General features: G+C 43.1%; 1 protein-coding gene across 3 annotated transcripts; it reads left to right on the top strand.

Moving 5' to 3' along the window:
• The first annotated feature begins 21,391 nt into the window (after positions 1 to 21,391).
• On the top strand, positions 21,392 to 50,403 carry SMAD9 (SMAD family member 9). Of its 3 annotated transcripts, none has more exons than XM_053386056.1 (7): positions 21,392 to 21,559; positions 37,621 to 38,219; positions 43,490 to 43,744; positions 44,524 to 44,634; positions 46,609 to 46,830; positions 47,497 to 47,753; positions 49,974 to 50,403. In XM_053386056.1, the coding sequence occupies exons 2-7, from the start codon at positions 37,808 to 37,810 to the stop codon at positions 50,115 to 50,117; spliced, it is 1,401 nt and encodes a 466-aa protein (XP_053242031.1). In that variant the 5' UTR covers positions 21,392 to 21,559; positions 37,621 to 37,807; the 3' UTR covers positions 50,118 to 50,403. The 3 variants fall into 3 exon arrangements, with proteins under 3 accessions (XP_053242031.1, XP_053242029.1, XP_053242030.1); XM_053386054.1 differs by having other exon boundaries at positions 44,524 to 44,661; XM_053386055.1 differs by lacking the exon at positions 21,392 to 21,559 and adding an exon at positions 21,576 to 21,694 and having other exon boundaries at positions 44,524 to 44,661.
• The last annotated feature ends 1,589 nt before the right edge of the window (positions 50,404 to 51,992 follow it).

Genomic DNA, 51,992 nt, shown 5'->3' with positions numbered 1-51,992 from the left:
TGGTCTATAAACAACATGAAAAGGGAAACAACATATAAAGACCAGAGTGGGAATCAACTAAATTTTACTTAGTAGACACAATGAAATTAATCAACATGACTAAGTTAGGTCCATTAATTTCAACAGGTCTACTCTGAGCTCAATTGATGCCACCCCAGCATAGGAATAGCAGTTTCCCACCCTCCTTACCCTGCACTTTGCTTCTTCACTTACATGTTACAAACCCTGCTAAGGGGTTTTAGAAGCCAAAGTGCTCCCAAATTCAACAGTTATGTAAGAAGCAAGTTGCCCAGGAAGTCCAACATGTTTGTAACAAACAGTTTGTATAATCTGGTCTGGAAATGAAACCTGAGGATTCAAGTGAATGCATAGGAGCAGAATTTCAACCAGGCTTTAACCAGGTTAACACTTGAGTTTATATGTGATCTGAGCACCACAATGCAGCTGCATTACTAGCATCTGTCTTGTTTAATTTGGTTCTTCACCCCCCAAAAATCACTTTATAGCCATTTAACAATTAAAAGTCATTCTTGTTTCAATCTAAACTTATGCTATATCCTAGGAAACGTTTCCTCCCCCTTCGTGCTTAGGAAATCTAGAATTTCAGATGTCCTCTGAGAAGTAGTAATAAACTCTAGTTTTATGATCTGTTTGCCAGTCTATAAAGGAAAAGAAACACCTTTTCTGCTGCCTTCTCCTGTACACTAGGCATAATTACTGAAATTCCCTATGCCAGATAAGACAACAGACTCTGGATGATAGGTGTCAAGTGGACAATGTAATCTCCCTTTGTCCTCCTACAGCTTCCAGCTGATAGGTGCTTAAACAGTGACCTTAATTTAGGAAAAGTAATCTGTTCTTGCTCCATTGAAATCAATGAGGCTGGTTAGTTGTAATCCAAGCATATTCTATTCATTTATGTGCGGCTTTGGTCATCATTAAATTTTTCTGGCTTGGCTCCAACACTTAGAGCAATTACTAATATTAACTTCAAATGTGATAAAGCAACTTTCCGAGTATATAAATATCCTGCTCCTGGGAGTTGGAAAGCAAAGGATCCAATTCATTCTGGGAATCTTGCACTATCTTTTGGAACTGCTGCCCTGGTGAGAAAAAGCAGTGTACCTTGCAGATGCCAGAGAGCAAGGCAGTTTCTATTAGCAAAACCAAAGAAAAAGTCAGCCACACATATCGAGACAAATTATTTCCTCAGGTGATGATTGCATCCAGAAAATTAATTAGAAGTTGGTTCAATTAAAAGAGGTGCAGCAACTCCTGTGCACAAACACTCATTAAGTTTCAGCAATAAAAGGGAGCAATAAAAAGACCCATGCTGGGATGGGAGAGGCAGCAAATTAAATAGCAAGCTCTGAACTTCCGTCTCCTGTCTGTTGAGGCACTGTCAGCACTCATTTGATGTACAACAGCTGCGATCCTAATCCTGGTGCTTTCCCTGGTGCTGCCACATAATGATGCATACGGTGGGGCTATAAGGCAAGGTTAGTAGCAGCAACCCTAAAGAGCCCTCTCTTCCTTTCATTTTCACTGCTTGCAACTTCACCTTGTAGCCACTGCCCACTTTTGGCCCTGCTGCCAACTTCAAAGACTGGGGTTACTCAAGAAAATGGCCAGGACTTTGCTCCAGAGAGTTTTCAGGTAGAGGAGCACAATTCAAACTGCACAATCCTTCTGTCAAAGCAAAGCACACTTCAGTTGTGCCAAACTGGCTCAGCATCTTTGAGAGCAAAAAGCAGCAGGAGGGGGGGGTGAGAAGGGTTTTTTTGTTGGAAACCAGTGTGACAGGCTCTGTTGTGAGCTCAATTCATATTGCCCCAAAACCCAAGGCTTCTTTTTATTCTTCAAAATAAAGAAACAGCAACATTAGGTGCACTTTTTAAAAAGCATGATTAAAACGAAGTATGATTTGGCCCCTAAAAGGAACCCCATGGTGCTTTTCACTGACTGGAAGGGAAAACTGAGGCTTTGCTCTGTTGTATTCAATGTTGATGAGGAAGGAACGGAAGCATTGGGATGAATTAATGCATATGCCTCTGTATTCTTGTCTAAGTAATTCTCACATGCTGTGTAGTCATAGGGGGACAACATGCTTACCAGTGTTGTTTGTCTATAACACTTGTCCTAACAAATTAACACTGGTAAAATGACTTCAGGCCACAAAAAAGTTTATACCTCTAGGCTAAAGGCTTTTTTTATTAAAACAGCATACAGTACATGAAATCTACTGTTTTTTGAAAAATGCATTTCCACAAATGTTCCATTTCTCCCTATCTACCGGAAATTCTGTTACAAATCTTGCATCCTAGTTTTGTGGGTAATAAATGAAATGTTCAGTTGTATTATTCTTCTAGACCACTGGTCTTTAAACAAGAGTCTGTTATTCCCAACAGGACTGCAAACTTACCTAAGGAGAATCACATCGGCAATGTAATGGTGATCTTTTGAAGTGAAAATGAAAGCAACTAATAGAGGAAAGAGGGAAGGGGGAAAGGAGGGAGAAAAGGCCACAGCTGCTAAGTGTAAGTAAATCAATGATTGGGGATTATGGGCGTTGTCCCTATTCTAGAATGTATTCTGTAAAGTATCAAATGTTGGAATTATATTTACTAATAAAAGTAACTACGCTTTATAGAAGTTAAGCTCAAGTATCAAATGTATTTCTGCAAATGTCAACAAAAAATGAAATTAATCATCCAACGTAAACTGTTTTAACACATAGTTTTTAATAGAACGTAACAGTGCAGATGAGCGACTTTTGGAGTAAAAGGATCATTCAGCCAGCTGGGTGCAGTGCCAAGAAACCTTAGGTCAAGGGGCTGAATGCAGCCCTCCAGTCTTTTCCAAATGGCCCTTGGAAGTCTCTCAAGGCCACAACACGCACTGACCCTGCTCTTCTTGACTGTTTTTGCCTGGCTAGAATGGGTCCATAAAGTATAATGCTTCTTGCTTGTCCAAACAGAGGATGCCGAGTTCTGCATGTAAGAAACCTTTAGAGTTTTGCATGCCTAGCTTGTACAAAGGCAAGGGTGCATACCCTGCCCCACCTACTTTGGTCCCTGCCCCACCCACCAGGGGCATGCAATCCTCAGGCTGCCCACAAGGAAACACATCCTTGAGTTGAAAAGGGTACCCTATTCCAGGACCAGAGGATCAGGTTCAAATCCCCATTCATATATAAAGCTCACTGAGTAGCCCAGGGTAAATCATCCACTCTCACTCTAGTAACCTACCTCAAATGGTTGTCATCCAGCTCACACACCTCTGTGGCCTCCTTAAAGGAGAGACCTAGCAGAGACAAACAGCTGTATGGAACTCTAGGCAGCCTCCTCCCAGACAAGCCTCCCTTTTGAGTCAGCCATCAACCGAGGCCTTGTGTACAGCATTCCAGGCACATTCCTTGAATTTCCCCCTGACAGCCACCTAAGTCCATGCACTATCCCAACCAGAGCTTTATGAGAACTGAGAGGAAGTAGAAAAAACCATGTGCTCTACAGAGTTCTGTTTTAAAACACACAGAGAGAAAATGCATTAAACACATATTCGTTTCCACTAGGCGTTTTATATACCACCCAGGATCTCCTGTGAGGACCCTCCCAAACGCCAAGTGCCCATTCCTCTCCTGTCCCCATGGAGCAGCGCTACAGTGGTACCTCAGGTTAAGTACGTAATTCGTTCCGGAGGTCCGTACTTAAACTGAAACTGTTCTTAACCTGAAGCACCACTTTAGCTAATGGGGCCTCCTGCTGCCGCCGCGCCGTCTGAGCACAATTTCTGTTCTCATCCTGAAGCAAAGTTCTTAACCTGAAGCACTATTTCTGGGTTAGTGGAATCTGTAGCCTGAAGCGTCTGTAACCTGAGGTACCACTGTACTTGTGTTGTGAGACGCGCATTTTACGCACCTCCGGCTTGAAAAGCGCTACTTACTCGCCGCCACCCCCCCAAACCCCGGACGCTTCGACGGAGCGGTGCGCTCATAAACCCGCTAACCCGCCGCCCCCGCCGCAGCCGGTCTCCTCACAGGCGAGTCCCGCCGCGCTCAGGGGGCTCCGGCTGTCCATTTACCTTCGGAGGAGGCCCGCCGACCACAGCGGGGGTTTTACGCCCGAGAAAGCGCCCACCGGCTCGGGCAGCCCCAGAGCATCCCTTCCCCGCTCCCTGGAGAGGCCGCTGCTCCTACGCTGGAAGCTGGTACGCGGGAAGCGGGCCGAGGCGCCACGGGACTCCTTTACACGCCGCCCGCCCGGGCGCCTCTGGTTACTCGGGGCTTCGGGTATCAACCCAAATCCCCCGCCAACCACAGAGACACGGACGGAACGGCCGCCTCCGATGACCATAGAGAGATTCCTCCCGGCAGATAGAGCGTCACGGAGCTTTGCCCACCCCACCCCCCTACAGTTGCCTGGAAACGAGGCCCGGCGTCTTTCTCGCGCGCGCGCAAGTAGCGGTGCGTCCTGGTTAGCGTGCTTGGCGTCTCCTTTCAAGGGCTCCTCTTCTGTCTCTGTGTTGAAATTGCACCCCATAAGCTTAGAACTTATAGACCATCCAAACGTTCCCAACCACATAAAACCGTGACCTTGTCAGTTCTCCAACAGATGTCCTCGATTGAAATAGGACTTCTTCAGCCTATGACATAATACCAAATGAAGCCATATTGAAATAATAGTGGTGAATGTTTTCCCTGTATTCAGTAACTTGCAGTGGCAGCTGCTTTTATGATAGATAATTAAATTTTGTTTTACCATTTAAAGTACTCATTTAAAAATTGTTAAAAATATCAATGACTTCCCTCCTCTTTCCATGGTTCATTAACGTATCATAAATCCCTGCATATTTTACAGAAACTATACCATTCATTATTCCATTATTGGAGCAGGAACCGGCAAGCCACTCCAGTATCCTTGCCAAGAAAACTCCATGGACAAAGACAACAGGCATATAGTGCCTAGCATGCTCTGGTCCATGGGGTCACGAGGAGTTGGACATGACTAATCGACTAAACAACAACAACAAAATTCCATTATTACATCCATCAAAACTTATTTACACTGTTGAATTTATCTTAATGCTGCCAGCGTTTTCAGCTGTACGCAGTTATTTCCCATATATTCAATAAACGTTTTCCAATCTTCTCTGAATGTATGTTGTTGTTCTCTTATTCTATATGTTAAGTCTGCAAGCGTATTCTGTCAACTTGAATTGCTATTCTTTGGTTGGGACCTCACCTGTTTTCCATTTTAGGGCTAACAAAACACAGGCCGCAATGGTTTTATTATTGTTGGTATGTGATTGGGTTGGAATGGTTATTTATAATTAACTGACGTTTCAATCCTTTATAGCTTGTTTTACGACAACCTTAAAATATTATGTTCATACTGTATACTCAAACTGAGTTATTTGGATTACCATACTATGCTTTGAAGTTCTTCAGTATTTGATGGCTATAGTCATTATGTATCGCCTTGCATCTCTGTTGTGTCGAGAGCTGTTTTGATCATATTTGCATGGAAAAGCGGCATATACATTTAAATTAAATAAATAAATATTGCAACCAGTTGTCCTATGCACTGATGGGTTCCCTAGGTAATTTGGTATGATTTTCTTACCAAGGCTGTATCGGCTTTATGTAATTAGGTACCATAAAAACAGCTTTCCAAGATACACCAGTTGTCTCGCTTATTCTATTTATCCCACATATGACATTTGTTAATACAATACCTACAGTAGAAGTGTGAAAGCAAGTTTTAACTAACTGCACTGCCGACCTTTCAGTGCAAATTGATTTAAGCCTCATATGCACATATTTGCCCACAACAACAAGGAATGCACATGGTAGAAGAGATTTTAGTTTAGAGATTTTCTTTTAACTTTTGGCACTTGGAAAACTTATTCCTATACCCTACTTTACAGCTATGGTGTAAGTCACACCATTTTTATTTAGTTATTTATTTATTTTTACCAAGCAACAGCCTTTTAAAACATACACAAGGCACTTGTAGTGTTTTTGATGTAGTGGCATACATAAAATAAGGGTGGTGCTAAAGGATAAGGATCAGAGTCCTAGTGATGTAGCAGGGGACTCTAGAGGCAGGTGATGTAAAGATTCAGATCCAAGACTCATAACCACCAGCTTAGATCTAATCTTACCCAAAGCAACATGCATGATAAACGGTCAACATGCTGACCGTTAGGTCCAGTCGTGGAAGACTCTGGGGTTGTGGCGCTCATCTCACTTTATTGGCCAAGGGAGCCAGCGTACAGCTTCCAGGTCACGTGGCGAGCATGACTAAGCCGCTTCTAGCGAACCAGAGCAGCGCACGGAAACGCCGTTTACCTTCCCGCCGGAGCGGTACCTATTTATCTACTTGCACTTTGACGTGCTTTCGAATTGCTAGGTTGGCAGGAGAACATGCATGATATGTACATATATATTTAAAAACACAATCAAACACTAGGTGGTGCTAACTAACTGATTTATACGAATCTTACCTGAAAACTCTAAAACAGGGCAAGCAGAATATCCTCTGGATGATTAGTAGATTGACAAGAATTTCTGATTGCCAATTATTTATAGCAGCAACAAAATGACCCCCTCCCCCAAATATAGCTCTGAAAAGATGAACGTGTGGGGTAAACCAGGTGTATTTTGGGGAGGTGTCAACTCTGCAAGATTCTACACAGCTACACCTCTGCCAATTGATTTATATGACTCATGTTTCTGCTACATTTCACAGTGTCACATAAATCTAGAGATCCCACCAGGTATTTCACATAAAGAGTAAGGAACCTGTAGCCCTTCAGATGTTGTCTTAATTTAAAAACTAATCTGTGGATTTGCTTCTGTTTGCAGCACGAAACTAATTTGTGGTAAACCTGCCAGAGATATAATTGATCCTGAATACCAATGTATATAAAGCCCTGAGGACTACTCAGGCAGTTAAACTAAACGAGATCGTAATTGGCTCGGATATAACTAAACCGTTAGTCAAATGTTCTGCATGCATCTCTGACATATATCCATGTCAAACATACATTATGAGAAACTGCTAAAGATAAATGCACCATTAAACAGCATGTAAATAACTACTTCATAGATTAGAAAGTGCTATAACATTATTGTTAAGAATAATATTTCCCTGTGGATTGTAGTCCAAAACATTATTTTAAAATAAGTCATGAAATTGTGCATGGTGTGTGTGGGGGGGAGTACAACCTCCAGCCCCTTTTTTATTGCTACTTACACAATTACAGTTATTAAACTTTAGTACTATAACAGGAAGGATGGTCCGCTCAGTCCCCAAGTGCCTTAAAAATTAATTTTAATCTCTTTTTTTTAATGTCACAGGTTATTAATTCATGCTAAGTGCCAATTTGCCTATACAGTGGTACTTCAGGTTAAGTACTTAATTCGTTCCGGAGGTCCGTTCTTAACCTGAAAGTGTTCTTAACCTGAAGCACCACTTTAGCTAATGGGGCCTCCTGCTGCCGCCGCGCCGCTGGAGCATGATTTCTGTTCTCACCCTGAAGCAAAGTTCTTAACCCAAGGTACTATTTCTGGGTTAGCGGAGTCTGTAATATGAAGCCTTTGTAACCTGAAGCGTATGTAACCCGAGGTACCACTGTACATTTTTGTAACCTCATAACTCATAAAGGAGTGCGGCCAACCAGCCACCCCCTTGACCCTTGCCTTGCTCAACTTTGCTTATTAGAATTAACCAAAAGAGGTTGACTGGATGTGTCCAGGAAGTGATTAGTGTTTCAATGGAGAGTTTGAGGTGTCAGAGGAGGGGTAGTACCTCTGGTAAAATATACATTGTGCTCTTTCTGGGGCAGTTTGTCCACCTTTGGTTCCCATTTTTTCCCTTTGTCTTTTTTTTTTAAATTTTTCATTTTTTTGGTCTGCTGTGTGTTAACATAGCAGGTAGGGTTTTTCAACTTCTCCATTTTTTAAAAAAATAAAACGTGATACTCAAAGCTATACCGATGGTCATAGATAGGGCTGCCATACATCTGGAATTTCACAGACATAGCCGGGATTTGTCCTTCAAAGATCAGAAGTGTTGATTTTTTGGCTCAACAACTTTTGTGTCCGGATTTTCACTTTTGGAAATATGACCCTAGTCATATGACCTTAGTCAAAGATTGTGTTGGGGCTATTGCTGGATTGTTGAGCAGGAGAACCCGGCTTCAAATTCTTCTTCAACCATAGAGGTAGTAAATATGAGCCCTCTGGTCTGTTAACATCCTAAAATGGGCACTTCATAAAGTCTCATTAAGGAAGGTAAGAAGTCTCCATAGCAGGGGCATCCATTCTTCTTGTTTTGAAATAAGATTTAATTTCACTTTTATTTTTGTCTCCAAAGTTATTCTCCACTTGAGCTCCAGTTTTCGTGGCTTATTTGTCAAGTCCAATTTCTCTCCTATCTGAAAATGTTGGGTATCATGAACTTTGGTGTTTAATAGTCCAGTGGTTTGTAATGACAATCTCATATTTCTTGTTTAAGAGTTCATTAAGCTAAATGCCTTTTATAAACAAAAACAACAGGAATAATTAGTGTACCAACAAGGAGGACAGATAGGAATCTGTAACCTTTGGCTGTTATTCTTGGCAACATTAATGACTCTGTAATCTTAAACAGTTCATGGGCCTCTCCATGGCTCGGTTTACCCGCCTATGAAATAATTGAAATATTTCACATGCTTTAATTTTAAGGTGATGAGTTATGAGAGTGAAATCTTGCTGGCATCCCAGGAATGGATCTTTAAATGAAGATGTTGCATGTGGATAGGGATTTTTTTTTCTTTCATAAATAGTTTTTATAAAGACCATGTCATTGTGCTTGAGAATGAAAGAGATATTGCAATTATTTTTAGCAGTGGCTTTTCATCATGTCCCTGAATACTTGTACAAACCTAATTTTTTTGAAACTTGCATATTTTAGTGACACTCCTAGAAAGGTTTCATAGAAAAGTAATATATACAAAGGAATCCTACAAGCTTAGCACCAATAAATACTGGAAATTTCAATGTACCCTAAGCAATTGCTCTTGACTCACTATACTGCCTTAAAACATATTTTATTAGAGATTTTGATTGTTGGAGAACCATAGGAAACAAATTTATAAGAGGCAGTTCAACCATGGCCCAAGCTCCCTTGGGGGTATTTTAGTTATGGGATGTCTTAGGGCAATAGTTTGGATTGGTTTGTCAGTTTCATGATGGAACATGCATTACTTACTAACTGTAAATTAGCATTTGCAAACCTTTTATAATAAACTCATAGTACTAGCAGCACAACAAACAGAGGCTAAAATGATTAAGCAACCTTTGTCCAAACAAAAAACCTAAAGACAAGTCCAATGACTGCAACCTGTCTCTGAATGTAGACATTTTGAAGTGAAGTAATGTAATCTGTACTCTTTTAATCAATTAGGTATATAATTATTTGCCCTTGCATGCTTATTTGACCTTCATAGTGTTAATGTAAACTTCATATCTGCACACCAAGCTCCTTAAATTACACTCTGCTAGTGATTTCATGAAAACAGCACCGGCCTTTCTTCTGAGAATAAATATCATTGCATTTTTTATTTCCTGTTCCAGTACGCCATCTGATGTGGAGATTCTTTACATACTCAAGGCTGCCTTGAAAACGCTTACCACAGAGGTCACTATCAACCAGAAGGAAAGTGAAGTCCAGGGCGCTCTTTATACTACAGTAGATGTCCGGAGAGTCAGTCTACAAGCTTGTATTGGTAACTTGACCCCTTTGCCTACATGCTACTGTAGCACCCTGCTTGTGGTTAACGCTTAGCTGGAATGAAATATTCAACGCAGCAATAGAGAAATTAAAATAATAATTTATTTGTCAGACAAATAAATGAGAGACACAGTGGTATATGGTTACCAAAGCTCTGCCCTTCCAGCCCTGATGGCCAGCACTTATATTCCCTCAGCCCAGCCCCCTTGCTCCTCCTTTGGCTGCCTCTGTCCAATCAGCCTGGTTGAAATTCCTATTGGCTGTTTGCTAGAACCAATCATAAAAGATACACCCATTTACTATTACCTTTTATGGGAGACAAAGAGCTATATTTCCTTCTATCTATAAATGGCAAATAAATAGTCATATATCTTACATTTGCCTCAACAAGGCACCTTAATTACCAGCTCACCTCTTGCCCTCCTTGCCCTATTGCCCTCCAAAACAGATGGCTAATGGTTTTAAATCTTTATTTTAAACAGAGGTCAGAGATCTTGGGTTCACATTCTCATGCATCATCAATGAAAGATCTCCTTCTTTGGAGGTCTTTAAGCAGAGGCCTGACAACCATATGTCAGGAGTGCTCTGATGGTGTTTCCTGCTTGGCAGGGGGCTGGGCTCGATGGCCCCTGTGGTCTCTTCCAACTATATGATTCTATGATTCTATGAAATAAGAATCTAACATAAGAATCTAACATTTCTTACTTTCTAAATCCTTTGCATAATTACATTTAAGCCAATATATTCCATACATTAACATATATAGCTTTTTAGAAGGAAACTTAGTAAGAACACTTTCCAAAGCAACCCCCCTTTTCCTGGCCAACTACTTTTTCTAAAAGCAACTTCTTCAATTTACCCTTTAACCTTTGGCTCAAGTCTCTAATGGAAGACACATGGTATTATTATTTGTTAAACAATGAGTGCTTTTGCAGCTTGATTGTATTCTGTAATTTGTATGGTCAGTGTGACCTTTTGCTCCCAGCCTGTAATTTCCCTTTACAACCCTGAGGGCCCTAAATCAGAGGGCCCTTGTCCAGGAAGATAAACATATGCCAAACCCAGCTGGTCTTCTGCCTGGCATGAGAGATACAAACATTTGCAAATATATTTTTTAAGCTCATTTTAAAATACAGATCTTGATCTGATGCCTCACTACCCCCCTTCCCAAAAAATACAACCAGAGCTCAAATATCTTTGCTGAGGAAGAAACAGCTTATGAGATGTGTACCAGACTCACAAGTTTCATTGTAGCCTCCTGCCCATTCTTGCATGGAAAGTTCTCGCAGTCCTTATCAGGTGTTGTTGAATTAGGATTCCTGTGAATCGGGTACCAGAGCATACCAGAATAATTCACCAGGAGAGTAAACTGCAGGGAGATTCACAGGCCATAGCCTATAATCCTCTCGTTTGGAGGACAGGTGAAAATAGACAGCCAATCTCATGCCATGTCTTAGCTCCCACCCAATACGCGCAGACAGAGGCTCTTGCTCGCAGGTAAGAAAAATACATTTATTTCAACAAGTAACGATGCTGGCTCAGCAGCAGACACAAGGCTCAGGGTTACAGTTCAGGAGCAAGGCAAGAAGTTCGGAACTGGACAGAAGTTGCAAAGGTGTCCCAACAAGCTGCCCTGCCCTGCTTGCCAAGCTTTTAAAGACAAGGCCTTGGAGGAATGCTGAGGTTGCAAACACATGCTCTGTCAGGGTGGGTGTGATCTCATCTCCAAAAGAAGTGCCTGGTTCTAGGCAGCAAGACTGTGCCCCTCCTGTTCAGGCTCCCATTCCGTCACTGCCAGCTCCTGTTCTGCCTCCTCGATCAACTGATCAAAGCTTCCACTGAGGCTTCCTGCTCCACAGGAAGGTGAGAGGGTACAGCGGACATCCCTGTTATCTCTTCCAAAGCAACTGCAGTCGGGGTGGAAAGGGGCAAATTTCTCTCCTCCAGCTTTGATTTCCACCATTCAGGAACACCCTCGTATCTTCCTCTCCCTTTTCTACTTTTCTCCTAACCTAAAGTGTTGTTGTTGGGTGTGGTTTTTTTATTGGTTGTTGTTGGTCCTTCTATACACTTTCTGGCAGTAAGAGCTGTTTGACAGTGGAACAGACTTCCACAAGAGGTGGTAGATTCTCCTTCCTTTGGGGTTCTTAAGCAGAGGATGGATGGCCATCTGTCATGTATGATTTAGTTGAGATTCCTATATTACAGGAGGTTGGACTAGTTGACCCTCAGGAACAATTCCAGCTCTACAATTCTGTGGCTCAATACACTTGGAGACTGAGGCTGATTTGTTGTCCCACGTCTGCAAACCCCGCCCCCCAAACAATGAAGGTGTCACCTGTGGGTGTCCACACACATGCAAGGGATGTCTCGAATGTTTGCATCTCCATGGAACCACAGCTAATTTTTTTTAATTGGATGGAAGCTGGTGAAGGGATAATGCTTCAAGCAACAGCATTTCTCAATAGCTGTTATCCATCCATTGTCCTGGAAAAGCCCAACCTTTGAATGTGTCTTGATACTGTTTTCATGGTTACGCTTCTGAATAATATTTTGGACTGCATCAGTATATACTTAGCAGCTACTTTCATAGTATATTAACGCATATCAAACAGACCAAAAGCTAGGAGTGAACAATTTAGGTTTTTGTAATGCATGTAAGTCTCTCTGTATCTTTGAAACAGAAACAAATGGGCCCTTTTTCTTTTCTAGAATTACGTTTGTGGCTTTCAATCAAGCAGACCACTATCATCCTAAAAGCCGCTCTAGTGGCTGTGGAGCCATGGTGGTAAAGCAATATTCATTGCTTGATTGGTTGAGCAGAGTCGTTCGGCACTTACCCAGCTGAAGTCTCAGCAATAAACATTACAAATATCACAGCATGGAAACCCAGTGCAGTTTGTACAAATCATCAAGACCAGATGATGATTTTACCTGTAAAGCAGAGGACAGGGAGCATTCCTTTCTCCAATTTTTGTCTCTTCCCAAGCAGAGGTTGCAACAGAAGAGGGTGAAATGTTATCTCACTAGAACCGATTATTCCACAACTGAAGATTGAGACCTAGGTTTGGGGACCTGATGTGCCTTCACCTCATGCCCAAGTGGGGATTTGAACCCTGGTCTCTCAGGTCCTAGTCCAACACTCTAACCACTATACCACACTTGGCTCTCTATGAAACTATGACCATTCCGCCCATTTCCCACCCAAGAATACACAACAGCATGTCCCCCCACCTAGTCAAAAGCTTATTAATGTGGAAACCTATCAACATTTTATCCTGCAACATTAAGCAAACTCAGCAACCAAAGCTGAACTTATAAATAAACAAGGTTTATATCACAGCCCCATCATCGTACATGAACTTGGAAGCTGGTCACAACAATTCAAAACACAATACAGTGGTACCTCGAGTTACATACACTTCAGGTTACAGACTCCACTAACCCAGAATTATTACCTCAGGTTAAGAACTTTGCTTCAGGATAAGAACAGAAATTGTGCTCTGGCAGCGTGGCGGCAGCAGGAGGCCCCATTAGCTAAAGTGGTGCCTCAAGTTAAGAACAGTTTCAGGTTAAGAACAGACCTCCAGAACGAATTAAGTACTTAACCTGAGGTACCACTGTACACAACAAAATGGAATACCCTTTAAAATGTATGTTTATGGTGCAAATAAACACACATTTTAAATGTGTGCCCCGTGTGGTTTCTCAGCCACATCAAAGCATATCTCATATTGTTGCTGACAGAAACAAATTGGGACCTACTGAGTCAATATTTTGCAAGCTGTTTTTATTTTTTACTTTTGAGCTAAGGACCATTCAACATATTACGTACCCAGGCTTGCTCCCACCACTGGCGCTGAAGAAATGCCTGTCTTCTGTCATGCCTGCCTTCTGTCCATACCTAATATGCAGCTTAAACACACACAGAAACTGAAATGAATGCATTTTAGTTGTTTAATATTTATTTTGACACAGAGAAGTTTGTGCATCACCATTAGGTTACTGACTGGTCCAATAAAATAGATCATTTAGCTGATTTTTGCATTGCTATCTCTGTAGGACTAGCACAGCCATCAGTACTTTGATCTACTATGAATTGTCAGAGGCATTGAGGTTGTTAGCACTGCTAACAACTTAATTGATGTGAACAATGCAAGGGAATTTTAGAGAGAGAAATTCCAAGGCAGATATAATGCTTGTTCCTCATAGTTCGCCTGTTTAAATTTCCCTAGCCATAGAATCTAGCTTGTTTGACGTAAATACTTCATAATTCTGGGATGAAAGACCCTATTGAAATATAAAGTACTGCTAATCAGAAACTGTTCGCTTATCAGCATCGCTGCCCCCATCCCAGTACAACAAACAAACCAGAAGTTTGTCCTCCGGCTCTCTGCCTGTATATAGGCTTGAAAGTACTACATCTGAAACATGGTTTCTGTCTACTATTATGGGGCACGGTGAGGCTCAGACAGCAATTTGCAACTCGCAATGAAAGGAGGTTACTCAAACAGTCTCTCTAGTTTGATTTATTATTATATTTTTACTATTGGCGGGGGTGCAGGGAGACCATTCAACTTTTACTTCTACTAAGGAACACACAAAGGTAACTTGTAGCTGTGCCCCCAAATCCATTCCTAACGTAAGCTGTAGAACCTAGGCAGGCTGCCATATAAATTCGATTTCTGCTCCAAATGCTGGCACACATTCACTTAATGTAGGCAGTGACATAGCATGGATAGGGCCACAGGGGCAGTTGCCCTAGGTGCAAAATTCTTAGGGGTGGGAAATTTCAAAAGGAAAAAGAAAAGTAGTAATAATAAATAAATAAGAGCACGCCCTCCCCCTCACACAGAAAATCTCCAAGTGTTTGCATGGGCGGTTTGGGATGATGGACAGCTGCTAGGGCACACTCTGCACGAGCTTTAGAAAGATACCCATTCCCGACCAATCTCCCGTCCCACTCTCCACCATGCTGGACGCTCATAGGGCGCCACAGCTGCCACTCAGGTAGCTCATTATGCTATTGCTCCTTCATTCCAGCCCATCGGCAGGCGGTGCCAAGGATACTTGTCTTGCCCAGGTTCTGGCAACCCATGCTACACCACTGAATATATGGCACAGAAGAGTGAGGCTGGTTCTCACTACACAATAAGCCAAACTGGCAGGGGTCTTTCCATCCCTGACCCTTTTTGCTCTTGGCCATGTTGAGCAAAGTCAGGAGTTGTCCTAACATGTCATCCAGGCAGGAACCTTGACTACAGTTCGTGTTGAGCGAGGAGATCTTAATCTCAAGCTCCAGTTTGGGTGGCATGCTAAGCCAAACCTTGGCACAGAAACGAAAAGGATTGAGGAAGAACAAAGTAGCTGAGGGCTCCTCTCTGGGGGCCTGCATGTTTGCTCTGTTCCAGGAAGCCATACTTTGACTTACCATGTCATGTGAAAATGCTCTCCCTCTCTCTGTGGGAGAGGGTTTTTTAAATAATATTTTTTATTTGTTTTTCTATTATATCTCGTTGTCAATGCATACTATGTTACAGTCATACATAAAATAATAAGAAAAAGATAGCATAGATATAAAGCAAGAACAAATGGTAATAATATTTCAATATTCCTCCAAAATTATTTAAATCCTGTGGGAGAGGGTTACAAATGTGAACACCTTTGTCAAGGGAGGTTAATCAAGGAAATGTTTGCTGAGTCATTTCCACTGGGCCTTGGCAAGCATGGAGACATCTCAAGCACAGTTAAGCATGTCAGCTAAATCACTAAGTGCCAAACCCTGGCATTCTCTCAATTTGCCATTTCTGCAAGCCAAAAAGAAGGACCGCTCTTTAAAAAATAAAATTAAAAAATCTCCATTTATTTGAGTCTCTTCTGGAAATGGCAGGAACAAGTCCCGCTTAACACTTAAATTAAAAAAAACACACCACAATTTCAAAAGTCTTGAAACCAGTTAGACATTTTCCCAGCTTCTGTTAATGCTTTGGCCAAGAGAGTCTCACAAAGTTGTCAAAAGTGAGATTCATTAGGAATTGACTACTCTGCCGCTTTCCACACTCTAAGGTGCCCAGTGTTGCCTCTAAGGCTTTGCATTTGGTCAACTGTACTTCCAACTACTTCAGCTACTCATTTAAGGCATTTTTATCTCAACATCCCTCCAAAGATCTCAGAGCAGAATACATGTTGGTCTCCCTCCTATTTAATCATCAGCTGGCCTCCTCAGTGGTGACGCTTGCAAGGATGCCTTTATCACAGAAGCTTGCCTATCGCCTTGTTTATGACCATTTCAGGCCACGTGAATGTGTATGTGTGTGTTGTAAAGCAGAGGACTAAGCTGCAGTTTTCCAGATATTGCTGGACTACAACTCTCTGAGCACTGGCCATGCTGGATGAGGTTGATGGGAGTTGGAGTCCAACAACATCTGGAGAACCACATGTTTCTCATCCATATTTTAAACCACTTATCACGTGTTGCGATTTTGGTTTTATTCTTCTATGTTCTGGAAACATGGACTGCATGTTGCTTTGTTGTTTCAATTGTAATTTCTCATCATTTATGTTTGTGAGCACCCAGAGAACAATGTGATTTGGTGGCTTTATATAAATATAGTTATGAATGAATGAATGAATGAACGAACGAACGAACGAAGAGGGAGGGAGGGAGGAAGATTGCCTTGTACAGTAGTTTAACAGAACATTACTGGACAAAAGTTGGAAGTGACTGTGTGGAAACCCTATCTTTTGTGCACAGTTCCAAGTGTAGGTTAGAGGTTCATGAAACTTACATCAAAGACAATAAATGTGTCCTCAAGGTGTCTCCAACTACGACACCATCATACCTGACCATTGGCCATGTTGATAGCAGCTGATGAAAGTTGTAGTCCAAAACATTTGAAGGCCACCAGGTTGGAAGAGACTGATGCAGTCCTACAGAATGGGAGGGACAGCCTCTGGCAACAACCTCCAAGCCACCCTGGGTCCTGTCCCACCTGAGGGAAGGTGATGTGGCTGCTCACCATTTGCCTGCTTAGAAACTCGCTACCCCAAGGTAAAAGGGAAATTTTAAATAAAATTATAAGACTAGCCTTATAATCCCCAGTAAAAGGTAAAGGGACCCCTGACCATTAGGTTCAGTCATGGCCGACTCTGGGATTGCGGCGCTCATCTCGCTTTATTGGCCGAGGGAGCCGGCGTACAGCTTCCGGGTCATGTGGCCCGCATGACTAAGCCACTTCTGGTGTACCAGAGCAGCACATGGAAACGCCATTTACCTTCCTGCCGGAGCGGTACCTATTTATCTACTTGCACTTTGACGTGCTTTCAAACTGCTAGGTTGGCAGGAGCAGGGACCGAGCAACAGGAGCTTACCCCGTCACGGGGATTTGAACCGCCGACCTTCTGATCGGCAAGTCCTAGGCTCTGTGGTTTAACCCACAGTGCCTCGCGTCCCATAATCCCCAGTAGGGATGATTTAATTGGCAAGAGTTGGCATCAGCTGGCATTCTGCATCCTGGTCTCACCGAATCCCATTTTCAGAAAGGCTAGGAAGGCTAATTTGTTTAATGTTTATGGAAAATATAAACAGTTGAGTCCTGTTAATTTCTTGCCTATTGTTGAGAAAATCTGGCATTGGGTTTGTTCTTCCTCCACTGTTGTGGGTTTTTCTATATACAATTCACATAGCTGTCACTTCCCTGGTTTATTATTCCTTTGCTTCTTTTAATTTCTTTCATACAACATGTCATCTCATGCAGACACTTGCTAACCAAGGTGTTTATTTAATGTTTATGTATTCTAAATATTTAAGAATAAAAATCATTTCCAGACATTTTCCTGCCAGTATTTTCAGAGGCCAACCTAACAATACTTGTCTGTCTGATCCCAGACTTTTGTGTTTCAAGTTCCTTGTTTCAACAGCGACGGGGATCTATGGATCCCTCCCTCCACTCAAGAGAGCTTCATTGGAGTTGAAGGGTGAAAAGTCCATCAGCTCTATCTGCATTTCCAGTGCTATAAATCTGTCTCTGGAATAACCAAGTTTGTCTTCATTCGGCATTCTGATAAGATGTCATTACAGAAGTTATTTTAATCAAATTTTCAGTTATTACATTAGTGCATACTTACATGGGGCTTCTCTCAGCTAGCATATGGTGCTTTAAGTCTTGTGGCGAGGAAGAGGATGGAAAACATTTGATTTTTTAATTATTATTTTTGCTTTAAAAAATGGAACCTCCAGCCAGACAATAAGCTTCAGCCAGTTCAAAACTGTAAAATCCATTGCCTGTCTAAGTTGGGTCAACATAAGCACATCAACACCAATTAAAGACTGAAGCCCCAATTCTTTTATGATTTTATTATAAAAATGTTTGAATTGTTATATTGGGGACGACGTTTCCTATTTTATAGAGGGCAGCTCCCTATTTGAAGGACTCTCGGATGTTAGTCCTCTTTTGAAGAGCTGTCTGGTACAAGTATGGTTTTAAATTGAAGAACCATAGAAGAGAGCGTGGAGCCTAGACATTTTCAGTCGCCAGCTGGGCTAAAACCGTGTACCTCTTGCCATGTACTCAGGTTCCACAATAGATACCAATTTTGTAGTTTCTTGAGCAATACTGCTGTTTGGTGCATTTCCCCTCAAACCATCTTTCATCTAGTTTGACAATGTAAGCTACAGTTAAGCTGAGGTTTGTACATTTGAGAGAATACTGTGAGTGAAACCCAGTGCTTTAATGTTACCCAGTTTCATTGGACTCAAACTAGCTCAGGCACTTTAAATACAAGATGTACAAATATAGTATTGTACAGCTTTCATTTCATTTATTTTCATGGTGCTTGAGGAGGAAGAGTGCCCGGTGAATTCTGCCCATTGGTTTTATTTTCCCAAAGTAGGGTGGACTTCTGAGTCACAAGGCGTTGGGTGTGTGATGGAAGATTTAGAAGTCAGGGGAGGAGTCAAAGCTGGTCTCTTATGACTCTTGGCAGAAATGAGCAAATGTACCAGTACTCTTGCATAATATTGCTTTTAATAAACTGACACCTCATTGCTGCGAAGGGTTTCCTGTGAGATGTGTTATGATGTGGATTAGCCTTCCAGGGCAAATGACATGGTTTGCAACATTTGAAAAGCAGAGATTATTCATTAAACCAGAGGTTGTCAATCTTTTGGCATTGGTGAACATATTTGCAAAGCAGAGAAACTGTTGTGGTCATCACAAGTGGAGTGCAAACCAAGCACACACCGCAAAATATTATATTGACTACAACAGAAAGGCGGAACAGGAAGAACACACTGCAGACATCAGGGAAGGCACCTGAATGCATGCATGCCCATAGATGCCACATTGATGTTCCCTGCATTGAACAATATACTCTAGGGTACAATCTGGTATTTGACAGGACCTAAACTTGGTGATCTAATTGGACTCTATTGTATCTTGTTCCTCCACAACATGCCCAGAATCCATGCAGTGATCTGAATAATACTTCTGAAAAAAGAGAAGATTCTATCAAGCTATCCACCTATCCACATCTACTTTCCTCTAACAATAATGCTGAGAAAATGACCTGCATATATTGTTGACCAGAGAGCAAATAAAACTGTCTATAATCTGGCAAACGTCGGGAATGTGCAACAGGCAGCAAGCTGGCCACTTCTTTGGATTAAATTAAGAGTGGTTGTGTGGGCCACATTCTCACAAGTTAATTCGTCAGGGGCCACATACTAGCAATGGGTGGGTACAGAGCCGTAAGTGAGCAGGGCGAAAACCAGAAGTGACTGTGGCTACTGTTACCCCTTTTAATTTATATGTTATGGGCCCTGAGGGCTGGGGTTGGCTGTGCAAGGAAAGAGGAGTTGCCAACACAGATGAACCCGGGAAGGGATCCAGTGGTCTGAGAAAGTCTCCGGTTCTGATCCTTAGACTGGGCAAGCAACCTAACACGTCTCCTGAAAGGCTGAACCAGTCCTGTCTGTTCATGCCTGCACTGGCATCTCTGTGACCTGAGTGATGGAGGAGGCATTACTGCCCTCTCAGAGGAAGATGGGACAGGCAAGGTGACAGGCTCCCCTGGAGGGGCAGAAGTAGACATGATTTCTGACAACGGTGGAGGTGGTGGCATGATAGTACCAAATCATGCCCCTCTCGTTAAGTCAAGGTGCCTTGTACCCTAAAGCCACTCAAGTTATTTGGGTGCTTGAGGCAGGCAATCCCAAAAATGTCTCTTCCCATTTCTGGCAAATATTAAATATTAAACACATTAAAATATTTTTAAATACATATAAACACTTGTGTGTGTGGATAGATAGATAGATAGATAGATAGACAGACAGGTAGGTAGGTACGTAGATGGATGTCCAAATACTATGGTGTCCAGATCAAGGGATGTAATAGTACCACTCTATTCTGCCCATGGACTACAAGAAGATCAAACCTATTCATTATTAAGGAAATCAGCCCTGAGTGCACACTGGGACAGATCTTGAAGCTGAGGCTCCAATACTTTGGCCACTTCATGAGAAGAGAAGACTCCCTGGAAAAGAACCTGATGTTGGGAAAGATTGAGGGCACAAGGAGAAGGGGACGACAGAGGACGAGATGGTTGGACAGTGTTCTTGAAGCTACGAACATAAGTTTGACCAAGCTGCGGAAGGCAGTGGAAGACAGGAGTGCCGGGCATGCTCTGGTCCACGGGGTCATGAAGAGTTGGACATGACTAAATGACTAAACAACAACAACATTTCTGCCATAGTCAGACCACACTTGGAATACTGTGTTCAGTTCTGCACATCGCAATTTAAGAAGGATGTTAACAAGCCGGAACTTGGGCATAGGAGGGCAGGCAAGATGATCAAGGGTCTGGAAACCAAGCCTTATGAGGAGGACCTGGGTATGTTTAGCCTAGAAAAGAGGAGACTGAGAGGAGATATAATAGCCATCTTCAAATATCTCAAAGGCTGTCATATGAAAGATGGAGTGAGCTTGTTTTCTCCTGCCCTGGAGAGTAGGAACCCAAATGATTGCTTCAACTTACAAGAAAGGAGATTCCGACTAAACCCCAGGAAAAACGTTCTGACAGTAAGAGCTGTTCAACAGAGGGACAGTCTCCCTTGGGAGGTTGTGGACTCTTCTTCCTTGGAGGTTTCTAAGCACAGCTTGGATGGCTACCTGTGTGGATGAGATTCATGCATTGCATGAGACTAGATGCCTCGTGGGGTCCCTTCCATATCTATAATAAATATCTCATAACTTCCAGTCCTTTCAGTTGCCCAAACCCAGTTGCCTGAGGCGGCAGCCCCACTCTCTGCCTAATGGTAGAGCCGGGAAGGACTTTAGGGTTAGTGACTGCATGGCACAGGCTGGCGGGGGGTGGGGGCGCCTGGGGAGAGGCAGGGGCTACCCAAACAAAAGCGAAAGCACTCGCTTTGCTCCTCAGGGTCAGCCAAGCAGCCAGGAGGACCTGCCTCCTCCCTCCTCGCGCTGCCACCCCTCCCTTCCCCTCCCCCTCCTCGTCCCTTCTCCCGCCTTCGCGGGCCAGCCAGACTCCGCCAGCAGCCAGCCAGAGAGAGAGAGAGAGAGAGAGAGAGAGAGAGAGAGAGAGAGAGAGAGAGAGAGAGAGAGAGAGAAGGGATTCCTGGCCGGGTTCCAGGTCGGCGCACTAATACAAGCTGCGAGGCTCCCGCCTGACTGACGCCGGCGGAGGCTGCCTGCTCGCTCGCTCGCTGCTGCTTTCGCGCTGGCCCCTGCCGCCGCCGGGTTACTGCCGCCGCGTCCCTTTGCATGGTGAGTACTCTTGAGGTGTTGTTTTTTTTCTTTTAAGCGAGAGCAACTCGCTCCAGAGAAGTTAGGGCACCAGCAACCGCCAGCAGGGAGACGGCGGGCTAGGGAGAAAAGGAGAGGCGTTCGCCCCACGGGCAGGTAAGAAACTTAGGCTTTCCTTCCCCTGCCCTGCCAGAAACACAAAGCTGGCTGGAGTTGGCATCTCCACCCGCAGACTTTCTCCCCACCCCCGCCCGGGGTTTTCTTTTTTTGATTTCCTTCCCTTTCTTTTTTTGGCTCTTAGTCTGAGCTCTGCTCTCCCGACTTTTTGCTGTCTGCAACCTCCCTCAGATGAGCTGCTCCTTGCAAGCTTTTCACGTTTCTTTTTTGTATTGCATTGCACTTCATTGGAGGCGGGAGCTGCATCCTGCCTAACCTCGGCTCAGCAGAAGGTGCTAAGCCCTGAACCAGCCCCTCGAGGGGACTTGAGATGATGCGTGTATGTGTGTATGCGCGCGCGCGCGAGAACACACACACAGTACCTCTCATTTGATCATGCTGGACGAAACCCGTCTATCTTGTGCCTGTAATGCATGCATAAAATACATGGAGAGATGCTTAGGCTGCCATCCTGTGCCCGCTTTATTGGGAGTAATCCCCGCTGACCTCGGTGGCCCTTACTTCTGAGTAGACATGCCTGGGATCGGCACGCATGGTTAGCCTGCTCTCTCCCGTGGTGGGCTGCAACCCTGCGCGCACCTACTCGAGAGTAAGTCGCGGTGAGCGCAGCGGGAGCCGGTCTGCCGGGCGTTCCCCGGGGTAACCCCCGTTATCAACAGAAGGGCGCGCGAAGCCGTCGCGATCGCTTCGCTCTGGAACTGGAATCACCAACAAAACAGTGTAGTGTAAACTGACCGCGCGGTGACATCGCCCTCGTCTATTATTAACCTGCTGCCACTGCTCCTTGTTGGCATCGTTGTAGAAGCTCACACTCTTTGTGCCAGTAAATGTGCTAAGGACGAATCTCTCTCTCTCCGCCGGAATAATTCCGCTTTATCTTCCCCTCCCGCTCGCTCGCTCGCTCCCTCCCCACTTCGCTACTTTTTTAAGTTTACAACGTGAGGTCCTTGCAGAAGGCAGCGAAAAGGCGGTTTGGGAGGAGAGACTAGAGACAGGAGACAAACTGACGCCGGCATTGTGATGGGAAGGAGGGTCGCCAGGCGAAACGTTTTCACGGCTGGTTAAACGCTGTCAAGCCTTCCTCAGTCTCTTTTATTTTGATTCCTTTCTCTCCTTAGCGAATCAAAAGTGAATCCGGCTCATTTTTTTAACTTCTTACGTGTTTTTAATAATAACAATAAAAATAATATTTTAATTTCTTATGTTATGGATACATTTTGTTTAAGAAAATGTATCTGCACAGTCTCATCAGAAATAAAGGAGCACTTTAAAGACTGCCCACATCATCATCATCATCATCATCATCAAAATAAAAGTGGCTCTTTAAAAATGGAATAGATTTATTGTGCCATAAGCATAATACTTCCAACCTGCTTGGCCCCAGTTTGAGGTTAAGATTTGCTGTATGATCTCATGCATGTCTACTCAGAAGTAAGCTTCACTGGGACTTCCTCCCTGGTAGGTGTGTCCAACAGTGCATAGCTAAAACTATGGAACTCACTTCCAAAGGGGACTGACAGCCACCAACCTAGATGGCTTTAAAAGAGAATTGGACAAAGAGAGCACTAGGGAAGATGTCTAGCCATGATGGCTGTGCTCTGCCTACACAGCTGGGAGGCACTAATGCTGGAAAACACGGTAGGAGAGAGTGGTCTTGTTCTCAAATGCTGTTTGCGGACAGACATCTGGTTGGCCACTGTGAGAACAGGATGCTGGACTAGATGGACTTGATCCAGCAGGCTCTTCTTAATGTTCTTACATTGCAGCCTGACAAGGTTACCCACCTAGACTTTGTCGCCATCTAAAGGGACGCGGGTGGCGCTGTGGGTTAAACCACAGAGCCTAGGACTTGCCAATCAGACGGTTGGCAGTTCGAATCCCCGCGACGGGGTGAGCTCCCGTCGCTTGGTCCCTGCTCCTGCCAACCTAGCAGTTTGAAAACACGTCAAAGTACAAGTAGATAAATAGGTACTGCTCCGACAGGAAGGTAAACGGCGTTTCCGTGCGCTGCTCTGGTTCGCCACATGACCTGGAAGCTGCACGCCGGCTCCCTCGGCCAATAAAGCGAGATGAGCGCCGCAACCCCAGAGTCGTCTGCGACTGGACCTAATGGTGAGGGGTCCCTTTAACCTTTAAAGGGAATTTTGGGCCAAAGTGTAAAACATAAGTTATTAAAATTAAATGGTCATGTCCAAGCCAAAGCCTTACAAAGAATAAGTCACTGGTAGCCACTGATGGATGAAACCCAAAATTGGTATTGTCCCGAAGTTCGGGAGAAGGTAAATTGCAGGTGCCGTGGTGCTTTTTAAAAAATATCCAACTTTATTCCTATTACTGATATGCGTGGAAGTGACGAATTTGTAGCTACTAAGTGTTTTCAGGCTTGTTCCCAGCGCTAAACATTCCATTTCATAGTTAATAACTTCCCCCTTTCTACGAATAGAGAAGTAATACATGCATAATCAAATGCTCATATTCTAAAGGGCAAAATCATATTCTAAGGTGGGGTAGCATGCCCTCAGGGAATGGATTTTCTCATAGTCTGGAAATGATATGCAGGTTTCTTGGAATGTAATCAGGTTTGTGACTGTCCAGGAAGGACACTGTAGATAAGAGAGAGAGATGTCACAGTGAAGCCTGTAAATACATGCTTTTAAAAGGCAGTCTTTGGGGATAAGCAGCTATTGTCTTCTGCAATGCAATCTAAAGGTACTGCAGTAAGATTATTTTAAGAGCAGTATATCCCAGAGCAATGGGTAGAACAATGGTCACCATTCAGATTATCTTTATAGTCCACCCACGCAGAGCTCTTCTTTCTGATTTGATAATTGCCTCAGCTGCTGCCAAAGCTGCTCCTGTTGGGCTGATTTGTGTTTGACCTTTAAAATGAACATGCCTTCAACTGAATGTCTTAGTATGTTGTGTCTTCTTACACTGCAATCCTGCACACGGTTTCCTGAGAATAAGCCCCACTGAAAACAATGGGACTAATTCTGAGAATGCGGATATAGCATTGTTCTGTTCCATAAGTTTTACGAGAGAACATTGGGTTAATTGGCTGCGGAAAATACACTTAATTTCAAATACTAGAGATAAGGTTCAGATATACTTTTTGTCATTGTTGGGTACTAATCCGTGCTCTTGAACAGTTCACATTAATTTTAATGGAGCCCATGTGGAAAACAGTTCATTGTAGATTCCCAGTGGATTGTTCCCAATTTTATATCCTTCAGATGTCGTTGGACTACTTCTCCCATCAGTCTCAACCAGCCTTTGAGTCCAGCAAAATCTGGAGGTCACCACACTGGTCACTCCTCTAATAGACTTCCTTGTATTGCTACATGGGGTTCAAAGCGGCCTGCAAATTATCCCCGCCTCTTGAATTACTGAACAATTAACAGGGAATCTAATCATATTTTATTTTGGGACACAGACTATGTTGGTCATACTGACAGTTCTGCAGTGTAGGCCATAGATTGTTCATTGGTAACACTGGTAATCTCCCTTTTTTAAGGCAAAATGGGGATGTGAGCTTGAAAGATGCAATATTTACAGACTTTTGCCTTGAGCTGGGACAACGTAATGCTGAGAAAAGCTGTGGAAACATACTGCGAACTTGTGGTTCATGACTAAGTTGTGTGGTGAGGACCACACTGTGGTTAGTTCTTATTATGTGATGTTTCAGCTTCAGGGAAGGCAGGAGAAGGATGCGCTTACTCTGCTGATGACTCAACTGAATGGAGCTTTTCCAAGCTCTGTATCGCTGGAAGGATGATTTCTTATTACATGCATCTGCTCTGGTCCTGGTCTTTCTCACACCTCCCCGAAAGTGGAGGTGTGTTCCTTGGGTGAAGGAACTGGCACTTGGGCACACCTGGGAGTTAGGTGTTAAGCCAAATCTGAGTTGGGAGTAAACATGATGATAAGCAGAGGAGAGAGAAGGTAGACTTGCACTTCCTGTTTCACACGCTTGCCTACCTAATTCAAAAATACATTGTGCATTTCCCTGCAGCAGGAATATGTCCTTACTTTACTAGGAAAGAGATACAAGATAAAGAAATTTGTTCAGGCTCCCACTCTTCCACTGCCCCTTTTCAGTTGTGTCTGAAATAATTCTCAGTTTGTACCAAACTTATTTATTACATTGAAAAAAACCTGCCATTCTAGGTGCTCAAAGCAGCATGTATCTTATCATTTTGTCCTGGTAAGTTAGGTCCATGATTGCCCAGTGAGCTTCATGGCTGTATAGAGACTTGAATGTGGAGCTCCACAGCTCTAGTCCAACACACAGGCATGACTTATGCCCCACTGGCTGCCAGGACTTGGCTGTGCTCCTTGCAGAAGTCTTCACTTTCATTTTGGAAGCCTGAACCCTTGGAAAGATATAAAAATGCCATTGTCCCCAGAGATTCAGTGTCTCCCAATTTGATTCCAGTGCCTTTTATTCCAGTGCCTTAAATATTAACTACACGCTGCTTTTATGTCCAAATATAATGCATGACTGAAACAAGTTTGCTAAGGTTCAGGGAGGACAATTTAATAACAAAATAAAGTACAGTTTCCTTCTTGTTTGCTAGTCGAGAGGGGGCTGGGATGTTTCTTTCCTTATCTGTATCTCAAAGGTAGCCCAACCTCTTTCCTTTTGTTCCTAAAATTAATGATTCCATGCTATCTCTTCGAAAGCCCCCTTTGCTAAATCAGTTCAGGCAGACCATCTCCTCCTCAAATACATCTTGGCCCTTGGCTGGAAGGGAGCTAGACACTGCTATCAGTCCTTCATTTGCACCTTGATTGCTATCTGGGGTTAGTATCCAGTCACTGGTGAGCTGCATGAGAAGTGGATGTGTGATAGAGGAGATGAAAGGAGAAGGGTGTGCTTAGGTTTGTTGCTCCAGCCTGATCAAATCATGCTTTGGAGGAGAGGAATGTAGCATCTGAATGTAGTCTGATTCAGGCACAACTCTAAAGTATGGTTCAATGTTGCATGCATGCACCCTGGGCTTCTGGCCTCTCCTCCCAGCTTCTGGAGTTGTTGCAGTGATCAGAAGCTTTGCTTCCATTTCAGTCACTGACAGCTTATTGCTGCCTGTAAACCTGAAGCTGTGCTTAATCTTATGTATTGCTATTATTTATTTGTCGCTTATACATACAGTGGTACCTTGGTTTACGAACTTAATCTGTTCCGGAAGTCCGTTGTTAAACCAAAATGTTCTTAAACCAAGACATGCTTTCCCATAGCAGTGGGGGACTCAATTTACAAATGGAACACACTCGACAGGAAGCGAAACATACTCTGCTTCCAAGGCAACGTTCACAAACCAAAACACCTACTTATGGGTTTGCAGCGTTCTTAACCCAAGTTGTTCATAAACTAAGCTGTTCTTAAACCAAGGTACCACTGTACAATGTCTCAAAATGACCATGGTGTAGGGCAGAGGTTGTCAACCTGGTGCCCTTCAGATGTTGCGGACTACAATTCACAGCCAGCATGGCAATAATAGTCAGGGATTACAGGAGTTGTAGCTGTTCACAAGCTTTTGGGGAGTGCTATGTTTTTGGCTAACTCTGGTTTAGGGAAACAAGTCAACTTCATAAACCATGGCTTGAGGATAACCCAGACTAGCAACATTTTGTCTGGGTTCAGGCATAATTATAAACAGCTGTTAGTTAAAAACAGAGGTGAAGGTTTCCTATCTCCTCCTCATTGCCCACTAAACTCTGGCAGCATCAATCACCTGTTTTTCCACCTCTCTTGATGGGGAGCTTTAATTCAGCCTCCGCACCCAAGCAGACTGCCAACGCAGGTGGATGTGACAGCACAGGCACCTGTCCAGCAGGGAGGGGAAGTTTGTTGTTTATACCAATCCTGATTTGGAAACATATTTCCATGTCACTCTTTGTCATTTATTCTGATGGCCCTTACATAAGGATAACCCGGTTCTCCATTCAGGAAACGGGAAGCCCTAATACTGAGATATAGAAGTAACATTGCACGTTATTCATATTTGCAACCGTGTACTTATATTAGTACATGGTTCCAGGGTTTTTAAATCCCAGTTAAATAATGCAGAGGGTTAAACTGAACCTATGCCCTGCAAGAAGATGTTGCTTATATTAATTAGATTTGCGATAGAATGACAGGAAGATGAAATAGAATTAATTGTTTTAGTGTAAGTTGGGGAGCTTCTTTCTTTTTCTCCTTTTTAGATACCATCCAGCTACATGCTAATAAGCAATAATGTGTTGGAATAAATAGTTATATTGAGCAACAGAAATAGCATTTGTGTTTCAGACCTTTCACTTGGTTTGTGCATTGATTAGGGTTAGAGTTAAGTAAAAAAACAACAGCAGCAACTATAGAGTGAGGACTGCAATGAAAAGGAAAGAGAGTAGACAAGTGTCTTAACTATTTAGGACAGCCTTTCTCAAACTTGGGTCTCCAAATGTTGTTGGACTACAACTCCCATCATCCCTAGCTACCAGGATCAGTGGTCAGGGTTGATGGGAGTTGTAGTCCAATAAACAGCTGGGGACCCAAGTTTGAGAAAGGCTGACTTAGAACATACCACAGGCTAGATGTTCAAGAAAAGGAGGCAGGAAGGTGCTAATAGGTGTTCTAGTCCAAAACACTGGCGATCATCTGGTTGGGGAAAATTTTATTGAAGGGTTATGGGTTTGTTCTCTCATGCGAAAAACTCATTGTCCTCTCATTTTGATATGAAAACAATTGTTAATGTTAATGTAGGCAAATGCTAGATTCCGTATTGTATTTTGCATTGAGCTATCAAGGTGGTTCTTTGCATTCCTGTTATTTTTAGCTTTCCCTCCAGCTCATTCTGAGTATGTATTCTATACTACTTTGATGGAGGAGACCCACAGACAACAACATTGTATTTATAAATGGATGCATTATTTAGGTGTCACAGGAGACTTTGAGCCCCATCTCTCATTGGTTCATACGTCACAGTAAGCCATAGTTTACTGTGAAGAAGTAAAAGTTGCATGCTGTTCAGTTCTGGTGGGTAAGCTTGAGTTTGTTTGGAATTATAGCATACCATTACATTGAAAATGGCATGTTGAAATGCTCAGGACTTGCACAAAATCACATCATAGCACTTAAAAAAACCCAAAACTTATCTGTGGATTGTTCCAAATACAGTTGTGCTGCTAGGCTTGACAGAGAAACCTTAGCAATTTTTCTCATGAAAATTACTAACGTAACTTTATTGCCTGTCATATATTCCCCTCTCTTCTTTTAAGAAGAAGGCATTTTTTAATGCCTCTTTGTACAGGAACTTTGTTTGAATCCGCTCTGTAGCTGCTTTTGAAATTTGTCCATTTGCAATTTTGACCACTTTCACTTATTGCAAAGTATGTTAGTAGCCCAGAACTAAACATCTGAGCAGGCAAAACCTTATCTTGGGAAAAGGGAAGGAAATAACTGTTGCGTACAGCTTCTTTTCAGACGCAAAGATCTGCAGTGCTTTTCTTTAGCTATAAATTATGCACAGGACATTATTTTCTTGCTGGATTTCATAGTGTCTGTCGTCTCCCAGCTGAAAGCCTCATGGTCCTTAACTGGAAACGACATGCCATGCATCATTTTAAGCTGCACAGGTGGGCCTTGCCAGTGAACCTGAGAGCTACCTGAAACATACACGGCCTCTCCCTCAAAAATGCTGCCATTTCAATGGCACAGTGACCCTGTTGCTGCCCGGTGGACAGATATTGCTTACAAAAACATGTGGAGTGATGTCCTTCGCCGTGATCATCCCCATCTTGTGTGATATTAAGGTGCCACATTACGGCTGGTCTGATGCAATGCAGTACTGGCTAGAAATAAATATATTGTGGGCAGAAGGCAGCATTTTTCAGTAGTTCCATTTGCACTAGAAAATCTCTCTGTGGTGCGGAGGACCCAATAGCTGCCAAGGTCCAGAAAGGCACGGAGTAGTTCCATCTTACTGTGGCCTCACATTGCAGATATACACCAACCTTACTTAATGATAAGCAGCACAATCCTTTTCAATTTAAAAACCCCCCACAAAACTTACTTGGTCTAGTCTTCCCTGCAGCTGCTTCTAGCTTCTATTGAAGTCACTTATGTTTCTACATATAAGACTGGAAGATCGCACCTAGGGCCTTCACCAACTTCACAGACTTAACAGGATTTTTGAGATTTGGACATCACTTAGGATTCTTTCTGCTCCTCTGTTATTAGATTCAGTGGACTGGTTGTGCGGAAGGCATGGAGGCCAACAGAAGGTGGCGCCAGAGCCAATTTCAGGCAAAGCCAACTAATTCTTGTTTTGTCCCCCTTCCTGCTGAGTTCTACAAGAGCTGCAATGAGATTAAGAAGGAGGGAGCTGATAGACAGGGTTAGTCCCTGGACTGGCTCTAAGTAAGAAAGGAAGCAGGCTGGGCGTTAGCTGAGGGAAGAATGAGATTGGTGGGGCAGTGCTTCATGTGCTCTAATGGAGTAGCCTCCGCAGTTTAGAAACCTTGCTCCAGGAACTGTCTTCAGAACTTCTGTTGCTGGGCTCTAGGTGACTTCAGGTGTAGTCTGTCCAGCTCATCCCCTTCTCTTGACCCTCTGGCACCTGCCTACTCAGCACTCTTATCTTCCTGTCCCTTCACTTTCTGTAGAGCTTACAGTGTGGGTAGACTCCAACTCCCTTCAGCCCCAGCCAGTGGGACCAGTGGTCAGGGATGATGGGACATGGAGTCCCAACAGGAAGTGAGAGTCACAAGCTCCCCATTCTTGGCTTAAATTGCCTCTTTCTTGCCCTGTGCAACCTGAAACAACTATTTCTCCTATTATTTTACAAATTTATAAATAGATGTCTGTAAGGAGAGCTGTTTCAAGAGGTAGAAGTTGCCAGAAAGACTGCCAGCTTTGCTTGGCCCAAAGGAGAATCTGCACATGCTCTGGACTGTGTCAAGTCACTTGTTTTCTAGCAGTTCAAGCAGACAGGAATTGTTGTTGGGAGAAAAACAGCGTGACAATCACAGACTGTGAGAAGGATGCCAACCAAAACATGCTCAAATAGCTATTAACCAAAATATTTGCGGGCACCACAATGCTATGTTCTGAAAATACCTCTGCAAATGTAAAAACCAAAATACTATAGGAATACTGTTTTGTGCGAGTAAACACTCACTAGCCTTGGTGTGGCTTGATCTTTTGCAGTTACTATTGATGGATCACTAAGATGATTATCAGCTACCCCAAGAATGAGGAACTGAGGGCACACCAATGTTTTTAGATGAAGGTGTGGGGCTTGTTCTCTGCCTGAGAATGTTTGTGCCAGGAGATCTAAAAGATTAGTCAGAATTTGGCAAGAGGGAGAAAAAGTAGGTGTAAGTTTTTGGTGCTGTCTCATAGAAGCAGTCTTGCGGGGCTGTAGGGGTGCTTTCTGTTTGGGTTTAGGGACTGTTTTGGGATAGGCACTACTGTCCAGTTTGTCTGCTTGCAATTATAATTGCAAACTCTTTGTGTTGTGAAACCAGTGGTTTACCTGTGGAGTTTTGTTGTGCCCCTGAGAAATGTGGGTGCACAATGTCAGCATTTACAACAAAGAAAATGTGTGATGGAACCATGCAGGGTGGATAGGGAGTCATTAGGTATTATCCTGAGTAGCAAAGTGTACAAGGATGATGAATGCATTGCCAATGCTCGCCCCCCTCCTCCCGTTCTCCCTTCCCATCCCTTTTCCTTTTGTGTCGTGTATTTCAGGTTGTAAGCCTGAGAACAGGAGGTGACTTATTACTGATATACGTAAGCTCCTCCAGGAGCTGTTTAGTTGTTGTTTTTTGGCTGAAAAGTGGAGTGAAAATGCTTTAAATAAATACACAAGTGTATGAGAGAGCCAGTGTGGTGTAGTGGTTAAGAGCGGTAGTCTCGTAATCTGGGGAACCGGGTTCACGTCTCCGCTCCTCCACATGCAGCAGCTGGGTGACCTTGGGCCAGTCACACTTCTTTGAAGTCTCTCAGCCCCACTCACCTCACAGAGTGTTTGTTGTGGGGGAGGAAGGGAAAGGAGAGTGTTAGCCACTTTGAGACTCCTTAAAGGGTAGTGAAAGGCGGGATATCAAGTCCAAACTCTTCTTCTTCTTCTATGAGTGGTGTACTTGTTGGAGTGTGTGTGTGTGTGTGTGTGTGTGTGTGGAGATTTTGAAACTTTGATTTTTATTTTTTTTAAAGACACAGGGTGTTCTCTTCTTTATGAGTGAGCTAATGGGTGTTTTACAGGGCTAGTAATGTTTTATTTTTCCCATTCTATCTGTATGGCTGTACAACAAGTGAGACTTTTAATACCAAGATAGAAAAAGGCTGCTGGATGATGTCACTGGTCTCAATGTCACCGAAAGTGCCAAATCAATCCACAGACTCGAGAGAGGCCTGTCTAGACAGATATATATGGGTAGATAATAAGAAAAAAGCCCACTGTTTCAGTTCTACTGCTAGAATCTAATGGACTGCAATTATGTTCAGCTCAAGAACTACGAGGATACTAGTCCCAGCCCATTATTCTATACTGTTGTGAGTTTGGTGAGGGGTAGTCAGTGTGTTGCCTGAGTCCCTTCTAACTCGTGAGTCCTGGATCCAGCATGGTTCAAATTCGAATGGAGGATTCCATGCTTCTGTGTGTGAGTTAATAGTCCTAAGGACCATCTTGTTGTTTAGTCGTGTCCGACTCTTTGTGACCCCATGGACCAGAGCACGCCAAGCACTCCTGTCTTCCACTGCCTCCCGCAGTTTGGTCAGACTCATGTTTGTAGCTTCGAGAACACTGTCCAACCATCTCGTCCTCTGTCGTCCCCTTCTCCTTGTGCCCTCCATCTTTCCCAGCATCAGGGTCTTTTCCAGGGAGTCTTCTCTTCTCATGAGGTGGCCAAAGTATTGGAGCCTCAGCTTCACAATCTGTCCTTCCAGTGAGCACTCAGGGCTGATTTCCTTCAGAATGGATAGGTTTGATCTTCTTGCAGTCCATGGGACTCTCAAGAGTCTCCTCCAGCACCATAATTCAAAAGCATCAATTCTTCGGCGATCAGCCTTCTTTATGGTCCAGCCTTCTTTATGGTCCAGCTCTCACTTCCAGGACCATGTTAGTATGACAAAATAAGTAGCACTGTGCCAGAGGGCAAATAGCAAATAGGTGGGCCCCTCCCTCACCTGACTGGTAGTGAGAAAAACAAAAGCCAGAGTGTGTGTGAGTTGGGCAAGAAGCAGGCAGCAACCAGAGAGGCATACCCATGCTTGATTTCTCCTTTATTCCAAGGCTGTGAATACAGTGGAAGCTCTAGTGACGAACTTAATTTGTTCTGGAGGTCCGTTCTTAACCTGAAACTGTTCTTAACTAGAGGCGTGCTTTCGCTAATGGGGCCTCTTGCTGCCGCTGCGCTGCCGGCACACAATTTCCATTCTCATCCTGGGGCAAAGTTCTCAACTCGAGGTAACTCTTCCAAGTTAGTGGAGTTTGTAACCTGAAGTGTTTGTAACCTGAGGCCTTTGTAACTCGAGGTACCACTGTATGGGAGAAGCAAGAACTTTTGGGGTGTAAATGCTGTGAACCCCTCTATCGTAGGCTCAGGTTGTACATATGTGTAAATAAACCATATAGACACCACAGTCTGCACTGTCTCTCATTCCAAGGAAACTGAACCCTGGATAAGCTCCTGGAGCCTGTAACAATACTATTCTATTCAATGCCTTTTTGGTGCAGCATTTATGTCACTGGACAGATGCACCGCACTGGAATCCAACATAGCTTTCTCAGTCTGTATGGCCTGCTTCCTGAAAGTTGTGCAAGATTGTCCCAATGCACCAAGGCAGTCCAGAGGAAAAACGTTTGACAACCACTTCTTTCAAGGATATGACTTCACAACTATGGACCTCAAGATTTGTTTTGCATTGTACAACTCGTATGCGCCAAGGCTTGAACTCTGTTCCTGCAGATTGCAGGGTCGTGTCACCTCTGTTAAGTTCAAAGGAGCAGAAGGCAAAACTGTTTGTTCTTCCAGGGACTTATATCATCTGTGTGAGAAAATAATCTCTGAAAGCACGTCAGTATCGAGTACTGCTCGAACTATCTAATATCTTGTTGCTGTCATTTATTTCCCACTGGTGCTATTATGCAGATGGTGTATCTTGCTCCTTCGTGCTGACTCACTGTGGGCACACCGTATCCTAGAATATGATAAGGGCCACTTGGCTAAGTCGTCCCGTCCCCCCCAGGTGTGGAGGATCAGTGTTGGTGACTGCCCTTGGTGGCCTTCAGTGTAATTCCAGCCCTGAAATTATGCATTATGCTTGATGAGTATATGTCTTTGCATCACCCAAGCAGAAAGGAGGGCTAGGCCTTTTAAAACGGAGCAGCAAATCCAGAGGAATGCTTAGGCTAGGCTGCTGAGCAACGTTTTGTATTATGCGCTTTAGAAAACCTGATGCTAGAATCTTCCCGAGACTATGGTTGTACCACAAAGTGTTTCCATTTTTATTATTTATCATCACAGTTTGATCCCAACAGTGATCTTATATGAGGAATCTCATTTTATCCTTGCAGTAACCCTGTGAGGTAAAGATAGGCGCTGAGAGACTTCCTGAACCTTTCTAGGGAATGTCATAGCCAAGAAGAGATTTATACATGGGATTCTCATATCTAAACAACAATAAACTACACTGACTCTCTCACTGCCAGTGGCATGGCTTTGAAAAATGTCTATTGATAGATTGTCTACTGTCATTTCTGAGAGACTCTTAATTCTGTTCATGCTTAGATGGGCCTGGGATTTTAAAAGTGACCACTGCCGGTTTTTTGTTTTAGGTAATTAGTAAAAATCACTCCCTTTCATTTGCATCAAACAGCAAGCCTGCCTATTTTTAAAATATAATTATTTTTGTATAAATGCCTATGTCCTGGTCTTATCTCCCACCAGCAGTAACAGTATTGCGGAGTCATGCTGATGTCACAGGTAACTTATTTAATCTGACCGAAAGAGATAACAATGTTTATTTAAAGCCTTGTTTAAAATGGGAAGCAGAGGTGGGGGAACCACAAGCACTCCGAAATGTTAGTTTTAAGATCTGGTGATTGCCTGGCTATAAAGTTACATTAACTTAATCAGGAAACAGATAAGAATTCTAACAGTAAAATGGCAGGCATGTGTTTTGGTTGGACTTGGGCTTCACTGAGGTGAGTGGAACACTCCCAGGTACCTGTGTCTAGTATTGCAGCCGAAGTCTCCCCAGTCCCTCAAGTTCATACAGATAGACAGACAGATTTGTTACTCTCCTTTTTGCACCATTGGTTTGCTCTTTAGCTCTGCCCAGTTAATAGCACAGCACCTCCTTCTTCCATCACAACATTTTTGGAGTGTGAGTGAAATAAAGAAGTGAGGCTGACGGGTGGACTTCCTAGCACCAAATTGTCCTGTCTGAACTGTTAAGATGTGTGACTTAAATATCCACCAAAGAACTGCCTCCTCCCAAACCATCCTTCCCACTCCTGAAGGCAGGTGTGAAGAACCTATGGCCCTCCAGATGTTCCCCTAGCTGGCATAGCCTATGTTCTGCCTCCTGGTCAGAACTGGAAAGAAAGGAATCAAGACAAGCTTTTAATTTGCTTGGTTAGGTTTTTAATAGCCTGAAGCTCAACTTGGTTTTTAATTGGTTCCAGTTGGCCTTTTGCTGCTGCTTAATTTGTTTTTTATGAAACATTGTTTTGCTTTCAAACGATATAATCTTCCCTGAGCGCTGTAATTTTTTCTTAAATCTTTTTCAACTGCAGAATGGAAGGATATGCGTTTTCTCGAACAGGTAAATAAATAATTGTGTGTGAAGGAATATTTCGGTGGAATGAAGACATGTTCGTGTTCCTACAGTGAGAGGAGTAGATTGATACAGGCGAACACAGAAATGCAGACAGATCGCAGCTCCAGGAATTTGGAGTCTTGCTTTCAGGGATGGCACAATAATCTGTGTACTTGTCACACCAAGCTTTGACGGCTGCAATGCGTTATATGCATCTTAAAGCCCGTTCAAAAGCTTCAGCTGGTTTGAGATGCAGCCCACCAAGTCCTGATGGGGCAGTTAGGTGGTTGCATCTTGTGACACCATTGTTGTACCAGCCACATTGGTTCCCACTCTGCTTTCATTCCCAATTTCATGGAATCATAGAGTTGGAAGGGACCACAAGGGCCATCCAGTCCAGCCCCCTGCAATGCAGTATTCTTTTGCCCAACATGGGGCTGAGACTCACAACCCTGAAATTAAGAGTCTCATGCTCTACCGATTTGAAGTGGTGGCTCGTAACATTTTAAAGCCTTTAAACCGCTTGGGTCCAAGTTACTCAAAGAACCTACTGCACCTGTACCCCTCTTGCCTGCATATTAAAATCAACAGTGGAATACCTTCTCATTTGTCCACCTGTGAGATCAGTGAAACTGGTGGGCATGAGGAAGAAGCTTTCTCCATAGTGGCCATGGGGCTTTGAAGTCACTGCCAGCTGACCTTTGTAACGCTTTTGGGCTTTAGGTCTTTGGAAATGTCTTTGGCCCACTTATTTAAACTGTTATATTGATGACTGGTGCCATTGGGGCAGGACTTTGGATCTGCAGTCCTGCTCAGCAGAATGAGCAGAAGGCCCCCTAAATGCATCAAGGCTGCCCTACCACATTTTGAATTACCATCTAAAGAGAGAGGCCACAATAATGCCATTTAGTCCAGAGTCTAAAATTATTTTTATTCTTCTTCTCGATCAAGTTGTCATGTCATCATCAGAGTCTTTTTTTCTCCCAGCCCGCAGGCATCTTCTTGCCCATTGTAAATTGGCAAGGCTGATAAAAGTACTAGTGCCTCCATGGGATCTTCCTCCAAAGGCCAGCTACTAAGAATGGCTCGCACTGAAATAAGAACAGCGCCAAGAACTCAAAGTGAAATTTTAAGAATGAAGTGCTCCTTCAGCTTTAGCAGTTCTTAAGAGAAATAGTATAGATTCCCTCTATCTCTTTTTTAACTGTTGTGCTGACAAGTCATCAGAAATCTGTGCTAGTTATCACACAGTTGGGAGAGGGACTCCACCCCCCTTCTTGTCTGAGACCGAAAGCCCCACCTTTTGTCAGGGCAATGACTGCGATCATGTGTTTTTGTTCCTTGATGGCCCCTCTCAGCCAATCTCCTGAGGAAGCTGGCTTGACTTATCTCTTAGGCCTTGCTAAATCCATTGGTCAAACCAACAACCTGGCACCCAGGAATTTTAGGGGATCCTTGCCCCCTGCCAACCCATAACAATATTATAACTGCTGGGTGAGGTCCAGCAGGACCCAGATTAACACTAATATAACCTTGGAATTATCATTCCACCATAATAAGAACAGTGCCAATTTTTTACACATTTATTCTCTGTTGCATGTATTGCATCGTAATACTCGGGAGTAGATCTGGAGAGGAGAGGGAGAAGTTCCATTGCAGAAATGGAAGTCCTTGTACAAATAAAATGGATTTGTTGGATTCAATCCAGTGGGCTTTTAGATATCTAAAGATGTGGTACTACTAGGTTAGCAACTTCACAGGCAGAACTATAGTGTTTCAAGATCCTTTCTTGGCTCTCCCTGCTTTTGTTTTTATGGGAAAAGACATTAACTATACCCAGTTTATATTAATTTACATAGTGAGTAAAGTTTATTTTAAAGTGGCTGCAATCCTGTGCCTGTTGAATTTTGCTGGTGCTGAAGTGTCTGGTTGTGATATATAGAAAGATGCTGTCTTTATTTATTTTACTTTAGTGAACAAAAAGCAGAAAAACAAACAGTCAAAATTGGTTCTGTTTCAAGGTGAGTTTTTAAAAAGAGAGATGAAAAAGGATCTGTATTATGTCTGACAGAACACTGTTCTTTTATTGCAGAATTGTCCGATACTGGAAGACACATGCGATGAAATATCTCTAACACCACCTAGGATATGTGTGGACGAGCCTGATTTTGAAAGCAGCTTTCCCCCCAGTGCCGAAATTTGGGCCTCATTTTTTTTTTTAAAGAAAGCTACATATCTGGGGTCTCGCTTTGCAATCATACGTATTATCTCCAATTCATATGCACTCCAGCACCTCGATCAGTTCTTTGTTCTCCTTCACCAGCCCGGCTGTGAAGAGACTGCTGGGCTGGAAGCAAGGAGATGAAGAGGAGAAGTGGGCAGAAAAGGCTGTTGACTCCTTGGTGAAGAAGCTAAAGAAGAAGAAGGGAGCCATGGAGGAACTGGAGAGGGCACTCAGCTGCCCCGGGCAGCCCAGCAAGTGTGTGACAATCCCGCGGTCTTTGGATGGGCGGTTGCAAGTGTCTCATCGCAAAGGGCTGCCCCATGTCATCTACTGCAGAGTGTGGCGCTGGCCTGACTTGCAGTCTCACCATGAACTGAAAGCGCTGGAATGTTGCGAGTTCCCGTTTGGCTCAAAGCAGAAAGAAGTGTGCATTAATCCTTACCATTATCGACGTGTGGAGACCCCAGGTAAGCAAATCATCCCAATAAATTTTAAAAAGTACGTATGTTTTATTGGATTTCAACAGTAATACCATAAACATAAAAACAAAAACAACACATGGAGTGCCTATTATTGGGTTGTCTGTTACAAAAAGTAACAGTACATACATGATAAAGTTTATTGATTAATCTCCAGAGAGATACATGTGTTGTAACAACAGGGCTGACTTATGGATGTGACCAGTGAACAAAGACCGCTTGCCTAAAAATTTGTCTCTCTTTGCCTGTCCATTAACAACTCTCCTGCATTGGGTCAAGCATTCCGAAATTGCTTTTCCCCATACACGTGCATACTGCAAAGGCAAAGTAACATTTCCCCTTGTTTCCCATTTGACAGCTATCGCCATCATGGCAGCAGCTAAGAGAAAAGAGATTAGGGTTGGAGATGGAAACGTAGGGTTAAAGTTGCTCTCAGTTGACAAAAGTGCTAATTTGGGATCCAAGATCAAATTATGATTATCAGAGAGATTTCAGAGAAAACATTTTGGATAGTAGATCCCAGAGCATTGCACCCTCTCCAATCTAAAAATAAATTTTGATGCAAAGGCTACCACTGCATTGGGTTTCATATTTTGTAAGAAATTTCATTATGAAATCATAAGAATAGGAGGAAAATATAGACTTCTTGATGAAGAAATAAAACTGAATCAGTTTTCTACGTGAGAAATCTACGTTCCTGTTTTTAACCAGGAACCAAGTTCTGCTGCTTCAGGATAGAAACAGCCTTGTTAAATCTTGTGATGAATCTGACTAAACATGGGTTGGAGGTAATCTTAAAGGCTACTTTGTGACAGTGGTAGCAATCAAACATCATGGTTTTTTAAAAGCCATCAGGTGAAACAAGCTGTGTCAGTATGAATTTTTTGGCCGCTGTGATTTGTTGTGATACAGCGTTTGTTTTTATTTTTGGGGTTTATTCTTTTTAAGTGTGTGAGCCAAGTTCAGATTCACTGATGAGAAGGCAAAATTTTGTTTTTATTTAGTGATTTGTTTCTTTGTTTTAAATACCCTGCCCTTCCTCCTGATTGGAGCCCAGGGCAGCTAACAACAGTCTCTTGCAACCTTGCAAATATACAGAATCATAAAACAATTGAAATTGAACAAATTCATGCCAATTCTAAAACATTCTGTAAAAATGTAATAATAGGAGAAGAGAAATACATGACACATTTTCCAAAATAAAGGGGAGACTAGACGAGATGCTGGAGATCTGTGATCATATCTGCCATACGTTGCATTAAAAAAAAATGTCAAGAATTGGGGATTGGATTGGGAACATTCCACTGGGGAGGTAAGATTCAACCATTCTCCTCCATTCTCTCAGTGTAAATCACACACCAAGTTAAACTTGCACTGTTAGAACAGAGCTGTGGTCATGTAATGAAATAATTTGCAACTCAGCCTATAATGTTCTGTGTAGTTACAGAGCTACCCTAAATTGGTCAGATGTACCATGGTAAATTTGGATTGTGCTTCTGTTCTGCACTGAATGAAGCAGACAAATGATTGCTTTACCTCAAGTGCAGCTTGGCACAGTGGAACTCAACTTACTTTGCTGCTGTGGTTTTGCAAACTCTTGTCTCCTCCTTCAACTGCTGCCCTAAAGTCACAAATCAGGTGTGAAAAAAAGCCATTGTGGTAGTATATTCCTGGAATGTAGGTGCCGTTAATTGAATTTCCTTCTCCAAAGGTTCCTCTCTCGTGGTTCTTGCGCATATTTGTACTTGTCCAGGGTGCTGAAACTTCAGAAGGTAGTTTTTTTTAAAAGCTTCTTTCTTAAAGCCATACTAGATGCTATGCAAGGAATAATTCATCAGTCACCCAATACGTAGATATCCAATGAAAAGCACCCCTAGGGCATGGACTCGTTAACCCTTTGCTGGGGTACCCTGACACCATTTACCCAATCTATGTCCTCCCAGCTGCTTTTTGCCTCGCTGGTACCGTGGACGCTCATGGGAATTCAGGACAGGATGTTGTAGGAGGAAGCACAGGAAAACAAACAAGAGATATTTCATTAACAGAGCCTAAGGTGGTTGTTGTTTTTTGCCCTACAATATTGTCACACCTGCACTCTGAAAGGATTGGAAAATCCTGTTGATGATTTGGAGAGGATTAGGCCCCAAATGAGCTCACCTTCTCTCACATTGCTAGGATAATTGGGCTTTACCATGTTGGCCGGGCTCACCTTCTGAAACCAGTACACAAGACTGGATCAGGGATCAGCCTAACCTGAATGCTTCTGGAATTAGGCTTCTCTGCCAAGCAGTCAACAGCCTATGCTTTTGGTCGTCCTTGTTTTGCTAGTTCTTGCCCTTTCTTCTGAGAGAGCACTGGAGGAGCATAAGAGAGAAAACATGGATTGTACCTGGTCTCTGAGACTATGGGCAGAGGCTATGCCCAAATCTGGAAATGATATGCGTTTGAGTGTTATGAATCAATGAACGATGTGTATTTGTATATGGATCTTCAGCTACAGTCTTGGGAATTGGCCTCTAAAATGCTCAACCTGCTTTCCTGATTGCTTGCAGTTCCTGATTAGTCTCTACCAAAGTTATTTATGCACCTCATGTATCTGCTTTTTGGAATTTAACCTAAGTTCCTGTCTGGAAATATTTTTTAAAATTGATATCTTCAACTAACATCTTTTTAAAAACATGATAAAAAACCCCTAATTTTGTGTGATCTCATATGTCCTATAGGTTGCACAGGATAGTGGGGAGGGAAATGGAGGCATTTGTTTCACTGCATAGTTCTGACCCACCTAGGATGTTAATGTTTTAACATCAAACATTAAAAGGCATCCCAGTACAGTCCTGCCTTCAGTTGTGTTTGGAAAGTTGTATAGTTGTTTATCTGTTTGACATCTGTTTAACTCGGCAATAAAATTGTCCACTCTTGAGTAAATTATATTGTTTACTTCCGTTTGACTGTGGCATTGCTCCAATGGACTTTCCGCCAAAATAACAATAATTGCTTCTGTTCTTATGGCAAGAATATGTGTTTTTGTCCTTCAGCCAATCTCTTCCATTGGCTCACTTGCAGTGTAGTACAGATATAGCCACGAAAAACCCCTTTCTTTCTTGCATTTATGTATCTTGAGTTTAAGATTATTCAATAAGATTCAAGTGGGGTGTGTGCACAGGAAGCCCTTAACTGAGTCAGACCATTGGTCCATTTGGCTGAGTATTGCCTACCCTGATTGGCAGAGGCACACCAGGGTCTGAGACAGGGGACACTTAGCAGTTCTTAACTGGAGATTTAAACCTGGGACCTTACGCAAGTGGTTGTGATTTCTCTCTTTTAAATAAATAATTTTTAAAAATGTCTCTTTTGCTGCAATCTGTGGCAGCAGCAACAGAGCTCTTCTGGGTGTCCATTGCCCCCCCCAAAAAAACCATCCCCACTAAATGCCCGAAAATGACATATCATAGCATAGCATCATGCCAAGGAACCATGTGACTGCCACATTCCCCCACAGAAGGACACTACAATGTTCCTCTTTCCTCCCATCCCCATTCCCTTTCGTGTTGTGTATTTTAGATTGTAATCCTGAGGGCAGGGACTGCCTTACCAGTGATATATGTAAGTTGGGTGTTGCTGTTTAGTCTAGCAACCTGGGTGTTGCTGAAGAGCAGGGGGGGAATGAATATTGTGTCCTATAATTATTTTAAACTTCCTTGCTAATACTGTTGCCATCACCTGGTAATCATAAATTTAATAATGATATTGGTTGATATGATGATTCATTCCTTGGATCCTTTCCTGGCTTGCCTAGTATTGTTCTCCTTCCTGGCCAATTGCAACTTCAGGGGCAGGTTGTGAATTAGATTGGGGGAAATAATTCAGGGAGGGAGACTTGAAAACACTTCTTCCAAGTCCCATACCCCTTTCTTAGTCAAATTAGCACTCCCTCTTCCACATGGGTGTGTTTGATTGGGTGGGGGGAAATGTTGGGAGAGATCAGTCATAGACTGATCTCTCCCCATAACCCATGAGTCAACAAATCTTCTGTTCTCATGTATTTTTCATTACATCTGTTAATGGAGTTAACAATATGTCGGAAAGAAAGCATTATCATATTCTGGGGGTAATTCCATCTGGCCCTTGAGATTTATTGCCCTATAAAGATATAATAGTTTCTCTGGCTTCTGTAATACTTCACCTTTCAAATTTCTGTCAACTTTTGGTAAATGTGGAATGGGTGGGTTTTTATTTTAAGGACCCCCTCCATTTGCAGTGGTGGGAAGGTGGCTTTTTCATGTATAATGGTAAAATTCTCCAAATATATGTGTGATTTCCCTAATCACCACCCTTATATTATTATTGTCATACAGTCGTCTTTGTTTCTGATGGGATAGATCCAGTAGAGTTTTCTCTTGTGGTTGTTGTTTTGCTGATGTGGAAGCCAGTTATTTCCCAGCCAGCCTCATTTCCCATTTTATACGTAGCATGTTTTTGCACATTTTCTCTATTTGTTGACCTGAAGTTTAGAATATTAATTGCATTCATGATTTAAATTTTATCAGTTCGTAGAACTTAGGAAACAGTAATTTACATTTTCTGAATAATTATATTAATTGGATACTTAGACTAAATATGTTTTGTTATTTGAGATTTTGTACCCTATAAAATTTGTCTTTAAAATATGTATGCCAAGGTGATTCAGATACTGCATTGAAGCCTTGCTACTTGCACCACTGAAAATTCTGCGTCATTCTTTCTTTCCTTCCTTCCTTCCTTCCTTCTTTCTTTCTTTCTTTCTTTCTTTCTTTCTTTCTTCCACCACCACCTGTGGTTTCTGAGATTTCAGTGTCTTTCGCCCACCAGTCTTCAGACCTTTGCAGCCTTAAGGACAAGGAATCTTCACAGGTCTCTACTTGTGAAATTCCTAATATGCACTCACAGGTTATTTAATTTGAATTTGCATGTCCCCCCCCCCTTCCAGGAATTGCATACGTTCTTGCATGAAAGTTTGGTAACGTGACTGACATGCCAGATCTTAGGAGTGGCATCTCATGTAACTAGGGAGAGGTCACAGTTCAGTGGTGTGGTGCGTGCTTTGCTACAGGAGATCTCAGATTCAATCGTCTCTTAAGTGAAAGGTTCAGGAGATTCTGGAGAGCTGCTTCCAGAGTAATTGGGCAAGAGAAGCAAACAGGGAAACTGCCTGACACCAGTTCAAACTGTGCCCCTAACTGCTTTTAATGCCGGACATGTTTTCCCTCTTGTTCTAGTGTTGCCTCCTGTTCTGGTTCCAAGACATAGTGAGTTCAACCCTCACCTCAGCCTCCTTGCCAAATTCCGGAATGCGTCTCTTCACAGTGAGCCACTGATGCCTCATAACGCGACCTACCCTGATTCTTTCCAGCATCCTCCATGCCCCCCTCTCCCAGCGTCCCCCCACATGTTCTCTCAGTCCCCTAGCAGCATGAGCTACGCTGACTCCCCCGGAAGTTCCTCTACACCAGGAAGTCCTTATCAACTTACAGGTAAAAAATAAATAAGCGGCAGTCTCCCTGAATACGTTTCCAGCGCTGATGAATGGGTCTACAGTGACTTCTCTTTTGGTGACAAGAGGGATGCGGGTGACGCTAGGGTCTAAACCACTGAGCCTCTTGGGCTTGCCGATCTGAAGGTTGGTGGTTCGAATCCCCGCGACGGGGTGAACTCCCATTGCTCTGTCCCAGCTCCTGCGAACCTAGCAGTTCGAAAGCACACCAGTGCAAGTAGATAAATAGGTACCGCTCCGGCAGGAAGGTAAACGGCGTTTCCATGCGCTCTGGTTTCCGTTGCACCAGAAGTGGTTTAGTCATGCTGGCCACATGACCCAGAAAGCTGCCTGTGGATAAACACCGGCTCCCTCGGCCTGGAAAGTAGATGAGCACTGCAACCCCATAGTCCCCTTTGACTGGACTTAACTGTCCAGGGGTCCTTTACCTTTTACCTTTTTGGGGACATGGAATATCAACTTTTGTGTGGTATTTGGTTCATATGAAAGCGTACAGTCCGTACAATTTTGGTGTTGGCAGTTGTATTGCTTTCATCATTTCATGTGATGTGCACTGTCGAAATGCTTACAAGGGAATCTTGGGCCCTGTGTCTGATCCTTCATCTGAAACAAAAACCCTTGAAAATCCATCTTAATTTGGATGAGACACGGATTCAGTTTAAGTCAGAAGGTTTTGGTCCTTCTCCAGTGAACGTAAACTAGTCAGTTAATGAAATGGCAGGCCCAGTAGCTTTCTCCTTTTCTATCCCCCCTCTCTAGTCGAAACGCCACCTCCGCCTTACAACATGAGAGAAACGCCCGGAAACCACCATGGACGCTCTATACATGCAACCGCAGAGAATCAGTTAGTCCTGTCATTGCCCAATGGAGGTAAATCTGCCGATGGAGAACCTGAAAGTATGTAAATACTTGTATCGTTTTCTAGGGGGAAATGACTTGAGCTATGCCTGATTTATAGGCCTCTGACAGCAGGGGGGGGGGGAATCAAATCCTTAACCTGGATTAAAAGTGATGCTTAGCAAAATTGCTTCCAGTGCTGAACCACTAGAATACAGTATTATTGGAACGGTTCTAATTGATGTGGCTGGAATATTGGTAAACTAGCTAGTTGTTTGAAGGCTACCTCTGAGCTTAGATAACAACCATTAGGCTGATAAATGAAAACCCAAGGAAGCAGAAATATTCTAGTCCATGTTCAGGTCGTGCTTTCTATGTATGTGACAACCAGTGATCCCACCAACTCCAGGGCCGCATGAGGCACTTCTTTAAAGCTTTTTTTTAAAAAAAAAAATCTCCACAGACTAAGGCAGATTAGACCACTGTTCCATTGGTTAGTATCTGATAGGCCTGTTGGCCTATCCAAAGAGCCCTTATAGGCATGCTGCTGTTGAGACACCCCATATTTTCCAAATCTGTTTGCCATGCAGCAGCATGAGGCAAACATAATCCGAAATCCCACTTCAGCAGGTAAGGAAGTGAAGCCGTGCAGCATCCTTTGGCAGTGAATTTTCCAGGATATCTCCCACATAACTTTTCTTTGACTTAAACCTACTGCCTATCAGTTTTATTGCAAAAGCTGTGAGAGCTTACATTTTGAGAGAGCAAAGAATAACTCCACTACCCGCTGCTTTCCAAATCAATGTGTGTACCACCTCCTGCCCTGTAAGCTAAAACACTTTGCTTTCCATGTTCCTGATTACAGCTGTGGTTTTGTAAGCTAAATCCACTTTTTATTTTTTGATAAAGTGAAGGTTAATTAATGCATTTGTCCTTTTCTGAACTTACCATCTCTAACATTGTTTTTGAGATAAGACTATCGGAACTGCTTACAATTTTTGACATATTGAAGTTTGAAGGCACCTGTTACTGTCTCAAGTTGCAGTGGTGAGTAAGGTTGTAGTCATCCTTCCTCAACACATAGGAGACAGGAGGTGCCAAAGTACACCTCGCTTTTTCATTTATCACCATATTATCACATCTGAAAAGAGGACGTGCTAATGGTCCAGTTCTCCTTGGAACATCACACTTACAATGTGTAGCGGAAAGCAAATGCGCTGGTGCCTGCTTACGTCTGCCATAAATCTTACCTTGTAATGTACAAAGCCACTCTAATGCTTTCTGTTCTAGCCTCTGTTCCTTTTCCAAAGGCTACTCAAGTCGTGTTTGCCCTTTCCATTCCACAGCTCAGCAAGTGGATATTTTCAGGGTACTTTGTGATCCCTTAGACCCCTTTCCTGAGTTGCTATAATTCAAATCAGAACAGAATTATTCCACCTGCTTCAGGACATGAGTTACTCCTTGTTTTTGCCATATGGTAGGAGTGATAGTGACTTGCAGCCTTCAACTTGAGGCTGGTGGATTTGATGAATTGTCAGGCACTCTTTAGCAGTGTCAGAAGTGCACCGTACTTAATGGTGGGGCTGTCACCAATCAGAAAATAAAAGCCATATATTGCATTTTATGAGCACAGAAGGATCAGATCCACTTCAGGACAAATTTGCTGAATGCACATCATGCCATGTTAATCAGGGTAGAATCAGATGACATGGTGGGGGCATAAAAGCTCACCTCAAGGTGCCCAAACACTATCAAAAACTTTCCTCATAGGTCAGTTGCTCCACCCCCTTGATCAGTATCCCTTTTGTCATTTACTGCAGCCAGAACCAGTACCTTCCAGCTGTCTGAATATACACTTAACAGTATTTTGGAATGATGTAACTGGAAGATTAGGAAGAAAAAGAACTTGACATGGAAACAACTCCTGACAGCATATGTGACTAGACATATTGTTGTGAGGGAAGAGATGGCCCTGCCTCTTTTCTTCATTCTTGACTTTCCTTCCAGACTTCCGGCCCGTTTGCTATGAGGAGCCGCAGCACTGGTGTTCGGTGGCGTACTATGAACTCAACAACAGAGTTGGAGAGACTTTCCAGGCCTCTTCGCGAAGCATACTGATAGATGGCTTTACAGATCCATCGAACAATAAGAACAGGTTCTGCCTTGGGCTGCTGTCTAACGTGAACAGGAATTCCACTATAGAAAACACCAGGAGGCACATAGGAAAGGGTGAGAGCAAGCCCCTTATTGCAGTGGTAGCAAATAATGTTTAGGACCTCAGGCAGCTCTCCATTTACGCTGGGGTTGCGTTCCAAGGCACCCAAAGGTTGGGTTGTGCACTTGGATACGGGTCCTACACAAGGAGGTCTGAAGAGCAGGCCGCTCAGGAGCACTTTGTTTGCTTTCCAAAGAGTGAGAAGCCTGCAGCAGGTAGGCTCCTTCAAAACATTGGTGAGGAATGTCTGCCAAACTCCTTCTCCAAGCACAGATTTTTAGAATGGACTGTATTTTAAGACTATAATGTCTCTCTCTCAAAGAAAAGTGTCTTTTTTGTATTCTGTATATCACATAATGCACTGTTAAGCAAACAGTATACCATTTTGAATTGACAAATTTAATTGGTGAAGGCGACTACATCAGGGTCTGCTGCAGGCAGACTATGCCCCCACACCCCCAATTTTACATGTACCCAGTCAGATGGGTGGGGGATACGAAAATAATAATAATAGTAATAGTGTCCATCTTTTGTCTTAGTACTTACAAAACTGTAAACTGCCTTACGTGCCTTGGCAGAAAGGCGGTACATAAATGCAGTGAATGAATAAATAAATTTGCTTTTATCTATGTTGAAATCTTTCTGTTTTCTCTCCTCTCCCCCACCCCACCCCTTTTCAGGTGTCCACCTGTATTACGTGGGGGGAGAGGTGTACGCAGAGTGCGTGAGCGACAGCAGCATCTTTGTACAGAGCCGCAACTGCAACTACCAGCACGGCTTCCACCCTGCCACCGTCTGCAAGATTCCCAGCGGCTGCAGCCTGAAGATTTTCAACAACCAACTCTTTGCCCAGTTGCTGGCCCAGTCCGTGAACCACGGCTTCGAGGTGGTGTATGAGCTGACCAAGATGTGCACCATCCGAATGAGCTTCGTCAAAGTAAGGACTCCTTTCTGTCTTCTCTACCCCCAACCTTACGGTTGTGAGCTGCCAATGTGGCATGATTAATTGTCAGCGGAGCTTTTTTTGAACGGCAGCCAGCAAAGCAAGTTCTGCAATTCTCAGACATGGGGGAGCAGGTGTTGCTTGCGTGAGGCGCTGCACGTTGATTCCTTTCTACCCAACTGTCACGTAGGATTCAAGTCAGAGCGACTGGGGAAATTGCCACATGCCTCTGTAATTTGTCAAGGTGGCCCCTCCTATTCCTGGCCATAGTTATTGGAAGGCCGGCAAGGAAACGTGGGTGGCTTTTGTTCACCCACATAATAGCCACATCTGCACAGGTGCACACTCTTCTGTGGCAATCTTCTGGTCTAATTATACACAAGGACATCTAGTTATTCAATCTGCTTATTTGGGTGAACAGCCTGTACTAATCGGATACTCCTGATATTTACCTAGAATCCTTTGAAAGGCTTCTAGTATCTTAATCATATAAGCTGGTGGCACACCAGGTTTGTATATAAAGGGTAGCCCATGGGCCCTAGTGAAGCAAAACCAGTGTGTTTTGTGACTTGGGCATTTTTGTTTTTGTTGTTGTTGTTTAGTCATGTCCGACTCTTCGTGACCCCATGGACCAGAGCACACCAGGCACTCCTGTCTTCCATTGCCTCCCCCAGTTTGGTCAAACTCATGCTGGTAGCTTTGAGAACACTATCCAACCATCTCGTCCTCTGTTGTCCCCTTCTCCTTGTGCCCTCAATCTTTCGCAACATCAGGGTCCTTTCCAGGGAGTCTTCTCTTCTCATGAGGTGGCCAAAGTATTGGAGCCTCAGCTTCAGGATCTGTCCTTCCTGTGAGCACTCAGGGCTAATTTCCTTAAGAATGGAGAGGTTTGATCTTCTTGCAGTCCATGGAACTCTCAAGTCTCCTCCAGCATCATAATTCAAAAGCATCAATTCTTCGGCGATCAGCCTTCTTTATGGCCCAGCTCTCACTTCCACACATCACTACTGGGAAAACCATACCTTTGACTATATGGACCTTTGTCGGCAAAGTGATGTCCCTGCTTTTTAAGATGCTGTCTAGGTTTGTCATTGCTTTTCTCCCAAGAATCAGGCGTCTTTTAATTTTGTGACTGCTGTCACCATCTGCAGTGATTATGGAACCCAATAAAGTAAAATCTCTCACTGCCTCCATTTCTTCCCCTTTTATTTGCCAGGAGGTGATGGGACCAGTGGCCATGATCTTAGTTTTTTTGATGTTGAGCTTAGTCACCTTTAATATACTTGTCAGTGTTTTTAAACTACCAGCAGAGGGGGTTAAAGAACCACTTAATGAACCAAGAATCTGATAGGTGCCATGCTGTGTTAGACACCGTTTCATTCATATAAAGTCAGATGTGAGCATTATGCAGCATAACAGATGGCCTCTCTCTCTCCCTCTCTCCCTCTCCAAAATCTGATTTCTTCCTTCTGCCACCTCTGTATCCTATTACGGCTTGTGATTGACATGTTGCAACTTAGTAACAAATAGAAGAGCCTTAAAACAAAGATTTTGGGTGATTTACATAGGAGTGATTACCTGGCATTAATGTACACATTTAAAACTATAAATATGTTCAAGGTTTGCGCCTTACACCAAAACAAGGTAAGAGAAAATATTCACTTAAGTGGGTCACAAATCTTATCTCTCTTCCTCTGATAATATATGCCTTATGAAAGAAAATTTCTGCTTTTGTGATGGGTGATGATTTGTCACTGAGTGATGGTTTGTCTGTGTGAAACAGCAACTCACAATCTTATCGTCTCCATGCACAGTGCTGCTCAGTGAATGCAGTTCATACGTTCATTTGTGAGTCATTCAGGTGTGAATTGGGCCTCTGTAAGTTCAGAAACCATCCTCAAAGCAAGTGCATTTGAGCTGCAGACCTTTAGCATCCTAGATAATGACCTAAGAGAGTGTAAAATCTGTTCAAAATTGAGACAGTGCAGTGGAGCTTTTTGCTTTACTGCAGATTTGTCTGTGATCAGTTTCCTTGAATGAACGAAATTATCTTGCTGCATTAATTTTATACTTTATTGTTCAGCCATTGGCCATCACAAACTTCTGTTGCTACAATTTGATCTGCCTTGACGGAAAGAAGAATAAGATGCAAATACAATGTGAGTGTTTGGTGTTTTTTTAAAATCCTTTGGCATTTGTCCGTCTGTTTTGTAGGGCTGGGGAGCGGAGTATCATCGGCAGGATGTCACGAGTACTCCATGCTGGATCGAGATCCACCTGCATGGACCATTGCAATGGCTAGATAAGGTGCTGACGCAGATGGGTTCACCTCATAACCCAATCTCCTCCGTTTCTTAAGAATCCTCTACCAACCACCTATGGGATGCAGAACTTTCTCACCTTGCAGCCAACCTAAATTTCTGTATGTAGCTGTAAATATATGAAGGTTTATGTATATAGTATATTGTTGGTGGATTTTTGTCATGCTATGTTCAGTGTTTTTTCAGTTCATAAGATGGTTGTATGATCCGTTGTGTTGCTTCCTGCTGACAAAGGTATTGATGTTTGGGTTTAGCAGGCCAGTTTGTGGTTAATGGAATAAGACCAGTGTTATTTGTATTCTAAATAAATAAATAAATAGATAAATAAATAAATAAATATTATGCACTAAGCAAAGTTAAATTCTACAGGCCCATATGGATTTTGCGAATCAAGCAAAGTTGGCTTGTAAAAACCTTGCTAGAATAGATGAAGGTCCATCTAGTCGACTTTCTGCAATAGCCTCTGGAAGCTCAGGAGTGGACAGCTTTGAATACCCTCTGTTTTGCCCCTGGCAGGCAGTACTCAACATAGAATCTGATCACAGAGGTTCCGTTTATTTATCACAAATAAATAGCATTTGCAGGCCTGCCCTCCATTAAATGGCCTATTTGTCATTATTTGGGGTAATTTATTGCACCTTTGTCAGTCATGGGAAGGGAGCAAAACTATGCTTGGCAAGGAAACCCCACCAACCGATCTCATAGAAGTTGTGCCGATTCTTCACACAAACCCAAGTTTTCAACCATGCTGTGCCCATGTCATTTCAAGCCTCAAGTTTTAAAATTTGCTTTTCAAAAGGAGGATGGCCATTGCTGGAACTATGTGTTAAACTAAACAGATGGCTGGTGCTCACACATTTAATTCTCACCTCCCATGCCGGGGTTTATTTGTTTGATTTTTTTCAGAAGACAGTAGTGTGACCAGTAATGTCCCTAGAACAATTGTCCTAATACGCTTGGCCCGGGGCCCCACATCATCCAAGGCACATGCAGCCCCTGCTGAATACAGCCAATGTTTTTAGTTCTTCCCCCTGCAGTGTTGTCTAGGTCAAAGTTCCTGTGTCATGGCATCAAGAAATTCTGCAACTCCTCTTCCACACCCTCTTTGTTTATGTGTGTGGTGGGGGACCTGCACCATCATGATACCAGGACATGAGTACTCAGTACTGGGTGTTAATGGGTTTATACATTTTCTTTAATGCCCTAAATCAGTGGTTCTCAACCTGTGGGTCCCCAGATGTTGCTGGACTACAACTCCCATCATCCCTGAGCTCTGGCCTTGCTAGCTAGGGGTGATGGGAGTTGTAGTTCAACAACATCTGGGGACCTACCGGTTGAGAAAGGCTGCCCTAAATGTTTTTGGCAACTGCTTCTTGCTTACTGTAATATGAAGCTCCTTCCTTGAATTCTCTAGTTAACTTTTTTTCACATAAAATGTCCAATTCTGCATTTTTGTGCATGTGAAAGGGAGAATTAACATACTAGTGAAATGCAAAAGATTTAAAAGGCTGTAATTGAGGGGTGGGCAGAAAGTAGATTAGGATCTGCTAATAGATCTTGGGGCGATAGGCAGTAGATCAACAAGGGACATGGAGAAAGCTAACAAGGAGTAGACTTTTATGGGAAAGGACTGCAAGCTCAGTTCATTTCTGGTACCTAAAACAAATTCCTGGGCTCAAAATGTGTTCAGACAGGAACTCTTGTGTTTTTTGCACCTGTCTCTGACTAGTAGATCATGGGGTTTTAGAAAAAAAGTAGCTCCGGCAACCCTGAAGTGTGGTTATCCCCTAACTCTATATTGAGTTGTCACAGTCTATTATTATTTTTTTGCATTTCATTGCCAGTTAGCTCCATCTTTCTGAATTGGACAGATTATTGCTCTTGCTGCAAATGTGCATCTCTGCTGCTTATT

Source organism: Podarcis raffonei, chromosome 4 (assembly GCF_027172205.1).
Source record: "Podarcis raffonei isolate rPodRaf1 chromosome 4, rPodRaf1.pri, whole genome shotgun sequence".
NCBI lineage: Eukaryota > Metazoa > Chordata > Lepidosauria > Squamata > Lacertidae > Podarcis > Podarcis raffonei.
The sequence above is the reverse complement of the archived record's forward strand: the minus strand, read 5'-3'. Positions and strand labels throughout refer to the sequence as shown.

Bases quoted from the DNA above. Each gene is read 5' to 3' on its own strand.
- SMAD9 (XM_053386054.1), top strand. From the start codon at position 37,808: ATGCACTCCAGCACCTCGATCAGTTCTTTGTTCTCCTTCACCAGCCCG. The intron at 46,831-47,496 runs GTGAGAGCAAGC...ACCCCTTTTCAG, and splicing joins CAGGAGGCACATAGGAAAGG to GTGTCCACCTGTATTACGTG. The intron at 47,754-49,973 runs GTAAGGACTCCT...TCTGTTTTGTAG, and splicing joins TCCGAATGAGCTTCGTCAAA to GGCTGGGGAGCGGAGTATCA.